Consider the following 72089-nt stretch of genomic DNA (forward strand, 5'->3'; position numbering starts at 1 on the left):
GACTCTGCTTCATTTTTGACTGATGTGGTGTTTTACAAGGATAATAATGCCGCCGATTCCTCTTAATTGATGGACCCTGATGGAAATATAAATTAAGCAATTAATACGATTCTCTGAGACTCATAAAAATAAACTCTACGTAGAGACGGTCATATTTATTTTTTTTAATTACTTTAAAAACATGTGTCATACAAAGCATTACAACATTTTCTCCTAGGGAAAGCCAAGGCAAGTTTGACCTCCTTAAGAGCCAGAATGTGCCAGAGGAGGCAATGCAAATGATGTACTGCAGACCTGGGCAGTTTATGATAACCCAAGCTGCCTTTTGTCTGGGGAGTTCTGCAAGCCCTGATTTTCATGTGTTTTGTTTAAAACAAAACTAACAAAAAATAATTACTGTTTAACATTTAGAATCACGCCCAGAGGCCCCATTCAGGATCGGGAGCCCTTTGTGCCAGCTAAGAGCACAGCAAACACAGTGGGAGAAACACACTGCAGTAAATGGCTTGTGATCCAATTCCTGATGCTTTTAATGGTTTCTTCCATGGGAGGTGGTTTTAATAGTGAATAGCAGACCAGTGTGACCTTGAGAGATGCCAGCTTGAAACCAGTGGGAGTTTTCAGGGGAGAGTAGGAATTCTGGGAAAGCAAAAATTTAGAGATTTGCAATACCCAAGTGATATGAAAGAATATTTACAAATATTTACAAACAGGCTGCCGTTGGATTCAATGCTGTTTGCATCCCTCCATGCCTGCACTAATGGGCTTTCTGTGACTGATATATTCTCCATGTTGTTCATTTGACTTCTGGTTCCTGAGCAGTGAGAGTTCATACTCAAAAGCTTTCCTCTGCCACCATGAAAGCTCAGCAGTTGTGTTAATAGAGGCTGGGATTCTCTTGTAGTGTCTTCAGGTGTAAAGAAAACAGCTTGTTCACCCAGAGGCGCTCAGTGCTTGCTGCTTAATTCCCTTTGAAAAGTTATTCCCTGACACCAGGAGCAGAAGCCACACCACAAATTACAGGCAGTGAATAAAGCAGGATTGTTGCACATGCGGTCTGCTCCCTGCCTTTGAAATCGGAGAGCTGAGTAATTCGGAAGAGGGACTTGACTACTTTTAAAATCAAAGTAAACGCCTGTTTTTTGACTGTGATTTGAAACCTCTGTAATAGAAATTCCTGCGAGCTGGGAACTCCCTGTGGGTGCCAGAGGAAGAGTTAACCCCAGGGGCAGCCCTGCCCCGCCATCCTGCCCCAACTAAGATGCTCAAAAGTGGGTGAAATTGTGTGAGGGAAGGGTGTAAAGATGCACATGCAGCCACGGTATATCTGCATCCACAAATGACAGATCCCATGAGAGACACAGCCCTGTGATGGGAACAGAGCCTGTCCCAGGAGCAGGGACATGCTGGGGTACAGGCCTTTGTGTGCCTCCATGGCAGCCCTGCAGCCAGACTGGCCATGCCAGGGAAAGGCTCAGCAGCACTGGCTCATCCAAGAGGGACAAGGCAGGAGGAGAGGGCAGCACACCCACCTCTGCTCCCAGGAGTCACTGCCAGGTACCCAGGCCCAGGGGAGACAGCTCTTGCTGTTGAGCCTCGTCTCTCTGAGGAGAAGAAATGCCTTAAAATGAGCTTGACAACTTCTCTGTCTTCAGGAAAAAGACTTAGAGCAAGACTGGAGCCACCCAGCCGGGCTGATGCTCAGGCACTGTGTGGCTTCTGTGCAAGACTGAGTCAGGAAAGCAGCTCTGAGGAAGCAGTGACAGCATCCCTCTCCTTCTGCCAGCCTACACAGGAGCTGTTGGGATGCTGGACTGTCCCCAGCAGCAGCAGCAGTGTTAAAACAGCTCTCAATTATTTGTCCAGGATAGTTAGCACAACACAAGTTGTTTTGATTATACGGTGTAACCTGAAGGTGCCACCAGGTTTACAGCCTACACTGACATTTCCATTTATCGTTCTGTTCTCCATCTGCTTCCTTTTTATATGGACAGATTGGACAGCCTGACGTCATGTAAAATAAGCAGGGTAACTGCCTCCCTCACCTCACCACTACTCCTAGCCAGCTGCTCTCACTGCCCAGCCAGTCTTTTTGAACAGCCACGGGGGCAGAGAAGGAGTTTAGTTGGGTGAGTGTGGAAGGAAGTGGCTGCCAAGCTGCACTGCACTGCAGGAGGTGCTGAAAGACAGTGATGCCCTCCATATCTTCACTGAGAATTGTCCTGGTTAAGAGAATCACACAATCACAGAGTTGTTTAGGTTGGAAAAGACGCCCAAGGCCATCGAGTCCGATTTTTGACTGACTACCATCCTTGTCAACTCATGGCACTCACTGAGTTCCACATCCAGTCATTTCTTGAACACTTCCAGGGATGATGATTCCATCACCTCCCCAGGCTTTTAAAGCATTGTTAAGCATTCCAATGCTTTAAAAAATCTTTCCGTTAAGAAATTCTTCCTGATGTCCAACCTGAAGAGAAGTCAGATGCTTAGAAATTAGGTATATAAAACGTTGTTGCACAAGCATCCTTAATTTCCTCATTTTGTTCTTGCACTGTTCTTCCACAGACATGCTTTAGTTATAATTTACAACTTTTATCAAAGCAAAACAAGGCACCTTTCATGAGTCCCATTCTGCCTCTGTAATTTTCCAGTATAATTGAAATTGAACTAGCACAAAAAGATGTGACCCAAATAGGTCTCCTTTAGCCAAATTCCACACGAGCTAAGATGTGAGGTGCAGCATCAGCCCACCTTAGAGTGAGTTCTGGCTTTGCCTGCACACATGTGCTGCCAAGGAAGTGGCTAAGTCTAACTAAAATAAAATACAGAAGAAATAAACGTGCTTTTCAGGAGTGTGTGTGTGAATGATGTTATGGGAGTGTCTGAATTCACATACATTTATTTACTGTGAAATTTTGCCCACTCATCTTGGTGACAAATGATAATAATTCCAAAATCCTCAGATTAATCCCATCTCCTAGCACAAGAATAAAAGAACTCAGTAAGAACTCTGCTGCCAGATTGCCTGGGCATGGCAGGGGCTACTTGCTCAGCTTTCTGAGCGATGCCTCCACCTCTCAGCTGAGGCAGCACTGGCAGCACTGCTGCCTTGTTAGCACACCTTTCACTCAAAAGACAAGGAGACCACTGCTATCAGCTTATGGCAGAGGGGGCAGAGCACCTCTGCTGTGCCTGTAGGGAGGAGAGGGAGTGGGAGAGGCTGGCTTTGCTCTCCCACAGATGGAGCTGGAGGGGTGTTAAATGGCTCTGCAGAGAGCAGTCAGTCACTGTCCATGGGATCCAACAGGAAACACAGGTTTGTGCTGCTGCTCCCCCAGGTGTGCTGGGCTCTCAAGGATGCTGTGTAAATGTTGATTAGACAGAGTGGTGTTGACCTGCAGGCTGCTGGGCGTGTGACTAGGTGACCTTTGAGGTCCCTCCCAACCCAAACGATTTTATCATTAAGTGTCACAGCTATTCCTGAGGGTATATTGGATCCATGGCTGAGAGACCATGTCTGCTCTGAGGCAGCATTTTTCAGAGCAAAACTCTTCCACACACCACTACAGCTGCTGCAGGGTTAAAATGCTGTTAAAGAAGTAACGCAAATGTCCCGGCTTGGAGTCTGGGCTGCAGCCTGCAGCAGGGGACTGGTCACTCCCCCACTTCTTTTCTTTCTGGGAGATATGTCAGGAACTGGGTGTAAAAAAACTTCAGCTGCTTTCAAACAAGGGGTCACAGCATGGAAAATGCTGAGAAACACAGAGGTAATCTTTTTGCAGCTAATGGAAGCTATGCCAGAGTATGGACAGACTGCCTGCCTGCAAAGCCTTTCCTAGGGAGACATCCTCACTCCTCAGAGACACTGTCCCCTCTGAATACTGCTAAATCAGCTTGTCTGCCACCCCAGGGAATTACATATCCATCCCAAAATATCCCACTTGGGTGGAGCAGGCGGGGGAAATGCCTGCAAGGTCAAACAGGGATGCCGAAAACCTCAGGGCAGGAGATTCCTTTGCTTCCCAGTGCAGAAAAGTGACTGCACTCAGGCTGGACCCTATCAACATCTGCCTTGGTTGCTTTGGCTCCCTGGGACCTGACAAAAAGGTCTGGAAAGCAGGGGCTGAGCCCCCATGCTCTTGAACTACACATCAGAATAGCTGTCACAGGGGTTTAGGAAGCCTAAACACAGCTCAGATATTCCCAGCTGGACTGGCTTTGGCAAGGATAGAGTTAAATTTCTTCACAGTGCTGTGCTGTTCCGGGTTTGTGATGCTAAACAGTGTTGATAACACACTGATGTTTTTGTTATTGCTGGGCAGCTTCCACAGTCAAGCCTTCTCTGCCTCTCACCCCCCCGCAGGAGAGGCTGGGGCTGCACAGGGAGCTGGGAGGGGACACAGAGGGGACAGCTGACCCCAGGTGACCCCAGGGTTATCCCACACCATGGGGCATCGTGAGCAGCAGACACAGCTGTGGCAGGAAGGAAACAGGGGACACTCAGTGATGCTCTTTGTCCTCCCAAGTCAAGTGAGGTGTGATGGAGCACGGCTTTCCTGGGGATGGGATCACCCAGCTGCAGGTGGGGAGTAGGGAGTGGATTCCTTGCTTTGCTTTGCTGGCATGGGCAGCTTTTTCTTCACCTATTAAATTGCCTTTGGCTCAACCCACAATTCTTTGCACTTTGACACATCTGATTCTCTCCTGTCCCACCTGTGAGTGGGGATGAGCAAGTGGGTGTGTGGGGCTGAGCTGCCCACCAGGCTAAACCACAAGAGCAGCATTATTTTTTTTTTTTAATTTAATTTTCCTTCCTTTTTCCTTTTTTTCTTTTTGCTTTTTTTTTCTTTTTCCTTTTTTTTCTTTTTTCTTTTTCTCGTTTTCCCTTTTTTCCTTTTTCCTTTTTTTCTTTTCCCTTTTCCTTTTTTTCCTTTTTCCTTTTTTCTTTTTCTTTTTTCTTTCCTTTTTCCTTTTTTCTTTTTCCTTTTTCTTAATTTTTTTTTTTTATATATTTCCTTTTTTCCTTTTTAAATTTTTTTTTCCTTTTTCCTTTTTTCTTTTTCCTTTATTTTCCTTTTTTCCCTCTTTTTCCCTTTTTCCTTTTTTATTTTCCCTTTTTTTTCCTTTTTCTTTTTTTATTTTTTCCTTTTTCCTTTTTTCCCTTTTTTTTCCTTTTTCCTTTTTTCTTTTTACTTTTTTTCTTTTTCCTTTTTCTTAATTTTTTCTTTTTCCTTTTTTTTATATTTCCTTTTTTTCCTTTTTCCTTTTCCTTTTTTTCTTTTTCCCTTTTTTTCCTTTTTTCTTTTTTTAAATTTTTTTTTTCTTCTTCCTTTTTTTCTTTTTTCCTTTATTTTTCTTTTTTCTTTTTCCTTTTTTTTTTTCATATTTATTTTTTTTTTCCTTTTTTTCCTTCTTCCTTTTTCCTTTCCTTTCCCTTGAAGCAATCAATCTCTTGATTTGAGTCATCTCTGGGTCAGGCCCTGTAGCTCTCCTTAGGTATCCACAATTCCAGCAGTGAGGATGGCCAGTGGTGTGTGCCCCCACCATGAACAACCTCCCTGGTCGGCTGTGGGGAAGCCACAGACACTCACAGGAGGACAAAGGACCAGGTTTCCCAGGTCCCATGTCCTTCTGTCTTGGTGTTCAGGGTGTATAAAGCAGCTTGAAGGGAGAAATTCTGTGGACATTGAGACTTTGGCCTAATGTTTTATCATGAATTGCAGTTCATTAGCCCTGCAGTACAGAAGAGGCTTTTTTGCTATGGAATTAAAGTTTCCTGATTATGCCTACACTGCCCAGAGGACAACCATTTTGCATAAATATGACTCACTTTTCCTAGCCATGTTAGGAAATATTCCTGACCTGGCAGTATTTATCATCTTCAGAAAGTTTGTATTTGCTTGATCATGATTTTTTTTTTTTTAATTTGGCTAGGGAAAAAATCAATGGCAATGAAACAACTCTAGAAAAATCCCCAGGGTGGTTTTCTAATGGGGTACACAAGAATTTTAATTATGAGTCATTGCTAGTGGTGTGTATGTGACCATATTCTAGAGGGTTAACACAGCCAGTGTGTAGAGTTTCTTTCTTGAGCAGAAAGTTGCAGATCCCAGTGGCCTTACTTGCCCTCCTAAATAATAAATCATTTTTATTAATGATTCCAGGAGAAGCTACCTGCCTTGCTGAAGTTATTCTAGCGATGTTGTTGGGAATAACTTTGGTGTCAGGGACTCAGGATGTGATGGCTGGAACACTGCTTCTTGAGATATTTAGTCAGGCAGGTTGCAAGCAAGTCAGGACTAATTCATGGTTTTTTTATTTATTAAGGGTTTTTTTTATTTATTAGGAGCAGGGGAACACAATAACAACTTTGGGGCATTTTTAAATTAAACAACAAGGATGAAAAAGAAAACCAAAGTGACTGTAAGTGATTGATGCTGCTTATTTGCTCGTGTGTTGCCAGGGAGCTCCAAGGAGAGCAGGCAACAACCAATAGGAGGCAGTGGGGGTAGAGGAGGAGGCCTTTTTAATTATATCACATCATTTTTCTAAGTAATATTGTGTTATCTCACATAGGATCTTAAACATTTTGGAAACACAGCATGTTACATTTTTGCATGTGGATTGCCTGCTCAGCTATGGTTAACCACTTACTTCATGCTTAGGTTCCTTCTGTGTTGTCACCCTTACACTGTTGGGAAGTTAATAGTCTAGGAGAGATAGGAAATTGGAGAAGACCTGCGAGAAGGGGTTCAGCATCCAAAGGATTAAAGCCATGTCTGTGTGTCTGCAGCAGGATGGGCAGAGCAGTGGCCAGCACAAAGGGCTGCACAAGTCACTTCTGTCACTGCAGAGACGTCCCCTCCCCAGGGAGCTGGAAGGGCCACACCGTGTGCAGCAAATCAGGCAGAGGTGGAGAATGGCCAGGTGAGACCTGTGGGTGGTACACCAAACCTGCACTCCTTGTGCTAGGAACTGTTTTTTCCCCTCTGCTCCTGGAAAAGTGGAGCAGCTGTTAAACAAAACAAGGGAAAGAGATCCCTCATCCGTCAGTGAAGCAACAGACTGCCAGGGTAGTCTGGGTGTTTGGTGTCCCTCATGGTGCTTTGCTTTGCTGCAGCAAAGTCTTTCATAAGAAAGGTGGAAGAAGGGAAATCCTTTCTCCTGGTGCTGCCTGGGCTGGAAGCTGTGTGGCACAATGTAGTCTCCAGATTGTGCACCATGACATGACCCTCACTGTGATAGGCACTGACCAGCCCAGTGGACATGGAACCTCCTGCTGCTGCTTCCTATTTTCACCCCTGGGCAAAGTTTCAGTAGCTCCAGGGATCTTCTCTCTCAGGCACAGGATGCATGTTTAGTTATCTCCATCCTGGAAGGATAAAAGCCTACCTTGGGATACAGCTTTATCAAAGCATGTGCAAAGAAAGGTTGTGGGAATCAAAGTAACAGATCTTATGGGAGATACTGGGAGACTAATCATGCAATTAAGATTCTGTTGTGGAGAGATATGATTAATCCATGGAGATTGCATCCACAGGAGCATTCTAGGGTACAGCACAGAACACCCCAGCCTTTGCAGAAGTTTGTGTGCCAGCCCAGAGCATGTCATTGTCACCATCAGTCAGCACACCCTGGTTTCCCTTCTGTTCAGAAAGTGGCACTGTGGAGAGGAGGTGGCAAGGGAGGTATGGGATCAGAATGGAGCAAATCTTGAACTAGCAACCAATTTGGAAATAAAGACCTAGTTTAGAAACTGAAACTTATGGAAATTGTGTCAGTATTTGAACAATGGAGCCAGTGAGGATCCACAGAAAGCCTGACAGAAATGACTGGATACACCTCACTCCATGAGAACTGTCTGTGCCTACAGAACACCCCACACATCCCAGAGAAGTATCAGGATGATGCTGTGCAGGGCAGGGAGTTGGACTCAATGATCCTTGTGGGTTCCTTCCAACTCAGCAGATTCTGTGACTGTAATAGAAGGTCCGTGGCTGCAGAGGAGCCACAAATAAACTTGTGTGAGCAGCAGGAAGAAGGCAGTGGGAACTGTTTCATTGCCCTCTCCTGTCCAACACAGCATCTGCTGGAGGAGGCTCAGTTACTGCAACCTCCACCCAGGAACTGCAGGACCCTGTGTGGCTACCAGGTGTGCCTTAGGGGCCACCACCATGCGGAAAGCAGGAGCAAGCCCACCTCATGATTTTTACCCAGTCCTACATACAAAAGCTCAAGAAGATGTCTGTGATTAAAAAAAGGCTGCTGGGGTCCCAGCTCTTTCTTTATCACCTTTTTCTACTTGTTTGTGAAGGAGTGACACATCTTTCTTCTCACAGTAAAATCCAGGGGCCTTTTTCCCCTCTATTCTCAGCTATATGCCATTTTCCTTTATCTCATTCCCAAAAGAATTAGAGGAGGGAAAAACATCTTTTCCTGCACAGCATGTTGACACACTGCCAAGATGCTGCTAGGGCCATAAATAAGTGCAGAAATAAGCTTGATATGTAAGACCTGAGACCCTACCTTTATAGTTCCAGATTTCCATGAGTGTCTCCCAAGCCAGAAGGTGTGATGTAATATCAAACTCTACTAACAGATGATTTAAAAAACAAAACCAAAACCATACAGGTCTGATGAGGAAGATGTACATTTAACCCCAGAACAGCAGAGAAAAGAAAAACAAAGGGATGGAGTTAAAAAGATTAAAATGGAGACTGACTGGGAAAGTTGGGGTAAGGAGAAGTCCCCATATTTCCTGTGTGGTTTTATGTCTGTAGAGTCTGTTTTGCAATGATTGATATAACAAACAAGGGACTCACAAAAAGGCTCCTAATGCTCACTGATCAGAAGTATAATGACGTGTAAGCTGCAGCTGTTCCAGTGGATTTCTAAACAGCAGGCTCTTGTTGAATGAGCCCCATGATTATTTATCTCCATCATGGGCTCTTTATTCCAAGGTATTTGTTGTCTTCCCTGCATTTTGCCCGTCTGTCCTTATGCACAGAAAGCTCTGATAATGGATATTTTTTATTAGTCTCCTCTTCCTTTTCCTGCTTCTGCAAACACAATGCATCCCCGAATCATGCTGTTACAAAAGGGAAGGCTCTGCCAGTGTTTTAACAAGGGCCTCCCATAGCATTCTCCCCCATTAGCCTCATAAACACAGGGCAGTGCAGGAGCACGTGCTGCAGAGAGAAGGGTCAGGAGACTATTTATTCTCCCCATTTAAACAAAAATGCTTTCTCCTGAGCAAGGGGAGAAGCAAACAAATAAATTAAGCTGTGCCTTGATGAAAGCCTTTAAACTGTGTCCTTGGGAAATGTACTGAGTGTGGGGATAGTGCAGGGCAGTGTTTAACTTGGCTGATTTGAAATGGTCTGTGAATAAGCAGAGATATTTCAGGGGCACAGAGTGTATTCTGCCTTTTGGTTTGTGTTTCTTTTAATATCTTGTGCCTGGTGCAATCTGCTCGGTTTCAAGGTAAAATGCTCCTTCTTTGAGTCTCTTTCTGCAGCACTGTGAGCTGAAGTCACAGGACTGGGATAGGTAGACCAGAGGTCTGGCTGTGTTTGCCACAGACCTGCTACATCCTGCAGGAATGCAGTTTTCCAGTCTGCCAGATAAGGATGATATTTATGCAACCACCTCACAGCTAATGGATTACTGCTTGAAATGACAAACATTTTTACTGTTTTATTGAGACACGCTGTAGGCAGGCATGGCTGAGCAGAGTCTTCTCAAACAGGAAGCCATCCCCCCAGTCCCTTGGTTTATCACTGCTGTAAACCTGCACACATGGGCCAGTTGCAGGCTGGAAATTATACTTGGGAATTCATTGGCTGAAAGCAGAACATAGTTAAAGGAAAAGTCTTTGGATAGTGTGAACTGGCATATAATATCCCTGATGTCAGCAGAGTTATGCTGACTTATATCCAGCAATGATATGGCTCTATATGTCCACATTTTCAACATTTTAATATGAAAAGGTATGTTTCTATTATTGTATTTAATTTTCATCTGGCTCTTTTTCTCCATTTTTTTCTCCTGGGATGACATCACTGGAAGCCTGTTAGTATCACTTCTCTCCCTGTCACTCACTGTACCAACAAGTATTTTATCTCCGTACGAGAGAACTGTAACTAAAAAAGGCTGTAAACTACAAAGGCTCTTTGATTATCATTTTCATGCAAGGTCAGCAGAAAGAGCATGCCTGGTATTTTTAAGAGGGTTTTAAACATTATTTTACATTTTTTTTCTATTTATGTAAACACAGAAATCAAAGGCTGATGCTTTGACACATTTCTGCCCTTCTTCCCCAGTGTATTCTTCTTCCTGGAAACCTGGAAAACAGATTTACACAGGCTGCACAGAGGAAGGCACCATTCCTTGAATGGTTTGGCTTCACTTTAAAGTGGTGGTGAGTGACAGTAAACCAAAACCCAGTGTACAAATGGAGTCTCCAAACCAGTGTCAGCGTGGGTGTGGGCTTCTCCATCCATGCAACTTTGGATGAATTAAACATGCTATTAAAAGAGGTGGGCAGCCTGAAATCAAAAGGTTGCTGTGTGTTGCTGTGAGTTGCTGTGACAGAAGGCACAGCAGCATGCTGTCCCCTGGTCTCAGGTGCTGCAGGCATAGCCACAAGGTTGTTCTTTCACAGATTGTCTGGGATGAGAAGCAGAGGCAGAATGGGATGCCTCTGGTTTGGGGGTTTTTGACATTTCCAGGCAACTGCTTACTCAGAGAGCCAAGAGGCTGAGACTGTGACAAAATGCAGCAGCTGAATGGCCCTGACAGATGGAGGCAGCAGCAGACCTAAAGGGCAGTGGAAAACTCCAAACTCCAAACTGACAGAGTGTGTGGTTGTATCCCATCCAAGGAGAGGTCAGTAGAGGCTGTGATGTGGATGGGAACCTTGCAGAAGACAGACATGACTTCTGCAATGCAGCAGGAGACTTCTGCAGGTCATTCTTCATCTCAAGTGCTTCAGTGGAATCAGCAAAGACTGTGCATCTCTTGTGCTCTGCAGATGTTGAGGTCTCCTTTAGCCCTCGGTCTTGTTCTCCTACAAGAATCTCTTAAGAGACACTGATCTTCCTGCATTGGCCTAGGGAGCCAGGGAGCTTCTCACACACATCCTGACTATGCTCTTGTGACACGAGGTAGAGCCCAGGTGTGCCAGGGGTCAGGGATGAAGCTTGGTGTGCAGTGGAAGCCACAGCTCTTTGTCTGGTGGGGGAGCCTGCCAGGGTTCCAAGGAGGTGTTTCAGAGCCCACTGAGCTGCAGCCACAGGCACAAGGGTATGTAGGGACCTGCAGGGTGGGGACAGCAGAAAGTCAGGCTCGTGCAATTGTATTGATTGCACCAGGGCCAAATTTTCTCCATCAAGTGCTGAGAACGCATCGTGTTTATTATTAGACACTGCTGCTTCTTTTGTTGCGAACAGTTGCATCTATCAATACTCAGAGGCACCGGGGAGAATCACGTGCCCACAGCTTTTTATAGTATCCAGAGTTCAAAAAAAGCACAGGGTGCTTTTAGCCAAATTGCAACATTTTTGTCTCACACAGCTGATGGGCTGTCTGCTCTACATCCATTCATTTTCTGCTTAAAAGGTCATGTTTAATTTTCCAAATGAGCTCCCCCCACCAGCACGAGTTGTTCATCTCTAGACAATGCCTTTTCTCTCTCCAAGGCAAGACATCACCGTATTTTTCCTTTGCTACTATGCTGAAAGGGTGCTCGTGCTTACAAGGCTTGTGTGCAGTGAGGGAGAAAAAACATCTGCCACCAGTGACTTCCTAGACATGGTATATTTACAAACCTTGTTAGTTGCCATGAATACGTCATGCCTGGCTGATGCCCTTATGGGAGAAGCAAAATTGTGTGAAGGGTATTCTCTTTTCTACTCCCCTGGGGAAAAAGGCCTTGTTCTGTAAAGCTAGCACATGGGTGTGAGAGTCCCAGGGGAGGGGGAAGAACATCCTGCAATTCACTTAAAAGCAAACCCAAAACCAACTGGCCATCTTTAAATGTTCTGTCACAGGTTGGTACTTGCAGTGTCTCTCCCGAGTCCCATGGCAGCACAGGGCCTGACACACGCCAGCTTTGGTCTAAGGTCCCACCTAGAAAATGTGGTTCCAGGGGAATGATATCAAATATCTCCTGTGGTAGAGCTGTGCACCTGCTATTCCTCACCCACAGAAGTGATGATCTGATGTCACCATTGCTGTTAGCCTGAGGAGTTCCTCTCCAGTGTCATCTTCCAAAGCTCTGTCACTGTGAGAGGCTCTGAGTGTTTGCATCCATATTGTTTCAAAATCCCAAACACCAGCTAATGATAGATATGGAAGGTAAGTGGCTCTCATAAGTATTCCTATGACTTCTGAAAAGGTGCTCTTTTTCCCAAAGCCTCCTTTCAACAGGATCCATTTAATGAGATCCTCTTTCTCTGTTTTCAGGAACAATGTTCATAATTTCCTTTAGCCTACTAACACCTCCTGACAACATCTTTTGCTATCACTCGTGTTATACACTGCAGTGCAAAACTCTGCTCCTCCTGTAGCTTTGTTGTGAGGGCTTCACAGAGAAGGAGCTGAGCCTCAGGGTCTCTGCAACACTGGCTATTTTGCAAATCTGCAATGGATTACCCTCAGAAGTTCACGTAAGCAACAGTTAAAACTTATGAAATAACTCTGACTCAGTCTGAGTGAAACAGATCCTCTGAACATGAGAAACACGTATACAGCAGTACTCTGAGGCCTGGAATCCCTCTTCCATGCCAGCACCTATTTTTGTAACAAGACCTTTCATCCTGACTCAGCTTCCTCAGCGCTTGGCTGAAGAATTTGGAAGTGCTCAGGATTATTTCCATTGGCTAAATAATCGTCCCAAGACCCGAATAGTGAAATATGGGATTCACCCAGGTACAAAGCTAACTAAAGAATCACTCCAGTGCTTTTTGTTGAGCTTTAGAATGAAAATCATGCTATGCCAGCTTTTTTCAAGTACATCTGACTGCTCTTCTAGCATCTTTTCATAAACAATTGCCTCCCACTTTAAAAGAAACACCTTATTGCTGCCTCCCTGTTTTAATAATGCAACAGAAACAAGAGCCATTTGCAAAGGATACAGGTGGAGTAGCAGACCATTGCCTACAACAGCATTTCAGTGATGCTGTCTCATATTTTTCCCCCTTGAACTGCAGAGCCAATCTTGGTGTGCCCTCCTGGATGTGCAGGCTGCTCTTTGTTGGGCACAGCACCTGACTGTCAACAGCCCCAATTACAGTGCTTTTTGGAGGGGCTTCTGCGCACAGACAAGTGCATTATGCTGGCAGCTGCCCTGAGCTTGCATTCCTTTTCCCTCTCATGCTTGAGCTGGGAGGTTTGCAAACCCAGAGTGCTGGGTCAGAGGCTGCTGCGTGTGGGTTCTGACTCTGCCTGCAGCGTGCAGCACCGTGCCACAGACACTGCAAGCTGCACAAATGCACTTCCCCACCCTCCTGCCTTTTAAAGGCACGCTGGGGAGCTGGCAGCCACAGCTCAAACTAAAGCAAATGTAGGAAAATTGGAGTGCATTATAGGCTCAGTCCTGCAAAGTGGGAGCTCACTCAGTAATTCCGTGTTCCTGAGATCCAGTTCCCAAGTCCTTGCACAATTTAGCATTAGAGCTGAAATGTCTCACTTAAATAAAAAGCACTTTTCAGGGTTTGCAAGGATCAGGTTTGGGAAACACAGGAGTGCAAAGTGACAAAGGGCTATGGGACAGCAAACAAAAGGCACAGGGCCAGGAGTGAGATAAGGGCTGGGATTAAAACAGCAGTACCAGCAGGGGAAAAGCCATGGTATGAGCAGGTACAGAAGGCACCCCAGTTCAGCTCAGTGCGAAATGATGCTGCCAGACAGAGGCTGAAACACTGAAAAGCAGCTGTTGGTAGCCATAAGAGAAGATAAATCTGTAAGAGGCAAGAACCAGTTTGTTATCTGGCTGAAGCAGTCAGGCAGCACTCCCTGATAGACAAATTCAGGAAGCAATGACATTAAATAGATGTAAACAAGCTGTCTCAGCAGTAAAATTTTGTTACTAACCAATTAAATTTCATCTTCAACTCTTAGCTGGCGGCCCTGGCTCACATCCCCTTTGCTCTTATTGTTTCACAGAGATAAAACATGTTGTATACCATTTCCATCAAAATCAGGAGATGGATGGAAAGCCCTTCCCTTCTCTAATGAGGCTGAAAGACTCCTTACCCTACATATCAGAGAAGCCTGTCACATTTGCATTAATTGATGCTGAGAGTTTTAGGGTTGTTCAGAAAGTGTTCAGGGCCAGAGAAGGAAAGGGAGGCCCATGAAAATGTGGTTAAAGTGGATCAGACTGTGTGTTAGTGAGGCCTGCAATTTCCCAGTCAAGTGTTCCTTGCTAAGGTTTAGCATCCACACCTCCCCAAACACTGCTGTGTGGGGAGCCAGAGGCCTTCTAGCAGGCAGCTGTTGCAGCCTCCAAGTAGACTATTTTTAATAATGCCAAGGAAAAAGCCCACAGAGCATAAATGTGCTGCTGTTACAGCCATCACCTGCCTCATTCTGCCAATGATTTTGTCCAAGCAGGAGTTTTTGTAACTGTAAATGACAACGGAGCTTATAATTCTTACGTTTCAGCTTATACCTCTTCAGTCTTTTCAATGTTCTTGGAGCTAATGATTTCAGCACAACTTTCATTTCACATCACCCTCACCATTTACTGAAATGGATCTGTCCTGGGAACAGTTTCTTCTTTTTATAGCAGCTTTTACTTCTGGATGGAGCTCTTCATTTCCAGGTATGGGCTGTTGCATAATGACAGACAGTAAAGTTGAGGTAAAGGAAAAAAATAAGTCATGATTTAGAGAAAGCAGAAACTTCTGCAACAGTGCAAAGCTCAAGCTGTTTGTCTTGATGAGCCAAATGATGATGGCCTTTATAAACAGCAAACATCCATAAGCAGGGGGTGATTCCTGGCTGAGACTGAACCCAGTCTGTCTTACATCAGATACTTTCTGCATCCTGCAAAATGTTGCCTTTGAAACACAGCCACGAGCAGTACAACACACCGGTGAGCTTCTCCTTGGTAGCCAAAGTGTTTAAAGCCAGCCCTTGAGGTGAGCATTCCCTGGTCACTGGGGCACAGTGCTCTCCCACAGCCCTGCCTCTGAAACAGCATTTACTGTGGAGCAGGCAGAGGAGGATGAGGAGGGGGAGATTCCTCATCCCAGCATTAATCACAGTGATAAATCTGCCTGGAGATGCTCGGGGCTGGTGCTCACTGTGTGACTCTGCACTGCAGCCCCGGACCCTCGCCAGCCTCCTGGTGGTCCTGGCCCCACCACAGCGGATCTGGGGCCAGAGGAGCCGAGGGGGATGAGCAAGGGGTCCTGTCAGGGCTGCAGTGGCTGCACCTCAGCCCCCAGTTCCACTCCTTACCCCATGCCCACCTGGCAATGGATCGTGCCCCAGAGGCCACATCCAGCCCCACGCTGCTGCAAAGCTGCTGAGTGTCAGGAGGGGAAGGGAGTGGCTGCGATTTTTTCCACAGTGGTGGTAGTGTGACTCTCAGAGCAAGGGGGGACAGCTGTGGGACCTGAGGGGTGGCTTCAGGTAGCCCTTTCTTGCCTTTTGGATGTGGGCTGCTGCCGAGCGCTTCCCCCGAAATGAATTCACCTTGGCCATTCATCATCACCACAGGCAATCTAATTACAGGCCTGTCTGAAAAGGAGAGGCTCATTTATAATAGAGACTTTGTTATGAAGGTGTAATACCTCCAACTACATTTTTGCAATATTTTTTAAAGGAAAATTAATTAATTGTCTTGTGCTTTTTAAAATAACCAGCCTCCTGAGGTTGGCGCAGCACACGTCTGGTGGTGCTCCCTCCCCACCCAGCCCACCTACTGTGTGACAGTGAAATGCTAGAATTATTTTGGCAGAGGAATAGTCTCAGAGGCTGTTGTTTATTTTCCACAGCAGAGGAATATCTCAGGATGCAGCCTGCACCTCTGCCCTGTGGGACTGTCTCTAATTGCACGCGGCGTGCTGCAGAAGCACTCAAAATGCACAGTTCAGAAAGCAGAATTAAACATGGGGAGGGGGGCACCGACATCCAGCATGTGCCCAGATTGGTCTTTAAAAGAGAGAAATGTTAGAATACACTTCCCTGAGAAGCACAAAAATGGATTGTGGACTAAGACAGCTAATCTCCTACTGACATGCACGCAGCACAGCCACCAGTGAATTGGCATGAGAGCTGAGGAGATGGGCTGGCATGTTCAGCTTCTGCCAACCTTTTTCACACGAGCTTTTGTTCTTTGAGCCATCTTGATGAATGGACAGCTCGGGTGGGCACTGCTCAGGAGCAGTTTCAGGCCAGTAGAATGGCAGAAGGCAGAGACAAGGTGTGTGTCCCTGCCACTGCCGAGGAGGAGGTGTTGCAGAATGCATGGCGTGCACTTCACCAGCTGAAAAACCTGCAGCAGATTGCAGCACCTCATAATGCAAGGCAGGTTCTGTTCCAAGCTGCTGCTCTTTTGCCCAGGATAGACCATCCCAGGTCACGCTAAAAAAAAAAAAAGCTAAAAGCAGTGGATGGATGGCCTTAACCTGTCTTCATTCTTTTTGTTATCTCCAGGGCTTGCTAGACAGTCATATCTCTTCTAACCACGCTTTTTCATGCAGACACACCAAGCATTAGATGAGGCTTTGATGCAAAAAAGCAATCACAGAAATGATGAGTCAGATCCCCAGGCATTATGAGAGAGGAATGAACCACAGCTGCATCTGGGATGAGAGATACTCCAGAAGCTCAGGAGGGATCAGCTGAGTTTCAAAGGGATCAACTGGGTTTGAAGTGAATGGTAGAAAGTAGGATGTGGAAGAAAGTTTTTTGCACAAAAGAAGGGAACTATATTGCAAGAAGATACTGATGAATGGTTTGCTCTTTTTCCTGGACAGGAGAGAAGAAATGGACACCTGCAATTCAAGGCAGGTAAGAAGGGAGGGTTTTGGACAAGAAATTGAAGATGTGACAGGGATGGTTGGATCTCTTCTGAAATCTTCCTCATAAGTTTGTATCTGATGTGGAGCGCTAAAAGAGCAGTGGAGCCTGAATAGAGACCATTAGGAATAAGACTTCCAGGAGACAGAAAATTGCGGATGTTTTTTCCAAGTGAAGCTTCCTATAAGTAGCATGATGGACCAATTATGTGTTGTAAGTCTTCTCACACAGTGACACTCTTTGCTACACCATGAGATCTCTGTTACCCTCACACTCTCTCAGGTAATGCTTTTAAGGTTAATCTGACATTTGGACTTGGACAGAGGCTCTTGTTCTAACTGCTTGGAAGAATAAATTACAGGACATTTAAAGTCCAAACCCATGGTTAGTGAGAACAACACGTTTTGTGTTTTGCCATGTGCTGCTCTAAATTCTACCTGAAACCAAATGTACACAGAGAGTCTCTGCACAGAGCAACCTGTCCTTGTAGGTGTACAAGGATGAGTGCTGGCAATCACAGGGCTCCTTTTCCCAAGCTCCACATTCACCAGCACAGACCAGCTGGGGCTGGAAGCAGAGCAACCTGTGTGATGCCAGGTCTGAGCTAACAAACCAGGTCAGCATTTATCCCAAGAGATCTTCTTCCAGTACACCTTTATGCCCACACACTCAATTCAGTCCACTGGCAGGCAGATATCTCTTCAGCTTGTAGCCTCCATCCCTTTGAGGGCAGGAATAAGTGCAGGACTGGGGATAGGTGGAGAACAAGAAGGACTGCAGTGGAGAGATTAGAGTGTCTGCCCAGCTAAGACGTGCCTTCATCACTGCAGGATTTTTTACTTGCCTGCCTAATGGCTCCTACTTCACAGACTTTTCGTTCCATATTCTTGTCTGTATCTTTGCAGTGCTAACCATAGAATGCTGCATGCTTTAACCCATGGTTTTGCTGTTTTGATGTTGAGCTACGTCTGGTCTAATTAGGCATTCATGCAGTGATAAACACTCATTTCTTATACACATTATGCAGAACCTTGTGTGTTTTCCTGCATTTTCTTTTATTTCTTTTGTAATGTTAAAAGAAGGACATGATTCATTTGAAAGAAGAAAAAGGAAAATGTTTATAAAAGGATCCTACATAAGCAGAAAAAATGCACTATGTAGTCCTCATAAAACTGGAGGCCAGCCCAGAGCTTGGGACCTTCAGACCATTTGCTAAGGTCTGGTGAAAAATGTCATGGAGGTGCACTGGCTGCTGCCAGGCTTATGGGATAATTTTATGCAGGTCACTTCAGCAGGCACCTCTGTCTTGCTCCACTGCAGTTCCAGATCTGCTAAACCCACCAGGTGCTGTGTTATTGTCTGAATGGCAATGGTGGCAGCTCCCAAGAAATGTGGGATCTCCTTCAGCAATATGGGGAACATCATATATTTGGGGTCTTGGAAAAATTTGGCCAACATTTATTGATTGATTTAATGTATTAATCTGGAAGGTAGTCTGCTCTTTGTACATGCCTGGGCACAGCTGGGCAGTTACCTTGGACCACTCTTGGTGCCCTCTTGCTTGCCATTCATTCAGAGTTAACTCTGCAGACATTCTACTGCTACAGCAGCTGGTTTCTCTGTTGCTTGATGGAATACAAATCTCCAGTTTTGGTCACCTTCTTATGTGTGTTTTCTCTCCTGCCACGTGGGTTATGTCAGCATTTTAATGGCACAGCCTTTGGGCTTGATTTCAGTCTCATGTTTTCTGGAGTCCATTGACAGTGTCTTCAGTGAAGTAACAAACCTGCAATAATATAAACACAAAATGAGCAAAGGAAAGTCAATCTTACAGTTTTTAGAGGGGAAAAAGTACTCCTGAACTTGACAAAAGTTTGAGTCTTAATCCAAAAACTTACTGTTGTCATGCTTTATTTGATCAGTTTGGAGTGTTTTTTTGAGGGAAATCCACATGCACGCACACACAAAACAGCTGTGTTATTGGGTTTGCATGATAAAAGATGGATTCAATTTTTAAAAAAGTAATGTTACTGATTATTACTATATAACATGCAATACAGCCTGAAGCTGTATGCTATGCCAAATGAAAGAGCTTGTCAGCAATAGTTTGAAAAAGAATATGCTGTGCATCACATTGTTTGTTGGGTTTTTCTGCACTAGACAAAGGATACCATGTCAAAATGCAGCACTCTGTACAAAGGTAACTTTACAACAATTTACATAAAAATAATAGAATTTGCAAATCTATTTGCTGGTCAAATCATGCTCTTGTTTACACTCTATATTCAAGTAACCAATTTCACACTATATACATTAATGCAAAATTCAGTGCTGCACATATTGTACACCTGAAAAGAAAGGAAAAGGAAAATGAAAAGAAGGTCACAAAGCTCTTTCAATTCAGATTTTGAGATTGTGTGGTACATGCATTTCTTTCTAAAACCATCATGAGAAAGCAGGGAAACAAGTATTCAAGCAACCCTGATTTCCAGCCCTATTTCAGCTTGCAAACCTTCTCTGCCATTTATGTCCTTCTTACCCTATATGCCAAGCAGCCCAAAGATTAACCAGCACCTGGAAGGTTGCTAGTATTGCCAGGTGCATTTTTTATTACAAGTTCTGCAATAATTGCTGTGGTTCCTACAGCTACAGCTTTTGGATTCATGTGCTTCCTTCAGTTTTCAGGGTAAAGCTTTAGTATGTAACTTCAGGGACTGTAATGAGCTGAAAATGTTGAGGGAAATTCCACATCCTCACTCCAGTGTGGAAATTTTGGTGGTAAATACCAAAATCTGTGGGAGCTCTGCCTGTGTGGTCATCCTCTCACATCACTGGGAAGAACACCCACTAGCACCTTAAATGCCACCATGGTATGATGGGTGCTACTGAGGGTGCTCTGCTGGATGTCCCTTCCATCCAGCTCTTTCTCAAGGCTGTTCTAATCCTGTGATCCTCACTTTCCTTCCCTTTAGTTCATTTCTGTACCCCATAATCACTTCTTTCTCTCCTTTTCTTTCTTTGTCCTTTAGCCCTTCCCCTTCTCAGGGGAGTAAGGGCCAGCCTGATCTTAAAAGGAGAATTGCTGTAAAGAATGGCTGTCCTTTAAGAGCAGAAGCCTCATCAGTGTCAGCAAACACTGAAGCTGCACAGCTGCAGTGCCCACTTTGTGTTTCTTCTGTCTCGTGCTCCATAGCACGCCCACTTCAGTTGGATGGAGAAGACAGGAAAAGGTTTCTTCTTCAGGTTACATAAAACTGCCCCATGGCACTTTGTATTGTGAACTGACAGGTGCCAGAGGAGTAAAAGCCACTGTAGGCCAGCAGAGACTAAATTTTTCAAACCAGGGGAGCTTTGCAGTGTTCAGTAGAAGAAGCAGAACTGTGGGTTTGAGTCACCCTGAGAAGTCAAGCTCCACTTACTTTCAGAATTCAGCTTCAGAATGCATTAACTTTTACATGAATTTCCAGGAAATCAGACTGTGCTTTACAATTTCAGAGTTAGACAAGCTTTAGTTCTGGAGCCTCCAAGAGGCCACATAATAATTGGTGTGAGTCCTTTCATCCATCACAGAGATGACGTGTCAGGTGTTTGGAGGCACAGAATGATGCTACACCACAGTTATGGAGAGGCAGTGAAAAATGACATGTTCTCTGGAAGCTGCAAGAAAGAATTAGGCAGACTGGGAGGGTTTTCTCAGTGGGGAGTTGGCTGGGGGCACGTACACACTTTGTGAAAAATGCATTGGTATCTTCCATCAGCAGAAGCAGCTGCAGCCCATTGCAGCTGCAGTGTTTCTTTCAGACAATAAGGAGAGCAGCTCTCCTTTCCTCTTCCATGGGAAAGCACTGTCCACCAAATACTTCTCACAGTTCCTGATCATTTAGGATTGGTCTCCAACCGAGCCTTCACAAAGCCCAGAACTCCTCAGGTGGTCCTTGGGTCATTCTGGGTTACACTGAGCTCTACCAGCTCTGCTTGTGGCCCAACACAACTTCCTGTGCTTATTTCCACATTATCTCCTTCGATGTTTCATCTTTATTGCTGTGGGTAGTCAAGTAGTGAAAACCACGTCAGAGGAGTCCTTATAGCACTTACTGGAGGAAGAGAACAGCACATCTCCTTTAATGGCAGGAGAGAGAGCATGGAGCCATTCAGGCCAGCTGGGAGTGGAACCAGTGTTTCACCAAGAGGCCTGCAATGATTCCAGGAATAAAAAATAAGCACCTACGTTAGTTTTAACTACCAGAGCTGAATTTTAAAATTAGAATATATGAGATCTAGTGTAATCCTTGGTAGGCTGATGACTTCAGTTATGTGGGGTTCTTCTCTGACTTGAAACAGATGAGCAGGGAAGGTTTGGAGCTACAGGGCAGACTAAGAATTGAAGCCAAGGAGCAGCTTCCAGAGAAGTGCTCAGGTGCAGAATAATGCAAAGATTTGCCTCATAGAGCATTGTTGTGGGAAGCTTTTAGTAGAACAGACTGAACAAAAAGAATCAGTGAAGTGGTCTTCTCTTTATAAAAGTGTTTTTGTCAAAAGCAATTATTTTTTGGAAATGTATCAAAATTTAAAATAGGAAAATGAGAAACAATTGTCTTTTGACTTTCTCATTTCACTGCGATAATGTCAAATTGTTTCATTCATTGCAAGTCAAAACATTTCATTCTGATTTCTTCATTTAGATCTGGATTCTTCTATTGCAACATTTGCTAGTGTATTTACATATTCCTGTCTATATATTCCATGTTTTTATTGCTTCAGTGTTGCAGAAGTACAGAATTTCTGGTTCTGCAGAAACAATTCTATTTTATTTTTTGTTCTATTTTAAAGTGAGGTTTTTTAAAAAGAGTGATATTCCCCACCCACCCTACCCCCAAAAACAGACATGCAGATTTTTGTGTCATCTATGCTTCTAATGAGAATTAATTTTTCCCTCCATTTTGAGTGCACAGCAAAACTTTCTGAGGCTAAAGTGGTTATATTTTGGATCAGTCCCTGTCTTGAGCTCAGGTTTTGATTCACAGGACTTATAGTGATCAAGCAGTAATAACCAATCCCCGAATAACACCTGTCTTCCTAATGCATCTTAAAGTAATTCAAGTTACTTTCAGCTACTTTCCATCCTGTCTTTAGGAGTCCTTCATCTCATATCCTGATGGTGTCAATCTCACCATGCAGTCAAGTCACAGTCCCTGTGGAAATGTGTCCCACAGAAGGAGGAGCTGTCCAGAAAGTCCCCAATTATCTTTCTCACTCTTTCAGCACTGTTTCCATCTTCCAAATTAGGCCAGTGTGTTGTGCACATGCTTTTTTTCAAGCTTGCAATGCTTTTCTTTGCATTCTCTACACCATGGTCTTGTGTTTTGGGTTGGCATTTTTAATGTAATTCTGAACAGTGACATTGGGAGGAACTCAACAGTGATCAGAAACCAACACTTTTTAGGAAATAGCTAGTTGTGAATATCAGTTCTTGTGTCTTGCTTCAAAATCCTGCAGCATCAGTCTGCAATTAAGGAAAGAACAAAGGAGATTTCAGACACAGAGATGTTTTTCCCAAGGGGGTACGTGTGTGCACAGGGGGTGAGTGCTAATTGTCCCCTCTCTTTCTCTTGTGTCCTAGCCAACCTGGCAGAGAAATCAGTGGACACGTAAACCAGAAAGGCAAGATGAGCAGTGCCTTTCCCAGCCTTATGTTTTCCCTCCCCCACTGGGGCCTTGGGAGGTTGCTGCTGCATTGGTGGAGAACGACTGAGATGTGCATTCACAGCAGCAAAAGTCAGCTTTGAAAAATTTCCCAGGTGAGTGTCAGCGAGCCGCTAATCAAATTGAGCGTTGATTGCAAAACTAAAAATGAAGCAAACGCTTTGCATAATTTGTTAGACTGCTGCTGTGTGTGCATGCGTGTGTTTATAGACTCTTCCTCAAGCATTGTGAATTGAATTAATCATGGAAAAGAGAAGCACTCCGTGTTCATAGTCTTGGTGCCATTCCAAAGATGTTTTGTATGTTCTGGACTGGAGTTAGGGCTGGGTTAGGAAATAAGGGACAGACCAGGCCTTGTTCTCCAACTGCTGCATTTGTGGGTGAGATTTAATGGCAGTTTGATGCATTTTGCATGACTTGAGAAATTTTAGACAGCTTTCTGTATTTATTGTGTAGAAATGGAAAGAGCTGTTTTATCTCAGCTTGTAGGAATGCTTAAGTTAAGTTAGTCTGTGCCTACTTGAGTAACCACAGCTATTGAAATAAAGCACAGGAAATCCCAGATCCAGTTACAACACCCCAAAAATGCAGCCTAAATGTGTCTGAAAAGTCCCCAGAAATTTCCAGTTCTCAACAAGCATCAGCCATTCCCCAAAGCCAAGCTTACTTACCTCAGCACATGAACCCTTTCTCTCACCAAGACCTCACAAATTCCCCAGCCCTACCTAAGCCTCCAGAATTTTTGTCTCGCTTACACTGGTTTGAGTTGGATGAGTTAAGATTTAGCAAAGGGATTGTCATAGTAAAAGAGCTGACCAGCCCTCAGATGCCTTTCAGGTGACTGCAAGTAGAGTGAGCCCTTTCTCCCTATGAAGGCTTTATGACATAAACTTCTTCTGGGCAGTGCAGATGCACTGCTTTGTTCAAGCTAGCCCTCTTTTGTTATGTGAGATGGAACAGAATGACCATAGCTTATTTGACTAGCTCTGGATTCATTGCTCTGACATGTTTTGTCAGTAAAACCAAAGCTAACCAATACCAGTCACCCGGAGCATTGGACTGGACCCATCACTTTTAATTCTCTTCTTTTTTTGAAGAATGATGCAGCTACTAAAAGGTTCCTTAAGGAAACTAAAAATTAGGTCCTTTTCCCTCCCATACTAATCCTGGGCTTCAGGATATCACTGCCAGTCCCTGGGTGTTGTCAGGCTGCTGGGCAGAGCTCACTGCCATGCCAGGTCCTTTTCCTGAGATTTGTGCTGTCTCACAAAGCAGCATGTGGGGATGCTTTGGCAATATGAAAGAAAGGGATTTATAGCTGTCATGGTGAAGGGAAATGCACTGCAAAACACAAATTCAAATCTCAGTGCAGCTCTCCCTCAGTGACTGATAGCTTAACCTTCAAATATCCACCCTGTCTCATAGGAAAGGGTAAATAGGGAAAAATGAGGGAAATTATATGAACCTACTAACTCTTACCTGTAACCTTCCTAAATGATCTGTGCAAATCCTCCTGTGAGACAACGAGTGTACTGATGGGTCCACTGATTCATAGTCTCTTGCAAGCAAGGATACAGGAATATCTCTCTCCCTTGCAGACAAGGTTGTCTGAGGCTGGCTCAGGGGCTGAGGGAGGCCAGACAAGCAGCAAAGTGCCTGGTGAAATAGCCAGGAATTGAAAGGAGTAGGGAGAGATCTCAAAATCCCACCCAGCCCACAGGTTTCCTGCTCACCTGGTGCAAGAGGAAGGAAAAACATGGTATTGACCCTCAAAAGCTGCTTCCTTGCTTTCTGTGCCTGCCCTAATTTAGCTGCCAGAGGTATCTGGAACAGCACATCCAGATGCTTTCCATCAAGTTGACATTCCCTCCTTGCTCAACCACCTTTGCTGTTCCCTGACCCAGTCCTCTGCTCCAGGTTGTTCTTTGTGCTGTTTCTTTTTGCCCCTCTTGGTCTCTCATCAAGGTGTAAGTAGCCCTGCCCATGACATGTGAATCTGCAGGGCTCTGCTATTCTCCTGCAGAGCCAAAAATCTTCTGCAGCAAAGCAGCTGCTCTGCAGAATTTATCTGACTAAAAGATGAGACTTCCTGAAATGCATCGAAGGGCTAGAGCCTCCCAGCTGGTATAAATCCTAGTTTACAACATAGATCACAGTTATAGCCAACGTGTAAATCACAATGCTCCCTCCTGGCTTGAAAATCTATGAATCTATGAGAATTGGCATAATTGCATTGATTTCAGGAGGGCTCCTGTGCCTTGCACTGGCTGGGGACATGGCCTGGCGTACACCCATCCTGTTAGAACAAATTAGGATTCTCTCTGTGGAGCAGCAGTTCAGCATCCAGGCAGGCTGGGTCAGCCACAGCTCCTCCCAGAGCCCACAGAGGAGCCGGGCTCAGCTCTCCCTGAGCTCTGAGCACATGGCTTTGCTCCCTGTGAGGCTGTGTTTGAAAAATACTGCTGCCCAGTGAAGTGGTGCAGTGTAGAGATGTAGGCAGTGGTGCCACTTTGACCAAGGAAAACCTGTGGGGGTTTTCACAAGCCAGCAGTGGTTCAGGAAATGCTTTTGCAGAATGCATCCAGCACTTCTGCCCATAGACCTTTGTCCTGGTTTAGGACAAATTTGGGAGGAAACCTCTGAATGAGGTCCCTCTAGGAAAAAGGAAAAAAAATTGGAGAGAAGTGGAAAAAAAGAAAACTGTTTTATTCAACAGGCAACACACCTCCCAGCACAACAATGAACAATATCAAACAGCAAAACCTCTCGCTGTTCCGAGGAGATGGCAGATTTAGAAGAGTTCTTTCTGTGGGCAGCTCGGCTCAGTCTGTTCTCAGTCCCCCCTGTGCTGGGGAATGCCCAGGCCAGGCCAGGCCTGCTGGGCCACGGGTGTGAGCTCCCGGTGCTCTGCTGGGTTTTCAGTCCAGAGCAGGTTCAAACAGTTCCAGGAAAACAGAAGAAGGAAAAAAAAACAATCCAGGGGGCTTCTCTGCCTCAGCTAGCCAGAAAACTAACCAAGAGCAAAGGAGAGCTCTCTCTCTGTCCACCGCAGACAACACAGTCTGTGAGCAGGAATGCGGGGGAGCCCGTGCAGTCTCTGATAACAAACTCTGCATTTCTTCTTCCCCCCCTTCACTCCTGGAACCAGTCTTAAAGTTGCAGAATTCAATATTCAACACCAACAGAACAGACGATTTGGGGATATAGGCATCATACAGTCACCCCAAGCCAACCTCTCTGCAGCCCTCAGTGCCAGGTTCCTTGGCATAGCAATGGATGCAGGCAAAGTAGCATCAAATCAGATTAACAGCCATTGAGATTTTCCCTTGTGCAGTGAAGGGATCTTGCTCTCTGCCTGATGCAAAATTAGAAGTGAATAAATAGCAAATGGGAAATATGGAGAAGAATTTCAAACAGGTAATTTTGTTCTCCATGCAAGTTTACTTTTAGTGTGGTTTACATGGGATTATTTTACAGTAGAATGGTAATTCACCTTAAAGTCTTTGGAATAAGAATCAAAGTCATTAGTCTTAAAATGAATTTATTAAAGCCTTAGTTGATACTGAAAGTCCTATTTAAGGCTACACCTGCACTTGACTTACACTAGGTTGTTTCCCATTGCTTACAATTACCTGAAAAAATTACTCCTCTGGATTTAATTTTCAACACCTGGCCTTTGCTTAGTAGCAAAGTTTGTTGGTTTGGAGAGAAACTTATTGATCATTTTTTTTTTAAAAAGAGTAGAAAATTAACTTTTTATTATCACATTACATTCAGATACTTTTGCATAGGATTTAATCCCAACAAAACCTACAAATTCAAAATATGTAGTTTGCTTAATTCTCACCCAGGACTGGAGTCAAGGTCAATTGATTTTGGACGTGTTCAGTGAGCGGCTTCAGCTGTGCTTAGAGTCGTGAACGTGCAGGTCACAACAAATAAATATTGACAGATCTGTGAAAGCCCAGAATGTGGCCAAATTCTTCTTTTGACTACACAGCTGCATCTCTCTGGGGATATCGATGTTGCTTTTGCATATTTTCATAATCCAGGCTTAGGAGGACTTTCAGGTTTGGATTTTGTTTTAAACTATCTGGTTATGGTGCTGTGATGGATGTTTAATTTCCCTAAAGACCTGGGTAAATAGTAGATCTCATTTTGGTGGCCAACCTGAAACTTCTAGCTTCTACAGAGTAAACAGTGGAACCACAGTGTTTTGCAACAGCCATTTCCAATCTAAAGTCCTGAGATGGTATCAGGGATAGGAGCCTGCCACCAGTTTCAGTCACTAGCAAGGAAAAGAGGTGGATGATGCAGAGCACACTGGGTGTGCACCCTCCCCTTCTCTGCTTCTCCCAAATGCTGCTCTGTGGAGGGGAGGGGATGTTTGGTAATCCCCCTCCTCAGTCCCCAGGGCTGTACTGTGTCCATCAGGGAGTTTCTCCCTTTGCTGGGCTGCCTCACATTGCAGCCACTGCAACAGAAGACAGACCAGTGCTCCTGTAAAACTGTCCTGTAAAAAAAATGGACTTGCTTACACACCTTGCAGCCTCATCCTGTATTATTTTGAAATGAAAGTCAGTCTGGACACATTTAGTATGAAAGCTGCCACTGATTGCAGGTTTTATTGGCACTTGCCAGAGCTGGCTTCGACACAAGTTTCTGTGAGATAGGTGTGGCCCTGAAAACATCCATCCCACTCATGCCAGACCTGTCCTGGCTTGCTTGCATGAGGAAAAGAGCTCAAACACCCTTTGTGGGAAGGATCTCCTGACATAGCTACAAACAGGAAAGTGGGTGCCCCCTGAGGCACAAGCACACTCTTCTGTCCTCCTTTTAACCTAGTGCTGCTGTGCTCCCTCCCCAGGGAAACCTCTTTCCTCTGATGTTGAAACCGTGTGTAACATCCCTGCCTTGTCAGAAAACCTGGATTTGGTGGGGTTTTTATGGCTGGCTTGTTTGGGAGGGTGGTGACTCAAATTTTCTCTGCGTGTATGAGCGAGAAGATTGCCTGGCATTTGCTGGCTAGAGTGGCCCTGTGGCTTGGCTCCTACCCTCCCAGGCAGCTGAGACCCACCTAAGAGGCAAGCAGGGCAGGTCCCTGGCCACCTCAGGTTTCCCTGCCAGCTGCAGGAAGGTGAGCTGGTGCCTGACACCAGCAGGTTGTTCTGTTCCTGCTTAGTGGATGTTTTTATTGCAGTGTGAAACGAAGCAAAATATAGAAGCTGGCTGAGACTGTGTTGTGAGGAAATCCTCTGATCTTGCTAGCTCTGCTCAGTGTTTAGCCTTTTATCAGGACATGAGCTCATTGCTGTTTCAGGCTAAAGACAGAGCTTTGTATGAATTCTTTGCTTTCACTCTTGAATTTCTCTGTTTGACTTGCAGCTTGTGTCAGAAAGGGCCTGATCACAAAAAAAAAAATGTTAATGCTTTTACCAGGAAAGTTAGCAGGCATTTACACGTCACTCTTCCAAGGGATACAGGTGTATAAGTACAGAAAAGTCACACATCTCTCTTTGAATCGGGTTCTCAGAGCATCCATGGAGATACTAATTATCTTCTGCTGAAGATCCCCAATTTCTTTTATGTCACTGAGAGCTGTAGTTGCCTGGCAATACCCAGTAACATCCAAGTGCCTCGGAGGACTGGATGCAAACTGCAACATCGGCGTATTGTAAATGGAGGCAGGTGTATTTCAAGATTTTTACAGAGGAGAAGATGCACAGAAAAGTTTAAAACAGACAACTGAAATGAGTTCTTTTTATCCACATGATATTTTATTCCTTGTGATAACCAACTTCTCCTTTTAATAAATAAACTCCAACAAAACCTTCCCCAGCTTTTGTCTGATGTTTTTTTCCATTGCTGATCTTTGTGTCATACTCATGATTCTGTTGCTGCCAAAATTTACACCAGGGGATATCCAGAGCCTTGTCAGAATATGCAGGGCAGAACTGAAGGACATGGCCAGGGTGGTGAAGGACAGCCCTGGTGCTGTCTGGGCCACCTTGTGGGGTGTCACAATGCTCCTGATGTGTGAGTGTGGGCTCACACAATCTGTGAAATGACTGTGGGTTGTGTGAGCTGATGGGCAGCTTACCAGCAGGATGGCCAGTTCAAGTAGTGGTGATGTTTCTTTCCCCTAGACAAGCTTGTTACAAGCTCGTTTAAAAGAGTCCAGAAGACCTGGGAATAGTTTTAGCCTCAGTTAAAGTCTGGCACACTGTGGCAGCCCCAGCATGATGTGGGGTCTGCTGCAGAGGAGGCGCCTGCCCTGCTCAGCACCTTTTCCTCCCATGTAATCAACACCTAAGAAGCACAACTGCCTTCACCTGGCTGCCTAGGTCCTGACTCCAGGCTGTACTGCACAGCCAGATCGGGTACTCAGAGAACATCTGTAAGAGAAAGTTCAGACTCCACTGGTCACGGGACTATTACAGCATTTGAGCTACAATTTATGGCTTGAATCCAGGTTCAGCAGCAGGCAGCTGCATGCATTAGTGCCTGCCTCAGTGTGGGAACTCTCTATTGCAGAAGCAAGAGAAAACTTCTGAAAAAGCTGGCAGAGTGGTGGCTTTGTTTTGTTTTCTGTTCTGTTTGGTATTTCATCTAACTGTCAGGAGAGTTGTGGTTTTGTTTTCATGAGAGACTTTGTCTTCATAATGCCTCTGAACGCAGGAGAGCAGGTGAAGGCTGTGCCTGCAATGTGCTGCGAGGTGAATGTTTCAGGCAGCTCAGTTTCCCTTAGCAGAGATAGGAGTGAGTTTTAATCAAGCACTGCTTTAATCAATACCTGCTTAACTCTAAGGTGAAGCCTGTTTGTTTGTATTGTAAACTAATTCAGCAATAACTGGTTCAAATTGTGCTTTTAATTTCACAGGTATGTAAAATGGTTGTGCTGTGGACAGCTGGCCCACAATTAAGAGGGTTTTTTTGCTCAGGTTGCAGCTCTTCATAGTCTGGAATAACAGCTTTCCAGAATATATCTGATGAAAGGATCTCAATCTGTTTCCTAAGGGAACTGGGTTTTAAAACTGAATTTTTCTTATTGCTTTTAGCAGAATAAGTGGTGCCAGTATTAGGAGAATAAGCTGCCATATTCCAGTCCATTCCAAGTGGGGAAAGGAGCTTGATGCTGCCTCTACAGTCCACCTGAAAATTCACTATCATGTGCATATTCCATGGCTGGATGAAGAACATCTTGGCACAGGTGATGCAGGGGAAGGACAGATTTTTGTATTCTGAATCAAGAAACACATAACATACAGGAGGATGTGCTTTTTTTTATTTCTGTCATCTCTTTGAACATCACAGTCTACACTCACTTCCCTGCATTCCCCTTCTTTTCCTTATTATCAGAGTGGCCATTGTGCTCTGTGCCTCTGGGTGGTGTTTGGTACAAGCTGAAGAAAATTAAACTTTCGTGGCAGTATAATTCAATGTCCTGTCATTGCACAGCTCTGTGCATGGATACCAGGCTTCAGCCATTCCCTGCAGTGTGGCCACTCTGTCATCCTGGCCATTTCCTCTTGCAGTGACCTAAAGCATGAGTGCTGTTGTAACAAGCAGGTAATTTAGACATTCTGAGAAATTTAGGAGAGGCATGCCAAGGGACTGGGGACTCTAGGCTGAGACTTCATAGCCATCAATTAAAGATCATAAGGTTATTGTACTTTTCTAGTTATAACTAATTACTTGCTTAATTTTTACCTTCTAATTTATGTCCTTTTGTGTTTTAGGTATATGTCATATATATGTCTAATGCAATTTACTGCAATATATTTATCACATTATGGACGAGTGTTATCTTCATCAATTACAAGCAAAAAAGGCTCCTAGAATTAATAAGGGGATAAAAGCTTAATTTGTATTTCAGTGGACTCTTGAAGGCTTATCTCCATGGGAAAGCTGTATGTAAATCTGCAGTGTTTCATCTGGCTTATGTTAAGTCCTACGTTTGGATTTCAATTCTATGGGAAATGCAAAGTATCTCTCCACAATAAAAGGGGAGTAAACTGCCTTGCAGTTAGTGAAGGTGTGCAAGATGAGTCACAAACTAGCTAATATTTATGTTCTGCTCCATCTTGTCTTGCAGCAACCTGTGCATACTTTTCAGCTAATATTTTTCTTTATTATCCAACTGTTGGTTGAGTTAGGGTTGCTGTAGTGTTAAGGAATAGGTGGTGTAGTGGAAAAAGCATTGTTGTGCTGCTTTATGTTGTGTGCCTGCTGCAAACCTTCTCAGTGCTTTTCCTTCCCTATTCCTGACAAGTTACCTGTTCTGTCTGGTCAGAATAAACACTGCTAACAACATTGAACTACTGAAGCCCTCCTGTCAGGTGTATACCTGGCTGTGGTGTCTGAGCCAGCTTCTTGATCCTTCTTGCTGTTAACACTGCCTGGTCTGAAGTGACCAGTCCACTCTTCATCTCTTCTGCTTCTCCTGGCACACTTTCTAGAAGGGAGAACACAAAGCTCTGCTTTTCCCAGGAATCATGCTCAACTCTTTTTCCTGTGTCAAGAGTTTTGCCAGTGGCATAAGCTCATGCTTTCTCAGAATCTCTCTTCAAGGTTCTCATCAAGAATATTAGAAGCCAAATTATGCTTTATTTTAGTGGCATAACAAATAGCCTGAGGTAGAAAAATGCAATGAGTTACCAGTCCAGTTTTCTGCCACACTTTAGCAATCTCAGCTGCTCTTTGGGTTAAGGTCAGTTTACAGAAGCTGAAGATAAGGCTTTATACCACAAGAAATATTAATTATTAATTAAATTATTTTTCCAAAATACCCCTTTTTAACATTCAATTTTTCCAGAATGGCTCTGAGAGCTTTCATTTTTACACACTGTCATGACTGAAACATAAGAACTTTTCATGGACATAAATTTTCACAAGGAAAGATGCAATGTAATTCTACTGAACTTGGTTCTGTGTTTCTCATGCATATACAATTATTTTTACCTTTATCATGTTGGGTGGGAGAGACCCTTGGCTTGGAGTAATAGAGAGTTAAAGTCACTTAGTGCTGGTCTGAATGTCTATGTAAATTGCAAGAGGCAGAGAATCTGATACTATAAATTTTATCAAACCAGCTGCTTGTCAAAATTCATTTTTGCTTTATTTAATCATTAGCTATTACTGGAAGAAAATGGTACATTCTGCTGTTAGTTCTTCTGTTATAAATCTGGAATAAGAGCCTAATTCTTACCTTCTTCTGTCTGGTATCAGTGGAAATCAATTCCAGTGAAATTTACTTTAGATTTAAGCTACTGTATTCATAGCATAACCTGGTCTTTCTGGTTCTTAAAACAGATGCATGGAAATGCCTACAGTTGTAAAAAATTATCTGAGTCAGCTGATTTAATGTCATAGCTTTTACTTCTGTGTGATGGACTGTATTCTGCTGCACACCTTTGAGCATCAGATACTCCGTTGGCTGGCCATTGAGCTGACTGTGGTTAAAAAATAGGTACTGGCTCATACTTAGGCATCAGGTTTACAGGGAGAGTCAAAATTACCAGTTGTTGCAATAGTACCTGAAGCAAAGGTGTGGCTGAGTTAGCAAGCATCTACCCTTCAAACAGTGATCAGCTTTCACCACAACGTCTTGGAAAAGCTCTTTGTGTGCTGTATAATCCCTTCTGCACACTTTTACTGCAGAATTATCCTGGGAACGGAGTGGGTAGATGGGGTGATGTGCCCTGGTCAATTTATCCTCCGTGGGGCTGAGACCATTTCTAAACAGTAGCAGAGGTGCTTGAGATTAAACAGGAGAGCCTAAGTCAGCAGTGCCACGCAGGAGCAGGAGTGGCTGTGGGAAGTGCAGGAGCCAGGCTGATTGTGCATGAAGTGGACTGGAGCTTGGTTCTTCACAAGAAGGGACTCTGTGTACCAGAGGAGAGGCTCAGGTGATCAGCCTTAGAACAGACCCACACAGTGCATGCATGGGGCAATGCCAGCACCTTTTAGCTAAGGAATGTAATATTGCCATGCCCAACAGGGATTTTATCCAAACTGGTGCCATTTGGCTTCTTCTTAGCAGTTTCCGTGCACAGAGTGTTCAGAGAAGGACATCTAGCTAAAGGGTGTTAGCTCTCCAATTACCCTTGCCTTGTATAATGGCTCCCAGAGGCGCATTCTTGGCTGCTATAAATTAGAATAACCCTTAAAGTTGGCTAATTTGTCCATGCCCTTTACTAGGGATGAGGGTAATATGCAGGAGATGTAGAGCAGCCTTCTCCCCTCATAGCCTCGGGGCTCTCTCATCCACCTCAGCCCAGCCAGCAGTGGGGATCAGCTGTAATCCTGGCTTCCTGCTGACAGCAAGGAAAAGCTGGGCAGGATGTCACATGGGCCAAAATAAATCCCTTCAGAAACACACCACCATTCTCATTCTCATATTGTACTCACAGCCAGCACATCCCTGAGAAGGCAAAGGAAGCTTTTCCTGTCCTCTGGCTACAGCAGCCCTGGGGTTCTGTAGCCCAACAGGTGCTTGCATAAGCATCAGTCATGGGTAGTCCCTTGTCTTGCTTTGGGAAAAATAAATACTTTTTTTTCAGGTTACCTATGGACTTTCAGTTCCTCAAAAGTTGCATTTTCAGCGCAGAGAAAAGCTGTTAGGTGCTTTTCTGCATGGTGATCTGCATGCATAATTTAAAGAAAAGGGGAAAGATCTTGTGGGAAGAAACCTTCACTTGAAAGGAACTGCTTTGTTCTCCTTTAATCTGTGTTGTTTGATTGACCCTTTCTGGTGACAAACCTGCTGCACTGCTGCTCTACTTCTGAGGCCGGGCAGCAGAGGTCATTTCCCTCCTGGAATGATGAAGTGCTAGGGGTAAATTTGTATGGTATTACCCCAGTCCTTTCAGTGGCAGTTTGGATTTAAAAGAGGTTCCAGGGGAGCCCCTGCAGCCCCAGCAGTGTCTGATGGAAGTTTGCACGTTCATTTGGACAGTGCAAAGCTGTGAACAGGGGTGTCTGTGTCAGATTTCATGTGTGTGTTAAGCTGTGTGTAGGTGCACCTGAAGACCCCTGGGGTTCTCTGTCCAGTCCTTTGCACCTTTTTGGCAGCCTGGGGAAGAGAACCCCTGAAGAGTAACCTTGGGAATGTGGGGACCTTCTGCTGGTTTTCAACCACATCATTTCCCTGATCCACTTTCTGTACAGAGGTGCAAACATTTGTCACAGCACAGCAGATGGGTGGTGTGAGGGAGGAATCAGTGGTAGGGGGAGAAGAGACTAAATCTGCTAATCCAGTACTGCCACCAAATAAACACACCTTGAACTGCAGCTGCTGGAAGCTCATCTGTCAGTGCTGCCTTTTCATAGGGTGATGGGGAACAGGAGCTGAGCCTAGGAACTTAGCTTTGAGAAGCAAATTTATTTCAGTTTAGTCTAAAAGAAGCCAGATATCCTTTTGTTTAAGTTTATCCAGCCAGATCTCTGGCAGTTTCCCCATTTTCCTTTGAATTACCTCCTCTGAGTTCACTGCAGTGCCTTGAGTTCACTCTGGAGCATAATTGAGTTATGGTTGCTCATTTCCTTGTGTTTTTGTGATGAAAACAAATCTGTGATGTGGGGATACCTCTTGGCTTAGTCAGAAGGTAAGTGAAGGCATCTAAGTGCACCCAAATGCTTGCAGAGTCACTGTCCATCACAGACTGACCACAGGCTGGAAGAGTGTGTGAAGGATGAGGAGACTGACCCCTTCACTCATGTGTTTATCACGAAATTTCTGTAGTGGTTTTATCCTGGTATAAACCAAGCAAACACTGAGAGGAACCAGGCCAAAGTTCAAACGAGCCTGGTTTTTCATGCATTCACCTTCTCTGACTGCTCCTACCCCGTGAAGGACACATAATAAATGTTACTGAGTTATTTGCTATGGGCATTGCTGTGGAATACCAATCCTAACTGCACCCTGGTCAGATCCCAGCTCCCTCCTCTCCCCTCCCACCATTCACACACTCCTTACACGAGCTGCAGGTTCTGCAGACAGTCAGCTCTTAGGGGGAACTGATTGACCAGCACAAGGCTCAAGTTTTTTACTCTGAACTGTACCCTTGAAAACAATTTTTCTATTTTTTTCTTCTCTGAGACTGTTTCCTTCTGTTTCTCCATCAAAACAATATGGCAGCCCCAGACCTCACACTGATTTCACCAGAACTGGAGAGTATTCAGCTACACTCAGACCTTGCCTACAATTTCAGGAAGGTCTAGTCAGGTTTCACAATGGGAAAACAGTCTGTTCCTGTCTCTGAATATGTGGAATTGCACAAGGGAATGTGATGAATGGGAATGTTTTTCTTTCTCAGCATATCTTCTAAATTCCATTGGCCAGTCTGTGTGACTGGCAAAACTCCCCCAGAATTCTGACTGTTGTAGCCCATCCCAAATCTTGTCTCCCATTAGAGCATGCCAATATTTCTCCATGAAAAGTTTCCAAAAATCCTGTGAAGAAAGCCTCACTTTTCACACTCTCCCTGGCTGGGAAGAAGTGGTGAATCTGGAACCCCTAATTCCAAGTGGGGTTGGGCCAGCTCTTGTTACCATTCCTGCCTGGTGTGGGGCTGCCACCACCTGCCCCAGGCATGAGAGACTCTGTCCAGCCCTGCCTTAGGCAGCTCCAGCCCGGATTCAGTGGTAGTCCTGATTCCTGGGTAGTTTGTCTTGTTATATCTGATCTGCACAGGGATCCAGCAAAAGTGGGACAGATCTCATGTACCTGGGCTGTTGTGCAGGCTGTCACCCCAAGAGACTCTTCTTCACTCTCTTTCTTGAAATTTAAAGGGAAAGAGGGAGATTAGTGATCCCTCAATTCCTGCACCATCTGAGAATTCCAGATAGATTCTCAGATGGTGCAGATCACCGGGATGTTTTTGGAATGAATTCCAGACAAGAGACTGGCCCCACATTCTTCACATGGAAGCAGCACTCAAAAACAGCATAGGAAATTAATGTCCTCTCTTTAGATGTAATGAATGTTTTCCCCTGTTGTTTAGTTCTTTTGCTCAGTGTCCTGCCAAGGAGTTCAGTGCTGGATAATACAAATGAAAGCCATCCCCACCCTGAAGGGCTGACAATACAAGAGACAGACATACTGCAGACTGCTTTTACTGCAGAGAACAAATAGGTGAACATGGTTTCACGTTTATCACATTTACCAGTGATGAAGAGCAGGACAGATTCAGAAATGAGTAAGCCTGAGAGAGCTTTTTTCCCTGTTGATCTTGGAAAAAAAAAAAAAAAAAAAAGAGACTTTCAGTGAATAGTGAATTTAGGAGAATTTGAATGGGGAAGTAGCTAGAGAGCAGTGTTTGGCCATGGAGAGGAAGACAAACTATTCAGGGCAAAGTCTCCCCACAGGAGAAAATTACCTTAAAACTCCCTCTGAAAGAAATCAGAAGTTCTTCTCCAAATAATCTCACTTAAAGTACATGTACTGCAAACTGACTAATTCATTACCTATGTAACAAAGCTGGCATAGTTGAACCACATTTTCTAATTTAACCAGAAAATTATTTGTCTGATTCATCTGACAGCAAAGGGCTACTGAAAAACTTAAGTAGACTTCTTCAGAATTCGGGGACAATTGACCAAACCTTGTCTTGGCTTTCTGGCTACATGAAATCTGTATTTACAGCCATGGCTTAACTATACAGAAAATATTAGCTGCAAGGATAAGGAAAGTAGCAGCACCCTTATTTTGACTGCACAGCTTTATGCACTTGCACAGGAAAACAAGGTGCCTATGTTTTTGCAGAATTCAAACATACTCATGTTTAATTCAAGGCTCTGATTCTTTAGTTATCAATTATTGCTCTGCAAAGTTTTCAGGCTGCTGTCCAAATTTGTAAAAACTTCTTATACAAACCTTGGCTGTTCCGTGCACAGAAGTGAAACAGCAGGGATATACACCTGCCTGTCACAAGGTCCTGCAGGTAATTTGCATTTTTGGCTGGATGCTTTTGCCAACTTGTCTGCATGGCTATTTACACAATATTTGCAACATGCATTTTCTCAAAATGTTTATCTATTCATAGGTTTTCAGGCGTTACAAACAGGGAAGGTAAAGGAAGAAGGTAAATATTGCTTGAAAAACTCTGTATTAAGGGTTAAACACATCCACAGACACAATCAACAATGAGATTACCATGAGATTGAAGACCAAGTATTTTGGTATTTCTAAAAGCCTTCAGGACCACCTGCACTTATAGCACAGTAATACTTTAATGCAGCTTTTTTATTTTAGAACTCAAAGTGTGAAATTCTCACATAGACATTTCCCAGGCTTGTGTTCTTTGTATGCCCTCAATCACACTGGCATTCATAGGAATTTTCTATGAATGCAGGGTCGGGCCCTGTTACAAGTTTCTGTTTTCTAAGTCTATTAGGGAAACACAAGAAGAAGCAGATATTACATGTGCAAATTTTTACTTTCATCTCCAGGTGGGTATGAATAGTGTGTCATTAGTTAATTATGACATAAGAGCTGGCATTCCTGATAAGCCCACAGCTCCTTCAGGCTTGCTGGAAGGTTGCAATCCTATTAGTCAGATGCTATAAAAGTTGGGGTTTTAATTACCTTGAAGTCAAGATAACTCTTCCCTTTCTGAGCTGCTCAGAATTACTCAGAGATGCACGTTCAAGGGAAGGATTTGGCCTCCAAATTTTAAGTACAATCACTTTTAAACACGGGGTGAAATACAAACTTTTTTCCTATGGTACCCAACAAGCATCTTTCCTACCTGACCTATCTCCTCCCTCTTTGTCATCATCTTTCATGATTCAGGGTTTATGTGACTTCCTTCACATCCCACCTCAGCCTCACACCTTCCACCCCTGACAGTCTGATTACCTGGAACAAAGGACCTGAGGACTGTCAGGGAACAGGTCTGTACCACGGTTTGATTGTGTCAAAGTCCAAAAAAAGCCTGACTGTGAGAGGGGATCTCAGGACAGCATGCTGGCAAGGAGCCAAGAGGAGCATGTCAGCGGCTGTGTTTTGTAAACTAGCAGCAATCCTTTTGCCACCATGGATTGCAAACAGCAAACAGCAGTGCTGCCAATGTTTATGTGCTTCTGGCATCCTGACTAAGAATCTTTTAGTTACATCATAGGTATGTGCAATAGGGTTTGGAGTTTTGCTGGCTAGTGGTGTGATTTTTGGCCTCCTGAAATGTGGTTGGATGTGTAACTGAGTTCAGAGTTATATCTGGGGCTGAACCAAAACCACAGGGAGACTGCCTCATTTTGTGAGCAGTGCTTGGTATAGCAGTGGGGAAAGAGGGACTTGGCTCCTCTGAAGTCATAAGCCTGACCAGTAGAACTGCATTGTTTTGCTCCAAGTGTTACTCTGCTGTGAATAATTTGACTTTCCCTACATTGTACTGGGTAGCAGAACTTTGCAAAGCAAAACCCTTTTGCTGTGCTCCAGTTTGTAGCTCACAGACATTGTAGGAAACATACGACTGCAGACCAGAGGATGGGTTTTTTGTTTTTTTGTTTTCCCCTGTGGTCCATAAGTAGAACTTTGAGATTAAATGTGTACAGTTTTCCTAGTGAAGCTTGGCCTTCTTGGCTAAGTGCTAGCTGTCAATAGGAAGTTGATCTGGATAATATCAAGGGCTTATTCTAATCTCTTAAAAAGTCCTGCAAACTTTCATCAAAAAAACCAATAAATGTGAAACTAGAAAGGCCACTGTTTTTGTATCTGGAATATATGGATAGAAATAATAATTTAATTCTTCTATTGTTTGTCATTTTATTGTTTTCAACAGCAATACAAGCAGTTTTGCACCATTCTTCTCTACAAAGGTAAGTGCCATTTTTTCTAGGATGATCAAGACCCTAGCTGAAGCTGTCATTATGAAGGGTGATGGTACAGGTGGAAAATATGAGTACTGCTTGATTCATATAGAAATGTGATCTTGAGAGATACAGGGTGCCATGGCAGTGAGGAAAATAACTATGTAAAATGCAGCCACAGTTTCCATCCTGCCCTGGGTTCTTCAGGGAGTGACTGAGAGCATCCCTAGCCATTCTTCTCCACTTTGTTGATTCCTCTCCTCTCTGAACAGGGGCTCAGAGAGGCCTCAGTTTTTCGTAGCAGCTGCAGAGCTACGTGGCCTGTGTTGTCCAGCAGGGATTTGGTGGCTGGTCCACGAACAGACAAACCTTTCTTGCAGGGGAGAAGTTTCAGCCCTGAGAGCAGCTATAGAGTGTATGGGTGCTGTGCTGCTGCTGACCCATCCTGCTCCTAAGCCAGAGCCCTGCACTCTTTCTCAGTTCTTTCATCTGTGAAAAGAGGTAAGAGGATTTTTGTACCTCAAAGACACGAAGTTTCAATAATTACAAGTGTGAGGCACTGAAATATTACACCAGTAAAAATACCTCAGATGAAGAATTGTTGCTCTTTCAAGGCTAATGTGATTTTCTCCAGGTTGTCCTGTTCAGTGAATTTTAAAGGGCAGGGATATGGTTTTCTGAAACTCTGGGGAATGATGCTGGATTTCTATTTGTTGGCTTTTATTTTCTGTGACAGTCCATAGGGTTTTTCCTCAAGGGATTAAAGTACTGTTATAGACCTTGCTCACCACATCCTTCTTCTTCCCATTCCTTCTCTTTTGAACTTAGATATACACTTCATTCTGACAAGTAGCAGAAAAGAAAATCTGTCTGATCTGTTACTAGTTTTATGTAATTCAGAATGCAGGGTTACAGTGGACTATTTTCTGTGGAGAAAAAAGAGAGGTGAATCATCCTGAGGTGAGCACAATCCCTTCAAGATCTTGAGTCCTGAACTGACAAGTTACTGTGGGCAAGCTGAACCAATTAGCTCCCAAGTCCTTCCCAGTCATAATTTATAACAAACAAGGATATTTTCTTAGGTTGATGTTTCAGCTTCTTCTCATCTTTTGTGCCACTTTTCTGAAATATGTTTTAGGTATGACTTGATGGTGCACATCAAATTTGTCTTTTGCATTCAATGAGGGCCCAGTCATTCTAACAAACTTCAAAAGGGATTTCATATTCTATAAAATACTTCACATTTCTTTTTATCAAAGTCTGATTTTTTTTCCCAGGGTTGTACAAGCTCACACTACCTACCAGGTCTGTCTGTCTGCATCACTTTCATGTGTTTGTGAATTGCTAATGGAGCCACGGGGGCCTCAAAGCTTGCAAAGGGTTCCCTTCGACTGGGTTTGTACAGCCTGAATTAATTCTCCTGTAGAAATCCCGAAGTGCCTTGCCCCTTTTGCCCAATGCTTAAAAGAAAAGGATTCCCTTGGTTGTGAGGGTGAGCTCTTAGAAGCCCAGCAACATCATTGTCGACCAAAGGTTATCGCTTTTGCTTTGCAAATTATTGATAGGGAAACAGGAGATGCAAAATCCAGGGAGATGTTCTCAGCTGAAAATCCTATTTTTGCTCTGCTGTTGCTGAGTAGCCTTAACCACTTCTGCTTATAATGTAACATCCTATAACTTCCATACCTGAGTGCAAAATTGCTGAAAACCCCAAATGTGCAACTTTACTTACAAACCACTATTTTTTTTCCACAACAGTGGTGCAGTGATGCATCTTTCCTTTCTGCTTATCCAGCTTAGCTTTAAATCTGGTAAACATATATTCCTCCAAAGGAGTGCCAAGAGGTGTCCTCCATTCTAGAGATAATAGTGGAGATTTCTTCCTAGTGAAAAGCAGTTAATTGTTCACTTATATCATAAAATGAAAGGTTAAAGAACATATATGTGCTAGTAATCTTTTTTAACAAACAGTTTAAGATTTTTTTGGTCATTCCCTCGATTTCTTTAATCTCAAGAATAGCCAGTGACAATGAACTCTACATGTTGGTAACTTGTTGATGGGAGAAAGAGAGATTTGTCTGTATTATCTAAAATTCTGTAATGAGGACAAAGATTGAAAGTATTCTCAAAAGGCAATTAATTCTTTATCAGGTTTTATCAGAAATGCTCTTGAAGCCCTTTGTCCTCTGTGAAAACAGAATGTGGAAGAACCCAAGGAGGTGACAGAAACAAAGAAGGTATGGAGGGCTGATCCTCCAAAAAAGGGCTTATGCACATAATGTGGCTTATAACTGAAATAAATGTGGCTTATAACTGAAATAAAGGTGCCTGAGTACAAATCTGCATTCCTGGAGGTGTCCACCTCATCCTGTGTTTCACAAACTTTTTACTTTAACATTCCCCAACTGTGCATCTGTTAGTGCCCAGGAGCACCTCAGTCCTGAGAAAGCTGAGCAGAGTGAGACCTCCCTCATCTTTAACCCAGGAACTCTGCACTCAGGGCTTATTTCCCCAAGGGATCCATGCTGCTGAGAATTGTCATGGTACATCTGGAAGGTGGAATCCAGACAGAGTGAAATGGAAACCTCACTTTTTTTCTAAGATTTGGCAGGGACAGATGCCTTCTGTACAACAGCTAGCTGGTTCAATAGCCTCACTTTCACTCTCAGGGCTCTCCACAGTGACTCGAATCCACACATTCCCCAGCCATTAAGTTAAAAGCCAGCCTGATCTGAAATGGGCATCTTAGCACAGCCATCAGCTTCTGAGAACAAACTCAGCTGTGCCATGACCTAAATTATACCAGTCCCAGGATCCACACACACACTGGATTCCCTTTATGGCAGTTTCTGTGGCAAATGGTGCTGTCACTGTCCTTGGTTACCCACCACATCCTTGCAGTCAAAACAGCACAAGCCAGAGGAAACTCTAGTCCACTAAATGTCTTAAGGATGCTTCAGTTTATCAAGAAAATAAGAAAGCAGTGCACCATCAGAATTAGAATCATATATAGATAAATATGACCCCATATGTATTTCTTTCCTTCTGCAGCCTTTTTTTTATGTTTTTCTGAAAGCAGAGTAATTAATAACTTGGGTGGCATGAGATTGTTGCTACATGGTTATAGAAAAGGTGCCAAAGCCCTATAATAAATTATTTTTCTGAAACATTAAATATCTGGACAACTAACTGTCAAGGATTTTCCATGCACAGATGGGAGCTGCAGAGCAGCAGATCTGTGGGGTCTGAATCTCATGCAGCACAAAAGGAGCCCTTTCATGTTACATGAAAACACCCTGCAGTGTTTGAAATTAATTCCTTTGGATCAGGGGGAATCAATTTTGGTCAAATTGCCTTCAATCAAATGACTAATGGTTTTGTTAAAAATCTCATTGTCAGTCTTGAAGAGAGATGTTGATCTGGATAAGCTATGCTGAGCTTCCCTTTGGTCCCTCATTGCTCGTGGCTTGAGAAAACTCTTCAGAAAAATATCTCATGCAGCATATTATGATATTATCACATGCTAGCACATCTCATCCAGAGCTACCCAATCTGATTTTTAATTGCATGTAAAACCTCAACTAAATATAATCCAGATTTCATATTGTTTTATTATTTTCTTCCTCTATACCTGTTCCCAGAGTGCATTCAATAAGACCATATTATTCCTTCTTCTACCATGAATATTCATTATTTTCAGGTTTTCATTTTGGGATCTGGGATGGGCAAAGCCAGTGAGGTTTCTTTCTTGTGAAATCTGTTTGATCAGGGGAGTTGTGGTTTCTTAATTCTCTAAAATTCAACACCGGGCCAATTTCACTTCTCTTTATCTGATCAGATTTTGGTGTGGTGTTAGATTAAAAAGAAATGCCATTGTGGAGTGCAGCATCTGAGATTTAAAGAAAAAATTACTTCTGTTCGGTTGTAATGAACATTATTTGCCCTTTGTGTGCAGGTCTTCTATTAGATCCAGCAGCTTTTGCCTTAGATAATAAGGAAGGGATTATGCGAGAGATAAGTTGATTACTCAATAATTCCCCAGGAAAAAATTCTGAAGCAAATTCAGGTGATAAACACCATCTGTGTGGGGAAGAACCGTCTGTGAATGGATATGGTAAATCTCTTATATGTGTGTGTGCAATATGTTCTCCATATCCCAGGCTGAGGTGGTCAAGTCCACTTCTTCAGTCAGAAATATCCCACCCCCAGCCCTCCCCACAGGGAGCACAGCACTTGGCTCTATCACGGACATCCAGTGCTCGATTTCCAGATTTTTCCTCAGTAAAGCAGAGAAAAAGCAGTGACTTTTGAGTGTCTGAATACTGCTCTTGCTGCTGCTGAGCCTCAGCCTTTTCCTCAGCTCACTTGAGGATTTCCTCCCCAGGTTTGCTTTGACTCATTCTCGTGATCTTGTTTCTCTGCAGAGCTTCTCAGATCTCTGTACCCGTATCACCATGAGTAAGGTTCTTTTGGAAGACTTTTAGAATTTTCTTTTTTGCTTCTTCACAATTTTTATAAATATACATACCCAGTAGAAAGCTGGTGCCAGGTTTTGGCTACACATCATTTCTTGATATGAGCTACACAACAGCCAGAAAATGCTCCAAACTGAGTGGATTCACTGTTTCATTGCCAGGCTGTCATGTGGAAAAGCTCCACTGCTTCATCCCTTGGAAAGTCTGGTTATTGGTGGCCTTCAAATTCTGCCCATAATGGTTAGGGAAGCCAAACTATGTGGTTTACCCCAGGCCAGGTGTTTTGGGGGGCTCCATGAATTAGTGACAGCCCAGACTGCAGAGCAGCTTAGCACTGAGCCCACCAGCCAGACAAGGCAGGCTCTGCTGCTGCACCCTGCGCAACACTCACACACACAGAAATATAAGAAATACCAATTTATTCTTATGCAGAGTAGCTGCAAAAGGTGCAGAGCATGATGTAGTGGGATTTGCAGCTTTGTAGCCTTCTGCACAAGAAGCAGATAATGAAGAATTGAGAACTGGGGTCTTCATATTTCATGTAATGCCCTACTGAGTCCAGACAAAGTACCACAAACAACTTTATACTGCATGTGTGGTTGTAGTAAAACTGTTCACTGCTCTTTTAAATCAGCCTTTTCCAGGGTAAAAGTTCTGTAGGAACCATAGAATGTTGGGACACACATCTTTGGGTGTTATTTCCAAATGTCGGGGAAGTTGATATTAATTTTCTTTAAAGTCTGATTGTCTTCATTCCTTTTATTGAAGTTAATAATTTAGATAATAATTTCCAAGGAGCTGTGAAACTGATTCAAATTTGCTAGTAACAGAGTGAATGGAAAAGATTTAGAAACTGAAATGTCACAAGATTTTTTTTTTATCCATGTGGCAAACTTTCTTGGAACAGATGTATTTTGATTTACCTTATCAAAGGTTTAAAAAGCATAGTGATAACAAGCTCATTGCATAGACATTTTCAAGATTAATCAGTTATCTTAAAACTTTCTGCATTATCTTCACACTTCAGTTCACCAAGCTTTCTGTATCTGAACATTTTAAAGAGGCTTCAAATAACTTTCAGGGGGCTCACTTAAAATTCAGAGCATGCCATGATGAAGGCAAGCTTTTCTGCAATGGCTTTGAAGTGACCAAGTAACCCACTGACTTGCATTACAGACACAGTTCATGACAGACTTGTCCTCATGAATCTCTGAAATTGCTCTTTCCAGTCATGCTCAAAGCTCTGCTCTTGCCTACCCCCACACCCATTTCTATAACTCTCACCAGGAGCTGCTTCTGTCTCTCTGATTCACACCGTCCAATGAATGCTTTTCCAGCATTTTGGGAGTGCTGGCTTCACCTGTCTAAGCTCACACTCATGCTTTGAGACAGCAGGAATCCTAAAAGAGCCTTCTATCAATGGGATAAGAATATGCTGGGCTCATAATTTGTCATGCCAACACCTCTTTCTCCTCTTTCCTGTCTTTCTTAGTGTTTTGTGCACTTCTTGAACTGAAAGATTTCAAGGGAAGAAGGCAAGTTATTGCTGTGAGTTTGCCTGTCTGTGCCCTTCATGGTGTTTGTGATACAGAGTGCCCAGGTGTTTGGGGGTATTTTAGGGAATGTAGTAGGCACAGGTGCTGTGCTCAATTCCCTCAAAACAGAGGACAGGAGAAGCAGGGGCCATTGCAATACTTCCTCCTTTTCCTCAACACCCATGTTAGCTCAGGTTGTAATAAATGAGCTAACCTGGGGCAAGGGGCCACAGCCCCTGTCTGTAATGCCCTTGGAAAAGGAGTTGGTTTTTTGCCTTGATTAATGTCCAAGGCAAATGAACATGGCAAACATTTTCTTTGACATGATCTGGGCTCTCCCAAGAAAAAAGCAGGGTGTGTGATCATCCAGTCTAAAGGAAATAAAATTCTTCCTGAATAGATTAGGTTTAATTATGTCTTTTCTTTCTCCTCTGCCTTGATTTTAGGTAGATGTGAAATAATGATTTGCACTGCACCCAAATTCTCCTCTTTTTAACCTGAAAATGGCTGGGCATGTAATGGTGAGAAGAGAGAAAACAATTTTCCTGGAGGAAGGTGTATTTCCTTCAGCATTCCTTTGGCTGGGTCCATGGTCATTTTTTTGGTTCCATCATCTCTGCCTGTCTGCATCTCTGCCTGTCCTGACCCATCACGCTCCTTGTGACAAACTGTGCTCCCATTCTCAATTAGAGTGTTTTAATGAAATTAATAGCACTGCTATAACTGCATGGTCAAGTGCCACTCAAAAGTGAAGCCTCTGAGCCCTTTTAATGCAATAGAAAGGGGGAAAGTGGCAGGTTTGGGTCCAACTACATAAAAAGTTGAGGCGATGACTAGAACCATGCTATTCAGGCTTGAAGAAAATGTCATGTGAAGGATGTGTATCATGGAATCATAGAATGGCTTGGGTTGGAAGAGACCTGAAAGATTATCTAGTTCCAGCCCCATTCCCACTCTCCATGGGCAGGGATGTCACACACATATCAAGTTGCTCAAGACCCCACCCAACCTGGCCTTACCCATGTGTATAGAGAAGGATGTTTGGGCAGATGCCACAAAAGCAGAGAGCATCCCTAGTTTTGGCCCCAGGATGCTCTGAGGAATGGTGGTAGGAGGTGTTGCTGCCCTCAGGATGCTCAGCAAGGGTCACTCAGGCTCTAGACTCAAGCAGTCCAACCTCTCTGGCTGGATGGGAAGGAAGACAACAGTAGCTCTGGGTAAGATGAGATTCAAAAGGCAATGGCTGAGAGTTGGGGCTTTTCACTGGTGTCTGAGAGATAAACCTAGACTGACTGCCAAACATGCTCAGAGAACCTCTTCCATGGTGCTACCAAGAGATTTTAGTCTCTTGTGTTTGCTCAAACATGTTGCAGGCATTCCATTCTCACCTGTCCTGCAGGATGAAAGCTGTGACTGTACATGTGGATATCTCTGTTATGTAGCCAAACGTTCAGCCTTGTTCTAGAACTTATACAAAGACTTTCCATCCTGACCTTGCACTCCTCATGCCCCACTTTCTGCAGAACTTGTTCTCTCCATTATAACACAGAAAGAAATAAGAGAGAAACTGGTGGAGGCAGACTGGCTGAAGAAGCAGTGTTGGGGTTGCAAAGAGGATTCTGGGTTTGTTTATCCTGTCCTCTGTGTGGAGAATGGAGAGCCCAGCCACACTCTGTGCTGTAGACCACTCCATTGGGATGGGCTGGCATCAGCAATGTTTCCCAGCAGAAACACTGAGCTCCTCTGTTCCTGGAAAAGGTGAGGATGCTTTGAGCAGAAGCTGCAGGTGAGCTGCCACCAGCCAGGTGTAAAGAAAGGGAAGGGGTCAGATGGCTCATGCTGCTCAACCCAGCACTCAAAACTGTGCTTCAATGAAAATTGCAGAGAAGTGATTCAGAAAAGCTAAAGGAAAAGATGGGGATTCGAAGGCACAGAATAACCATTTCACCATCCTCCCTTTTCCCCATTCATCAGCCCTGAACACTCTCTTAAAGGAGGGGGCTTGTGGACACCTTGGAGGGCATTTGCAAACACACATGCACGTGCTCCCCTCCTCCACATTTCTTTTTATTGCTTCACTGCTACCTGTAATGAAAAAAGATCCCTGCTGTGGTCAGACTTTGTGTTGTTTGATTTAAGCACAGATCACAGTGATGAGGGCTTAGCAAAGGCCTTTTGTGTGTGTTTAACACTACAGCTGCCAAGGTGAAGAGAAAACCCAACAGACCAAGCAAGATGCTCTAAATACTAATAAAGTCTGAGCGTGATTGGAAGGAGTGGAAATGGGAAAGCCCACAATCCAGGTAATTAAGCTGTAAAGCCCACAGAGGAAGGGCTGTCACCAAGTCATCTGATGTGGGATGAAGACCAAAGCACGATATGATTCTTTGTCTCTTAATCCCCTCCTCTGCTCCCCAGCATGTTCTTATTTCCCCATAAAGTCTTTATATGAAAGGTGGAAAAAAATGATTTTTAAAAAATCCTGAAGAATAAATCTTGTAATTCAGAGAACTGAACAGCTGGTAGTTTAAAGCACAGAACAGCAGTTTAGTGATTAATTTACCTCTTTAAAATGCTGAACAATACAATGCAATAAAATATAAAATTTTATTTTGTATGGCCTCCTTCAAACCGGCTGTATCCTGGAGCTCTTTCTAAAGTTAAAGTGCAGCTACAGAGTTAAATAATCAGTAATAGCAGAAGGGAGAGGTATAGAGATGTGCAAGCGATAAAAAGATCAGCTCCACAGGAGCCCCCCTCCGAGTCCATTTAATTCTACTGAAAGAAAGTAGCCTTTGCGATGGTTTCTACATACTGATGGATTTTCGCCTCACATGCCCTTTCCCTCTCCTTCCATCCCATACGAGCCTGGCTGTGTGCATCCCGCGGCACCAGGAGAGGCTGGGAGCGCCCCTGTCCCTCCCCGGGGAGCGGCCGCTGCCCCGCTCGCCACCGGTCCCACCTTGCTGTTCAGTGTCACCTCCCTGGCGCCGCCACCGAGGGGGTTCTGCCCTTTAGTCCCCGACAGAGAGCTCTGGCAGGCTGCAGTGTGTCCACATGTGCCGTGTGTGACCCCTCAGGGACAGCACGGGTGCAGCCCGGTCGTGTCGCACAGCGAGCTGTGACAGGCACGGGTGTGCGGAGTGTGCTCTGTGTGTGTGTCCGGAGGGGCAGATGGGAAAGGTGGAGGGGAAATCAGCCGGATAATGATTTCGGTTATGGGGAGAAATGCATTCGTTTGAGGCGGACGTGGGCGAATTTATCCCCGGCGTAACATCGCAGAGCTCCCGGAGACAGCAGCAGGGAATCATTTTACCCACGGAAATAAGGAGCCGCGCTGCCCTCATTTGTCAAGCGCAGCACAAAGCAAAGATGTGAAGAGCCCTGCCTGAAATGGGGTCTCAGGGGGTCTGCATGTTTTGGGAACACTTCACATCGACAGTGTTTGGGCTTCCTGGAGTAAAGCTCTGTTTGCCTGTGTTCTTCTTCTTCCACTGGGTAATAATCAGGGAGCTAGTTAGCACACAGACGCTAAACCTGCTCTTACTGCATTTAGCATTTCAGAATAATGAATAGATTTGCAAATGATGTTTCAAGGCTGCTTCTTTTTCAAACAATGGCATCGCTAATATTCCCAGATCCTTTGACTTTGCAATTGTCTTGCTCAGTAAAACGTTGCAATTCGCTTACTGGAAAAGGCAGAAGGGAAATGGCATTTCAAAGTAATTTCAATAAATGCTTTTTATTGGTAAAAGTATGTGCTGATAAGCTGCTCTCCTAAACTCTCAGCTGAGTTGTACCGTGCTGGTAGCACTGCTCTGGTTTTACACTGTGGATGGAACCTGGGAGTTTCCCTCCTCACTCCCACGGACTCATTTCTTCCCTGGTGGGCTTTTACCCCCGTGCTGACAAGCTCAGACTCTGGTCCTGTGACAGAGAAGCGAGGCTGCCGGCCTAAACACTCAGCCTAGAATTTGCTTGAATTCTTATGTATTCAGCCTGAAAACTCTTGACGAATCTTGCCGCCGGGATTTGAAGGTCACCCTCCCGAGAGCGAAGTGCAGCTGAAAAGGCGCCTTGTGGTTTCTAAAACCAGAACAGGGCTTGCCTCTCGCTTTCGCTCTTGCGCTCCCTCTCCGCTAACCCATCTTTAATACGAATCTAATTCCGACTACATTGCAGCGCCGCGAAATCACATTAGGCAGCGCAAGGAGACTCGCCGCCCCTTCAAGCATGATAAACTCTTGATTGCTTCCCCGAAGCTCTAATGAGCCCGCGTGGGCTGGGCGTGATGGAGAGAGAGCTGCGGGGGCCGCTTCTCCTCGGGGGGAGCCGCAGGACCCGGGCTCGCCTTCTGTTCCACTCGCAGACCGAGACTCCCGGGAATTCCCTGAGGAATTCTCCTAGGAATGAGCCCTAAGGGCAGGCGGAGGGCGCGGCATTCCCGCACCGGGCAGCTCTCCCCGCAGTGCCAGGCGGAGCAGAGCATCCCCGATCCCCCCTTCCCGGGCGCCCCCGGCGCTGCGCGGAGCCGAAAGCGATGCTTTATCGCGCCTCTGCGAGAGCCAGACGGAAAGGTTGCGGCAAAGGTGGGAGGTGTTAATGATGGGTTGGCACAAGGCAGTGCTTATCTCTTTAAGAAATGGAAATGAGGTCTAATTAGCATATACTGGTTGCAATTAGCATATAAGTCCCGTTCGGGGACTTGGAGGAAGGAAAAGGACTAGGCAGCAACTTAATGGGATTTTATTAGACGAAATTAGCCAGCACTGAACAGTCATAAAAATATCTAAATTATTAGTAGCTCTGGCAATTTATTGTGAGTGCTTCCCGGACATGCTAATGTCTATTGGGTCTGCGTCATGCCTGCTAATCACAAAACAAACTGTGGGACAAGGGTAATCTATCTGCTGTAGGTTGTTATGCTATTGTAGGCGCAATGTGACAGCTTTATACGCGTGTATATGCGCGTGTGTGGCGTGGTTCGAGAGGTGCGTTTTTCCTAATGCCTTATGAGTTATGTAAATGGGATACGTTTGAGCAAAAATGACAAACTAGTCTGTACAGAAACAATCTCACCTATAATGCAGGGGAGAGAAGAGGAGGCTGAAGCACAGGGCTTTTGTTGAAGCAGAATGAAATGCAAACCCCCGATAGTCGTGGCAATCATAGGCATTCAGATGCCAGAAGAAAAGCCCTTCTGTGTAACACCATGATCCGTAGAGACAAAAAGGATATTTTAAAAAATCAACCTCACTCAAACATATGTATTTTTAACACATCCATGCTTTCTTTCATCCCCACACAGGTTAGATACTCCTTTTAATGAGCACCTTCTACAACATCCACTTAAAGTGAGGCCCAGTTATTGTCTCTCTCCAAATGTGATCAGCTGAGGGTGGATGCTGTGAAAATGAGCTGATGAAGAATCAACATTTTTAATTTATACTGAAAGGTCAGGCACACTGACCCAAGATGGAGTCTGATAGAAAGTTTGCTGCTCAGACAGGAAAAAAATTCCTACAATAAGAAAAATTACAAAACTCTTCCTAAGATCCTTGTTCAGTGTTTGAAGATATAAGTGCTTCCTGCAAGCCATTTCTGTTGTACCAAGGTAGGACTTCTGGGCTGGTCCAGCAGGGTGGGTGTGGGTGCTCTGGGAGTGGGATGACACCAAGGATTATCCTCTTCATGTTTTATGAAACTAAGTGGAATTATTCCAAATGTTGCCAGGACCAGCATGAGCTCTTGACACTTGGTGGTGGCCGTGTTTTCACTGCAAGAAGGAACAAAGCATAAGCAGGAGGAATGTTGTAATGCACCTTTTAGGTCAGATTCCTTAATTTATAAGTGATGCATTTTATCATATTATGTATATAATTAACTCCATAAAACTCTCAGCTTTGTGTGAGATTGGCAAAAGAATCGTGGAGGCTAATTTAGCAGAAGCTAATAAGTTAAAAAACAAAACCAAAAGAAAACAACAAAAAAAAAAGATAAAAGTAATCTGGAATTGTTGATATAGCTCACCTGGCCTCCTATTTTGGAAAAGGATTTAGAACAACTTCTGCATTTCATCTGTTTGATATGTTCAGAGCATGGTGAGTGTCTGCAATGTTGACTGTGGTGCCTGATGAGGAGTCCAATTTACATATTCTCAATTTAATCTAAAGTAGGCGCTAATTGATTACTGCTGAATGTCAGCACGCTCTGATTATCTGCTCAAGATGCTCTGGAAAATAAAAAACCTACAGCCCTGAGCTGCAAGTGGGAAGGAGGCATTCGAATTTAGTCTGCCACATGTGCTGGTTTTGACTGGGGCAGAGTGAATTTTTTCCATAGTAGCTCATATGGGTCTGTGCTTGGGATTTGAGCTGGATCAGTGTAGGATAACATAGAATTCATCTCTGCTGAGCTCACACTGTCCTAGCCTTTTCTGCTCCTCATCCCAACCCATCAGCGAGGACGCTGAGGGTGCACAGGGAGCTGGGAGGGGACCGTGCCAGGACAGCCGACCCAGATGACCCAGGGGATATTCCGGAGCATATGGCATCATATGGAGCTGCATATAGAGCTGGGGGAAGAGGAAGGGAGGAGGTACATCCAGAGTGGTGGTGTTTGTCTCCCCAAGTCACCATCACACGTGATGCAGCCCTGCTCTGCTGGGCATGGCTGCCCATGGGAAGCAGGGAATTAATTCCTTGTTTTGCTTTGCTGGCACTCACGGCTTTTGCTTTACCTGTTAAACTGTATCTCAACCTACGTTTTTTCCACGTTTTCTCATTTTTACGCTTTCTATTCTCTCCCCCATCCCAGCACAGGGGGAGTGAGCAACTGGCTGTGTGGTGCACAGTTGTCATCTGGAGTTAAACCACACACCATGGAAAGACTATTTGCTCTTTTACCTGACATTATATAAAGGTTTTAATTACCCAGGCCTGAGGCTGTTGAGTGACTGCTGCTTTGCTGTGTCCTTCCAAAGCAAATGAGACAGATACTCAATTGTCCTTGCTTTCTGACTGATTTTTTAAATAAGACATCTCTTCTACTGGGTTTTCCCCATCTTCAACCAATCCTGTCCTTAACAGTTTCAGATTTCGACCCTGAACATTCTTTCCCTGACTTGGAAGGCACAGTATGAGGTCAGAGAAGGAAGCTCAGGTGGGCATTTAATATTCCATGCTGAATTTCAAGAGACAAGCCATTGACTCTCAACAGTGTGTGATCTCTGATTCTGGGACTGGGAGGAAAACATTCTGTAGCTGTTCCTAGCAATGCAGTTTGTTGTTCCTGCATTCAATTTGGGTCAAATCTCATCTCTTTAAACCACAGACTCCTCTCTCATGGCTGGACACCTCTTCTTTGCAGATAGCAAGAATCATCTCTCACTACAAAGATGTACAGGGCTTATCATAAGGAAACCTTAGCTGATGTAACACATTTCCAGACAGGTGCATTACAACTTTTTACTCTCATACTTCCTACATTATTTTGGGGCTCTTTTCTTTTGCTGGGATCTGAGCTTTTGGGGTTGGTTTGTTTGTTTTGGTAAACCTTCTTATCTGGGCACTGAGCCTAGCATTAATTTGTTTGTGTACTTTGTAGCATGCCCAGTTCTGTACCTGGAGATAGGTATCTATCTATTATTTAAATAAATGCCTACACTCTGCATGTGGAATAAGTCACTATGAACAGAAATTTTAAATAGGTGAGCTAGATGCAGTGAGAAAATGCTCCCTTACTGTTTTCCTTTTCTTTCCTTTCTGTGCCTGGTTACAATTAAGTGGCAAATTGCTGCTTCTTTGAATCACGGTAGGTTTAATCAACAACGCTGTAGCAAGGCCATTTTTTCCTGGCTCAGTCTTGGTATGTGGGGTTATTTCCCCAGCAGAAGTACCTTCCAGTTTAGATCCTGTCATGCAGAAAGCCTTTTTCTTCATGTATGCTCTCCCTCTGTGGTTTCCACGAGAGCTCTGCCCTCCAGCTTTTCCAATTCAGCATTCACGGTATGAACTTGTGTGTTTGGGAAGCTGCCAGGGGATGGGGAGCTAAGGCAGCAGCAGTGTAGTGTGGAAGTGTTGTGTTTTTTATTTCCTTTGAGCAGTTAATCTCCATTAGATTGCCCAGCTCCTGTTATGCATCTCTGATACGGATAAAGGTCTGTGTAGCAAATGCTGTCATTAAGAAATTTCCCTTCCTGTTAGTGCTGCTTATTAAGGTCTGAATGCTTGAACACTTTAGATATGTCAAGTAGTGGCTCTAAAACCATTTAATTTTTTTTTTTTTTAATCCTGCAGCACTTTGGCTTTCTCCCATGGATGCATTTCTGCATCTTGCCTGCCTGCTTCCAGCTCCTTTCTGTTTCCCCTGGGTTGGGAAACAATCCATGTGGGGGACAACACATATTGTCCAGTGCCCATATTGTCCAGTATTGTTGCTTCCCAAAGTCCAACAAAATCAGTGTTTATCCTGTCCAGAACTGTCCCACAAATCTCCCCAGTGGCAGGATTTTGCATCCTGTACCTCACTGCCTGCTCATCCCCTGCCATTCATCTCCCCAGTTCCCTGTTACACTGACATATATCCATGGTTCGGTGCCCTGGGTGACCTGGGGAGCTGCTCCCACTCCTCACTGTCCTGGCCAGAAGGGCTGGGCTGGGAGATGGAATGCAGACATGCCTCCAACAGCCTTGTCCTTGTCCCCATTCAGCTCAGCAGCTGAGGAGGGTGAGCCAGCCCTCACAAGGATGGAACACTTCCACATTAGTTACAGGCTGTGGTCCCAGTCTGTCTTCCAAGTAACACAAAGCCAACAGCAGCCAGAGCAGGGAGAGCAAGGAGGGAAAACAAAGGCTTGATAGTTTTTCCCAAGCACTTTTCCCTTTCTCTCCCCATCCTCAACTCTGTTCCTGCTCTCTGGGGTCACCTGCCCCCCAGTTTGGAACCTCTGTCTTCAGAGGGTCCACAGAAGGAAGTGCTGGCCTGGGCACAAGGGCAGAGTGTCCTGGAGGAGCCCTGGTGCTTCCTCAGCATTCCCAGCTGCAGGCAGCCTGTGCAAGTCCCACATCGCTGGGCACTTTTCAAATTCAGCAGAAAGGTGCAAGGCATTTTCTGAACTAATTTGCATACCCTCCTTCTGAACCTTATTCCCCTTCAGCAGGGACATCTAACCAAGCCCTCTATGGATCAGAGTTCAGCCTTGGCAGGCAGGGAGGAGCTCCACTTGGCCTGGATGTTCATTCAGGCAGGCAGGTCCTCCTACCTCTCTCCTTTTCCTCCCTCTGGCAAGGGAATGAGACACCTCGTGCTCCAAGAGCTGCCCCCAGCTTTCCTTTCTTTTCATTTTCCCCTTTATTTCAGTCCCTCTTCTCTGTCATTGTCAATCATTTGCCCACTCCCCACACACAAGGCTGCCCTTCCCTCAGCCTCCTCAGCCCTCCTGGGTCCCCTTTGGAATCCCAGCCACCCCACTCCTCCCCCATGCCCAGTGCCTCCCCAGAGTCCCTTTTCCTGTTTGGAACCCTTTGTTCTTGCAGTTGTCTGTCAGCTAGGCCTTCATTTTGAAAGCAAATCGGAGTCTGTTGTGAGAAAATGGAGAAGTGGTGAAATAACTGGGGCTAGGAGAAAGCTGGGATTAGAAAACCCCCATTTTGTTCTCTCCTTCTTTTTCTGGTTTTGGCACAGGTAGTACCAGAGCTGTAAGCTGTATAAATTCTTCTTTTCTTATCCTAGGAAAGGCCAGTTCCTGTTTTATCACAGAGGAAAATCATTCCAGCAAAAATGGGAGCATGCTATATATTTTGATTGTAAAAATGCTGCATTAGAGGAACTCATACAAATTTCAATGCTGAGCTGAAGATTTCAACAAAATACAAGGCAGCAATTGCTGGAAATCATAATTAATAATTAGTTATTATCCTATAACTATCACAATAATTAATGTGCAGTGTTTCGCTTCACCGGTTTTTTTCAAAATATTTGATTATTTCTGCCTTCACGGTGCAAATTTCAGGTGCTGAAAATGAGTTGCTTTGCACCAGTAGATCTCCTGAATATGCAATGAAGAAACCTGCAGCAGCCAGAGCCCCAGCCAAGGCAGGAGATGAGACGGTGAGCTGGGAAACAAAGGTGAAGGAGAGAAGCAATGAAAGCGAAGCGTTTCGTACAATAGCTAAAATACAAATCTCTGGAGACTTTAAGATATTGCATGAACATCAATTTCCATGCCTATTGTCTGAGTGGTATTAGCGCGTGGCCCCCCTTCCTCTGGGCGAGGGGAGCATCATGGCAAATCAGGAAATTGCATAATTGAATCGGCTCCAGCACATGACAGGGCTTAAAACCCACCCAGAGGAGGCTCTGAAATGACCACACATCCCAGGCACCTCGGCATCCTCCCCTGCCAAATTACTTGTGTGAGGAAAGCAAGCGAGATTTAAGCTGCAGCAGGAGACTGTCCAGTCATGGATTTCATTAGTGGTCTCTCTGCCCATCTCTGAGACTTTATGACTAAGAAGCTGGATGAAACTGCTTTCTAGAAACTTCTTTAGAGAAAAGACAGCTGGAAAAGATGCAAGTCATGATGCTGTTTACAGAGAGTTTGTTTCGAATTTAGGAATAAAACAAAATGCCAGTAGTTCACCACTGAGACGACACACAGGAGTCAGAACATGTTGCTGCAGGTTGGAGAGGTACCATTCCCATTCTTCTCTCCCTCCCCTTTCACCCCTACATAAAAGTTGACAATTAGTTTTTACTACACATACATGAAGGGAGATACATGCTTTGGCCTCTATGTGAGAGCAATAATTCTCTTAAATTGATGTGTCAGCGAACTAAAACTCAATATTTTTTTTTTTGCACGGTGTATTTTGCAGTCAGAGGACCTTCACTAATCGGAATAAAGCAATTTGGCTCCCTGTCATTGCTCACTGAAAACATATGAGCTGGTTGGCACATATGGCCTCCTAGATTTATCAGTGTCTCCCATCTACTGCATGGGAGGTTCAGGGCTGCAGCTCAGAGAGGAGTGAATTTTTATGAATGCTTTTTCCCCTCCCTGAGAATTCCCAGAGCTAGATTTATTCCTTGGTTTCAGAAATATTTTATTTATTATCCATATCCCATATCCTCTTAAGGTCAAATCAAAGTCATATTTTACATTTTTTTGTTTTCATTACTATGTCTTCGTGGCTTTGTTCATGGAAATAAAAAGCACAACAATCCAAAATTTGGGAGAATTACTATTCCCATAGCTCTTCTTTCCGTTTTTTTTCCTGAGAGCGCTGCAATATGAACATACACAGCTGTCCTTCCAGTGGGGCCTGTGTGAAATGAATTTGCTGCATCTTGCATCAGGTTCATGAAAGGCCAGCTGTGGTGTCATGCCTTTGTCATGCTGTCCCCAAGGAAGTCTTCACCTCACTCCCAGCTGAGCTGGTGCCATTTACACTGATGCTGTGCTGGGGTAGATGGGATGGGTATGTTTTAACATGTTTTATCCTTTTGCAGCTTGATTACACCAGAATCTGCCCTTTTGCCTCACTGAGTCTGTGCCTTGTAGTCCTCACTCTCTCCTCCCACAGCTCCAGGGACTGCTCTTTGCCAGCACTTGAACTTGTGCATTAGCCTAAAGGAACTTTTCTAGCCTTCAGATAATGTGAACCACAAAACCTTGCTGGGATCCCATTGCAAGCACCTCTCACACCTCTGCTTACAAAGAAAAGAGTGTTCTGCATGGGGTATGGCAGGTGTTGGTGAACAATTTCCTTCAAAGCTATGCTGAGGAAAATGATTGTTTGGGGCTGGAGAACTGTGTGAGTGTCCAGGCACCTCTTCCAGTGTCTGCTCTTGACAAAAGGGACAGCCCAGTCAGGGACAGCCTTCAATGGGGAGAAGGAGTGTGGCTGGATTCCCACCCTGAGCTTGTGCACAAGGCTGGCACCAGGCTGTTGGTAGCATCACAGTGACAATCCTATGTCTATGGTGGCAGTATCCAAAGCCTTGTTCCTGTCCTCTGAAAATGCCCTTAGGGTCAGATGGGACCTAAATCACAAGCAGTTCTTCAGTGGGGATCAGGAGGAGATACTGGAATAGTGGATGAAAAAGCTTTGCAATGTATGTGTTTGAGGAGCTAATTTCTTGCTAACTACTCTCCTAAAACCCCCTCTTCTCTTGGCCATTGTCACCTGAAATCAGAAGTATTTTGAAGGCTGGCTGCCTGCCTGCTTTGGTAAGAGGCACATGGGCACTGCTCCTGGTTCTGGACTCTGCTTACCCACAGGAGGACATCAGCTGTCTCCTGATCCATGCAGGAGGCTTAACCATCCAGGAGAAGCCTTCAGCTGGGACATGCCACTCTGGAAAGTGGCAGCTTGATCTTTTCCACACATGAAACACAACATCTGTGCTTGAGACAGAAAGGGTCAGTTCTGTGTCTCCCTTTCAGCCTTTCCCTGGAGGTGACCTGCTGGTCTCAGCAGCTGGGGGAGGACAAACTATCTTTGGCTTCTCCTGCTTTTATTCCCAACTACCCTTGGCATGTGGTGGATGGAACACTAAGAATATTGGTTAATAATGGAGAAAAATATCTCAAGCCTTTGTAAGTCCATTTCCCTTTTTAATCATACTCTCTCTAATGAGCTGTATTTTTCTTACTTATCATTTCCTTTGTTCATGCCCATTACAGAGTTACTCACAATTTTAGCTCAAACAATACCTCTTAAATAAGGGGATGGTATTAATTGCATCAGCACAAGGAAGGGAGGCTGATTTTAAAAACTGAAAGTACTGCTTGATTTCCACTTTCAAAGCATTTAATTTCACCTGGTCCACACTTTTAATATTTTCCAATAAAATAACTAGATGGGGGCACATTAAAATGGTCTCAGTTGAGCTGTTTTAATAAAAGGAGAAAGTTTAAAGAGCTCGGCCATGGATGAAAAGCTATTTAAAACAGGCAGGTTGGGTATTTCTGGCATGGATGCATGAGGTATCTGTCTCCACCTCTAATTAAAAGGTCTGTATTGTTCAGTTCTACAGCACTCCACATGACAGACACATGAAACACCCAAGAGACCACCACGTTGTCCTGTGCTGCACCTCACTCTCAGCATGGCCTCATACATGTATGTACAATTTATTCTGCCTGTGGGCCTTGGAAGCTTGGGGTTTGGATCTTTGTGCCTCACAGACCCATCAGCCTGGCAGGGTGGTTACAGCTTTTGGAAGTGAATTATTCCAGGTAATAATGAGCTCCTGGGAAAATGACACATCTTCTGCAGCACAGGTAGGACTACAGAGTCCAGAACTAAGAACAGCATTAATGGTATGAAGAAAATTTGCTTTGTTCTGCATCCTGCCCTGCAAAATATTCCCATTGGCATTTCAGGGGGATTTACACCAAGGAAAAAGCAACTGGGTGCTTTTCCTGCAGTTGTTGGCCTACCAGAACTACCAGGGAAATGGACTTGCTTGCATGGGGAGGTATCACTCATTATCGATCTGAGCAATTCCCAGTCTGTGGGAATCTAGTAAAACTAAAGGCAAAAGGGCTATGCAATGGGTGAATTCACTGGAAACCCATACAAAACAGTCACACATCAGCCTTGGTGCAAACTGTGACTTGCAACACCTCAATCCTTTGTAATACAATGCCACATTTGTAAGCCATGAAACATCTAGAAAGCTTTCTGACAACTCTCATATCTGAAGAAAGGGAAAGCAAAAAATTATCTTTCTTTCTCTTTGAAAACCTGGCTTAAACAGGCTGCACATAATGAACAATTTTCTATTTTGCCATGCACGACTGTTGTGTACCAGCAGGAGGATGCTGTACACCTTGTTTTGGATGTCTCAAAGTGCAGAGGCACAGGTTTTGCTGAATTTGGCCAGGAAGAGAAATGAGTGACTGTAAACCAGGATGGAATTCCCTTAAGAATCTAGTAGCAAATACATTTTCATCAAGGGTTTTTTGTTGAGGAATGGCCCCCAAAAGCATCGTTCTTCTCCTATGTAAACATCCAATGCAAACCATGATGCTGTTTGTAGGTGACAACACATCCATTGTGCAACTGCATGGAAACTGTATCAGTATCCCTATAAAATATATTTACAGTCTACAAGGAATACTCAAATGGCAAAAGCAGCATTAGAATTCTTCATACACAAAAGAACTAATTAATTCTGACATCAAATAAGGAGTGTGGGAAGTTAATTGTTCTAAACCCCATTTCACAGCTAGGTGTAGGAGCAAGTAGGACTGGGTGCATAAGTGATATTATGGAAAGAATGGTCAAGTGACTTGTGTGACATTCAATAACCAAGGGAGCAGCAGAGGCAAGGATTTATCCAGTTTCAGATTCCAGGTTGATCTTCTGTTTATTAGATCATATTAGATCTTGAAGGCTTTGTGGATATTGGTATGTTTTTATTGGCCATTTTCACTGCGTGTTATTTCCCCGAGGTTTTCAATCTTATCCTTTAAGGCCAACATTTGTTGCCAAAGATTATAACAATGTACAACAGATTACATTTTAATGGAGGATTCTGAAATAACAAGGTACATTTTCCTCTCTGCCTCTAGTCTCATTGCTTCCAGTGTGATCTCCTCCAGGACGAGGACATTGGAAATGTTAACAGACAAAATGCTGTCGGGATTTGAACCACACCACCAAGTAGCAGTGCCAGAGACCTTTTTCTGTGTTTGCTTCTCTGAGGAGAGCTGCACTGGTGCGGAAACTGTGAGAAAATATCTTTGAAAGGGATGCAGGAGGGAGTGGACGGAGAGGAAAGGCAGAATAAGAATGGTTGAATCAGGAAGGCACATCTAGAGCTTGGCTAGTCCTACCCCCTTGGTCTGAGAAGGTCACTTACAGCAGGTTGGTCAGAGAACGTCCAGGTATGAAATATCTGCAGAAATGGAGACACCACACTCTCTGGACAACCTGTGCATGTTCAAACACTCTTACAGTAAAATGGGTTTTTATTATGTTTAAATGGAATTTCTCTCTTGTCCACATTACCATACAACCCTTCCTGCCCTCCTGTTCCACCTGTTCTTCTCTCTCCCATGCCAATCCTCCTACACAACACTCTTCACCAGGTTCACCAGCCTGTTGACAAAGCTTCTTTGTCCCACTTGATCAGCTCTTCCTACCAGTCCTTGATGCTGAAAGAGAGCCCCACAATGATAAAAGCTGGATACCTGCTGTTGGTGTTATCTGCACAACCAGATATTGACACACTGAATCCGTTTCTTTTCCTCAAGTCCTTCCCTATCACTGGCAGGGTTGAAGAAAAAACCAATTTAATGCACTGTAGGTTTCCCTGGGTGTACACTGGTGGGACACAGCAATTTACCTGAGTCTAGTAAGGCTTAGTAGGGGACCTGGGTGGTGTCCAGTCTGAAATGGCAGCTACAGTGGAAGAATGCTCCTTGTGTTTTTCTTTTGCATGGTATAAAATAAAAAATCTGAGGAACTCTGACAAGACAGTCACTGAGTTTGGGAGCCTTTTTTCTCTTGTCATTTTGCCTGCTGAGGAGAAACCACTGCAAAACAGCCATTGTGAATACCCATAGCTCTTGAATTTTCCAAGGCAGCCTCTTCTCCATCTGGCACTGCCTCATGCTGCTTGCTTTGAGATCTCATGAAATCACGCTCGCGGGTGGTATGATTGTTCCTTGAGGTGCAACATTAGGGAGGGCACCATCCCCTCCTGTACTTGCTGCATATTCCTTGTTGCCTTAGTTCTTTGCTCCATTTAGTGATGTGAAAGGTAGGAATGGAAGTGCTTTGAACATGTCCCAGGGGCCTCAGAACAGAAAAAGGAATATATCTGAGGAAAGGGAGAGTATCTGAGAAGAGAGGAGTTATCAGCATGAGAGACCTCAAGCTGAGTGACTGAGAGTTGACATTCCTTCTATTTATTTATAAAATTTGTAACTGTGAAAATTAGCCTTAGAAGCTGTAGCCCCATTACTGTTAGTTTTATCGTCCTTCTAAGACATACCCTGAGGCATTCCTAGAGATTGAATCCTACTGTACTTTGCAATAAGCCCATAATTGATTATGCTATGGAGCTTTAATATGGGTTGAGAAATGGAATCCAGAGTAAATACATTCAGAATTTTGCTAGCAGTCCAAATTTAAAACTAGTTTTCTGAACCTGCCCAGGATTATTCCTTCTCAGCTCATGATTTAATTTGAACTAGCCACCCTGAGAGGTGCAGTGTGTCTGGGCTATCTGCTTGCTGGGTTTCTCTAAAGAAGTTTATCCTGTACACTTCACCTGTAAATTTGTAAAGATTAGATTCTAACATTATTCGTTAGAGGACAGTTTAGGTTCCACCTAGTGCTTTCTTCAGTAAATTCTGCCAACAATCTCATCATATACTGATTTGCTGATTTTTTTCATTTCTGAAAAAAGCATATTAAACAATATTCAAGGGAGAAATTAATTAGGTGGTGGTGGTGATTTGTCATTGTAGTTCTCAATTTTAAAATATAGCCCATGTAACCTCCTAGACTTCTTTTTTTTTTTTCCCTAGTTCACATGTTTGATGAAAACCTATCCTTTCTAAAAAAGTATGTTCGTTTTGCTCAGAAATTGAGGAATGAAGTGTTAGGCTGTTTTTCTTTCATTAGAAAGGTTCCCCTTTCCTTTCCTCAGGTGCTAAGGACCATGTTATTTCATTTGATATGCAGGTGGCTGCTGCTGACTGTGGCTAATTTCAGAGCTTAAAGTGGGCTAACTTGTAGACCTGATAGAAACTGGAGTTTCTTAAAGCACACCATTTGCTGCCTAGGACACATCCTAAACAAGCAAATCCTATGATGTTGGTACAAGCAAAAGGAATTTAGTTCAGAAATTACATAATTAGCACTGTTTTCTGACTGTTCTAAATCCTGGATTTTGGACCATAAGTCTCTATGGAAAAATTTGTTTGTGAGGTTCAGATTTCTGAGTTGGTTAGAGGTGGAAGGTTTTTGATTCACAACATGTTTTTATTCAAAACTACTCTTCATGAAGCAGTGTTATTGTCTCTGTGTGGTGTTAAGGGAAAAAATAATTTGTTTCATATTTCCCACTGGAAAAGAGCTCTCTCTCTTTCTCACTCTCTTTTTTTCTCTCTCTTCTCAACAATAGCTACAAAATGGGTTAATTTCCTCAGAACTGCTACACCACTGGGTCTGCTCCATTAAGAAATCACACACAAGGATTGTGTGTTTCTATGGACAATGTGCTAATTCTGGTCAAGTCTCCTTTTGCATGTTCTTACAAAATGTTATGATACCATATTTTTGTTTTCTCTGACCAAGTAAGTGGAACAAATGTCAAGTAAAGAGACAAAAATTCATCATACCAAACAGGAGAGAGATGAAATGAAAGAGCAAAATTATTTCATGGTTTGAGCTCTTCCTTACTTATCTCCACCATAAAAGGGCACATGACTCCTTTGTCACACGATGTTTGCAGCTGCACATGGGTCAAGATGCAGGAAAAGACGTGTGGGAAGGCAAGGCATAGGTCCTGAGGTGTACAGAAACAAAAACCCTTTAACTTAAGCTTCTTTAGCAAGGGTATTTTGTTTGGATCAAGCTTTGAATCAACTGTCAAGTTAAATTGAAAGAAAAGGGAATATTTGGTAAAATTTTTAAGACCTGTTCCTCCTAACACTGACCTTGGTTAAAATCTATAAATTCATGCTTAATGTTATGCACTAAACCTAAATTTTAGCATTATTCTTTCTCACCTTTTATCTGCACTATCATTGCTCCAGGGAGACCTTGCATGTAAACTACCTAATTTTTGCTGTGGCACTGGGAGGTACCTACCTCAGCATACACTAGCTCTCTGCAGAGCTTTGATATACATACAAAAATGTTTATCCCCATTTGAAAACACCACTTAGAGCTGTGGGAAACAGGAGTAGATGATGTGATCATTAAAACCTGAGGGTTTCACGTCTGTTAAGGGAGTTTTTGGTTCTGCTGTAAAGGAGGGTTGACTGCAGAGCTCCTGGCAGGAAGGGCTTGATGATGGGAGCAAATGTAGACCAAAATGTAAAATCATTGTCATCTGTTTTGTATGGAGGAAGAACTTGGATGTAGAGGGCAGAGCCTAGCAAAACTGTTCCTTGTAAACTGTAATGCTTTGTTGGATAGAAAGACAAAACTGTATGGATGTGAAGGATCAGTGACGTGCTGGGCTAAGAACCACTCAGGAAATGGAGCTGACATTCTCTAGGACAAGTCTCTCTTGGTTTCTTTCATGCAGACTCATTTTAACCTTCAAAAAAATCTTGTTAAAACCCTTTGCAGGGATTCTGTTGCTCGATAGTGTTGATACCTCTTACCAAAGTGGACAGTCTTCCACTTTTCCCCATTGTCCTTCTGGGACAAAAGGAAAAAGAAATGACCCCAGCAGTTGTTGTCTTGGAAATGTGTTTGTGGAGGATGGTGATTCCCTACATTGCAAAATTCATGTAGAGACAAGAAACTATATAGATTGTACTGCTCTTCCCTGTGAGAAACACTCTCAGACCTCAGGAGTTACCTGCACACACAGGGTTATCTGTGTGCAAGTATGCACTTCTGTCTTTAAAATGCACAAATTTGGAGGCACTGTGAGTAGATTCTACTCCTTGATATATTTTTAAGGCATCTCCAAGGATTGTCAGCATCTTCTTTAGCATTAAAGAGATTTCTTGGTTTTGAAAGAGAGGATTTGCTGCTAAGAACTTCGATTCTCATTCTCATTTGTAACCTGACATATTTCCCCTCCCCTTATTTGCTTGAAGTGGGAAAACAAAACTGATGAAAAAGCCTGTGTTAGAATGACATCATCCCCCCACCCCCACACATCTTATTGTAATACATCAGTGTATTTATGGCGTCTTTATTAGACAGGAAAAACTTATTTTTTATTTGTGCTAAATTGTTTATGCCCTTTTAAAAGTGCACTGTATCCTCAGCATTGGGATTTCGGTTATCTGCCTGACAATGATGAAGTGTTATGTTCTAACAAGTGCATTAAGATCTTGTCCTGGTGCATATTCTGCGCTATTTGTGAAATGACAGTGATAAGGAGAGACAGACAGACATGGAATGGATAAGGTGTGCATATATATCTTAATTTTTAGTAAACTTAAGCCAGTTCATGTTGGTGGTGACCACTGATCATTGTCTTATTTGAAAAACCAGAATCCCCAAAGGAGTTCCCTCCCGTTTAGATGATTAAATTGGGGTCATATTTGCAAAAGAATTCATTGCCAATTTACAAATTGTGCTTATGATGATCTGCTCTCTTATTTTGGTGCCTGGGTGACAGCTGATTGATCCAATGAGAGGGCTGCTACCAGCCCTATTTCTAATAAAGTTGTTACTTTACTAGTGAGTAGCTTCTAATTAGTATGCAGAGTCTGAAGTGAATTCATTCATGTTAGGCATGCTGGTCATGTTCCTGGGCTTGTGTGTTCTGGCTAGCCTCTGGCTAGCCTGGGAATCCAAGAGGTGCCTTGCCAGCATGCTGCAGCTTTTCCAAGGGAATATGTAGGAGTAATTAACAAAAGCCTCTGACTGCCTGCACCAGCAGCATCTGTGCCATTCCAGGCTTCTCGTGCTTGATGAGAAATCACTCACCACAGAGGCCAAGAGCTCAGCCAAGGGCTGGGGGCTGGGGGATGCCTTCCTGGGCAGGAGGTGACAGCCCAGCCCTGCCTACACCTTAAAATCCAGGCCAGCCACTGCAGGGGAGCTCCTTGGGAAGGGGCAGGGCTGGATCCAAGCTCTCAATCCCAAGTGGCATCACACAGCACAGGTGAGGAAAAAACACTGCTGTGTGCCAGTTTCACAGAATCAGCCCTGAAAATGCTGCTCATGAATATTTCTTCCTTTGGGAGGTAGAGGAAAACCTCTGTGCCTCCTAGGGGAATTTCCACTTTGTCTCCCTCAGGAAAACGAGCCCTTTAACTCAGGGACAAGGACAGCAGCAAAAAGAGTCTATGAACTCTAATCCTGTGGCCACTTGAAGTTCTCAGCTTACTTGGTCTTAATGGGTGCATCAGATCTGACTTAAAATAAGAGAATAAGTAGCTATTGATGTTTCTCAGCTATATTTTTTTTCTTTTCAAACCTTCCAAGAAGCAAGGCTATTTTGAATCTTTTCTCCATGTTAATGAATACAGCCTCGGGATTTTTTCTCACCCAGTTCCACACTTTGCCTTGTCATCATATTAGAGAGTGGCACAGCATGGAGAAGAAGTAGAAGAAATCTCACTATGTGAAGAACACGATGGGAGAGTGACACAGGCTAGAAGATGTCTATCAAATCAGCTCGTTGTCACAGAGGGGGAAGGGAGACACATGGCCATTAATCTGGGGAAAAAATATATGTGATTTCCCACTCTGATAGAATATTTGTTTTTTGGGTTTTTTCAGCAAACACTCCCAAATTCCAGGGAAGTTTGTTTGGACTTCCAGCAGAGGAAAGAGTGGAGGCCATTGTGTTTAAAATTCATCTGACTAGCAAATACAGCTATCGATCAGATACTCATTTTATTATCAGATACTCAGTTTATTTCTCTGTGTGTGATTTTCCCTGGAAATGAGCCAAAAGAAGCTGCCTGACCAGCTGAGAACACAATGTCATTCACACCCAGGTGACTTCCCCTGGACCCATATTACAGGGTCTGTGGTATTTGTGATGCTGCAAGTAGAAAGAGTCAAAGCCTGTTCTGCCTTCCCAGCTCTTGCGTCCAAACTTCAAAGGGAAAACAGCAGAAAAAGGGGGGAGGTCTCTTTCAAAAAAACAGAGCTCCGGATTTTTTAAGCTGTCAGCCTGGTGGAGAGTTAATGCCAGCCTGTGATTACCTAGGGTATTGTATTTATGGCAAAGTGACATATGAAGCAGGACTTGACACCTCTGAGTTCATCAGTAAGATAACTGAGATCCTTAAGAGCTCTGCTGGCTGAACTGTGGAGTCATCATCCTGCTGATTACCTGTGGAGAGCTGGGATGGGGATCTGATGCCCTAAAGAGGACACCTCGTGTCTTACCACGTTGGAGTCTGGAAATTCTGCCTTTAAGCTGCCTTGGCAGAATCTCATGTGACCAGAGCATAATTGAAAAATTTGGTTCCAGGGCAAATTTGAAAATTAAACAAGGACTTGAGGGAGTGGCCCCTATGGAAACCATGTCAACGAACAAACAGCATCAGAGGATTTCAGTGATGTTTGTATAAGGAGGATAATGTTTGCTTGATTCTTGCAGGCTTTAACTGTCTGTCATCCTTCTACAGAAAAGCAACAGAAACTAATTGAAAGAAACCAAAACCCAATAGAGGTGTGATAGGCTATTTGAAATTTCAAATTCGAGTTATATGGCACAGTTTTGGTAGGGTACATCATGTCACATAGAAGATTTCAGTTTGTTATTGGAGCAGAGTAATTTTTAGAAGATAATTTCCATTGCAGACACTTTTTAGTTTGCCTGCTGAGAACCCATTGGAAGAGAAATATGTTAAACATGAGCAAAAGTGGTAGATTTCTATTCTAAGATTTCTAATTACTTTTTAAACTCAAGCTACTAGCAAAACTTTGGGATGATTCAGTTAAAAGAAGTAAAAGCATTTTTTCCCTGGATGAAGGATCCCTCTTTTAGAGGGACCCCACAAACACCATGTTCCCAAGGGAGTCACACAACAGTCTGTTCTTTGCCAAACTTCCAAGCCCTTTTCAGACTCTAACCATCAACTGTCAGATATTTCTCAGGGTCCTACCATCTGCGTAGTTCTGTGTCCACCTCTAAGGTTTTCTTTCTGTTTCCTTCTTTTCTTCCCTCTGTATTTGTACCTTTCTCTTTCTCTCATGCATTTGTGTACATACAGCCACAGAGCCCTCTCCTAAAACTACACTCAGCACACTCCATCCTTCCATGCAACTGAGGCTCCTCGTAAGCTCCATACATTTCCATTTGGGCTGTGACATGAGCCCACGTTTTGGATAGAGTGTGCTACTGCTTCAGCAAGCTAATTTAATAAAAAAACTGATGGCTTCTCACTTAGGAGCCTTAAATGAAGGCTAGATGCTTTGCCCAAATATGTTTAATCCAACAGAATGCCATTGCAAGTTTAAATAAATTTTCTGATGCCTACACTGTAACATTGAAAATGGAGATTGCCTCTCATTCCTTGGAAGTGCAGTGTCTGGGACAAGGGGACCTTGGTTTCGAGTACATGGGTACTGTTTGTACCACTGCACAATGTGAATGGTGATAATGCACTCTGAAATGTTTTTCCAAATAGAGACTGGAACACACAGTCCTTTCAAAGGAGAAAGATTTTATGGCTGTACTTCATGCCCATTCTCCATGAACCTGAATTCAGAAGGCAGATGGAAAAATGTCAGAAATTCCCAACAGAGAAAATCTTACATGAAGAAGAGCAAAATGTTAGAGGCCGTGGGAGAAGTTTCACAGCAGTAGCTTCCACTTCCAGTCAGGCAACACTGAGGGTGATCCCCACCCCAAAATGCAACTGCACCTTCTCCTAGTCCTCTTTGAACAGATCACTTTCAGCACTGCTCTGCCTTTGCACGGCCGTGCGTCACTGAGCTACCGTGAGCATTTTCCAGGATTAACTCTGCTCTGCTCCTCAATTGGTTTCAAGGGGTTTAGCAAGCCTTTTTTTAGCCAGCGTGGAGAAGCTAATGCTCTTACTTCTCAAGCTTTTTAAAAAGTGCATGAAGCCAGATCATCCCCTCCCAGTTTTGCCACAGAAGGGATGTAGCTAGCTGAAAGCCTCCAAAGATAGTTTGAAATCTTTTCGAGGAAAGGGAATGGTGCTTAAGAGAACCTCAACTTTCCTTGTCCTCAACACTGCAGTGTAGGTGAAGAGTTCTGACAAATCCCAGAGAATTGCACAAGACTATCCTATTCCCTGGGAATGTGGAGGCAAACAGGTCAGAAAACGCATGATTCACAGTGCAACCAATTTCCTGTGTCGGCTGTTTTGAATTCAAGACATTTAGGAAGACCTTCCCAAGAGCAGAGTGTAAGTCAGCGTCAACCTTCTCACAGAGATCTGAGCTCTGGTAGCTTGTGTGAATGACAGGCTGGGTTGTGACTGACAGAAGTCATTCATGCTGGGCTCTGTGCAGAAGGACAAGCCTCCAGCTGTGTAGACTGGGCAGCAATATTTCACTGTACTGAGGTGATGGACAACATTCAGCATTTTTCTGTTCATGCCTCTCTCAGATGAGCACTTGAAGACAGGGGTGAGAGAGGAGAAGCCCCTTGGATTGCAGCAGGCACTTCGGTGGGGAATGCCTGAGAGACACATTAGTGCTCTACAGCAAGGCTGTGTGCTCCTTCCAGCAGAGTGGGACAGAGAAAAGGCCTCCTGGATCCCCTTCTGCTGCTTTATCCATGGATAAGGTGGAGTTATTTGTTTGATGGCTTCAGTGAAACTGTCACTAAACACATTTTATTTCTTAAGAGCTGAAAGCAGTCAGACACAGTTCTGCTAGGCACAGTACAAGAACCCTCAAGAGTTGCCCTGAAAAGCTCACAAGATAAATGAGGTTCATGTGAGATTGGGGTGTTTCTTTTTTTGGTTTTGATGGTTTTTGAGTATGTTCTGAGGCTCTCAAAAAGTAAGAGGTAATGTGTCCCCTCACTGGAGACAGAGCAAAAGCACATTCAGAGGGGAAGAAGTTTTGTTTCCAAAGCCATGCTCCTCACCAGGAGCACTACTGAACTGAGTAATTCAAAAATTTCTACAAGAGAGGGGGGGAATCACAACTGGCTGTGGCCAATCATCAGTAGAAACAGTTTTCTGATGTCAGCTTGGCTTCTATGTAATTTTAACTGTCACAAAGATTTGGAGGAAGACTGGATGACTCATCACACCTCTTTACCCCTTTTTAGGCAAAAACCCTTAATGGCTAGTTTAAGAGCTAAATAATGACTGGTTATATAACCTTGTTAAGTACATGGCAGAGATATGGAAAATGGCTTTTCATTTTGGCTTTCCACTGACTCAGAGATTTTGTGTTTGTCAAATCAGGCTATTACATAGCAGCAATGGAAGAACTAATATGAACTAATTTTGAACTGCTGGAACAGCTGGTCTTCCTGTTTTCCTGCTGCAGGCTGGTCACATCAGGCTCTCTGTGCTGCCCCATTCTAGGGGGAGTAGGATTGTGTTTTCATGAGTGCTAAGCTAATCTCTGATGGAGGCTTGAGTCCATGTGAAGAGTCCAACATGTGTACAGAATCTGATCGGTCTACAAAATGAAAAGGGCAGAATTTTCCAGATGCAATTTTGTTAGAAAACATCTGCTGGAAGCATTTGTTAGGTGGATTTTTTTTAATCTGAACTAGAAAAAAATTTGAAATATTCCCCCATTTAATAATTTTTGTTTCTTGTATGTTTGGTAGTTGTGGTTTCTTGACATCCAGGTGTAGGCTTATCTTTTCCATTATCCCAACAGGAGGAAGAGTGAGTCACATGAACTAAATTAAACTTTTCCAGAAAGCCCAGAGAGCTCAGAGAATTCAATTGAAGTCTGGGGTTTGGGCTTAGGACTGCAAAAGGGTTTGCTGGAAGGTTTGATATTTCAGGATTATTCCAGGTTGCAACTTTTCAGAAAGGATCAAAACTAAGTGCACAGCAGTTTTGAATCTGGAAGTCCATTGTCAGAATTTTGCCTGTCTGAGTACAAGGGATGCTGGAGAAAAACTGATGTGATCTTCTGCATGTGAAACTGCCCCAGATCTTCCTGCTCCAGAGCAGAGTCTCATGGATCGAGGTGCACATCCACTTTTTCACTGTGGGCTTCTGAGTCTTGTCTTTAAAACAGGCACACACAGAGACATACACACAAACATATATATAAAATATTCTTGCCATACACTCAAAAGAAAAAAATTCACATCTTATTAACTGATAAAGGACTAAATAGCCCCATTGGAAAGCCCACAGTTCTCCACCTGGCATCAAGTAACTGCTTGGGACCAAGGGAAGTGATCCACTCATCCCACACCTGCAGAACATCCTTTCCCTGCAGCCCACCCACTGCCTGCCCCATCACAGCTGGGCTCTCCTCCTTGCCCAGATTTACCTCTTGAACACTGTGTGACAAGACCAGCACTCAAATGAGCAAGGGAGAGGGGTCAGAAGCACAGGTTTTGTTCATCTGCATATGGAATTCCTGGCAAATATGGAACTTAGACTTGAGACTTTTAGTGGCATTTTCTGCCCCCAGTACTGCCAGCAGCAGGGGAGGTGCTGTAGCTGCTGCCAACAGGAGTGGCTGTCCCCAAATATTTATTGGGCCATTTCGCACTTTGAAGAGGTTCTGTTATGCACAGTGGAAGTCAGAAGCCCCATAGTTTCAATGTTCATTATTTTTTCCCATTATTAGTACCTTAAAAAATGTCACAAGCTGCTTCTCCATCAAAATAGAGGCACCTTCCCTTGCAAGGATGGCTCATGAAAGATCCACAGCATCCCCAGCAGCACTGGGGTATATAGGAGAGTATGGCTGCAGGAAATCTGGATTTCCTCTCATTTTCATTTTCATTTTGAGACTGAAATTGAAACAATTGTGTTCCTGAAAATGAATGTGCTCATCATTATTATTTCAACTTTTTTCCCCCTCATTTATATTAATATCCAGCCACAGTTTCATATTCCTATATAGGAAAAAGAAATCTGAGTTTAAATAAAATTAATTGTCAAGGTTTAAATAAATTTAATTCCCTGTTAGAAAGTGATAGAGGCAAGGAATTCTCTTCCTCTATCTCAGCTGTCTCAGCCTCAAACAGGACGATGCTTTATGTCCTTCCTGGCAAAGTAATTCTGTGAAGGGTATACTGAGAAAGTATACACATTTCCACTATTTCCATGTAACTAAGGCTAAAAAGTGTTCCATAACTTTAATTAAACTCTTTTCTTTCAGTCAGATTCTTGTTTTTGCGTTGTCAGTGTTTTCTGAGATGGATTTCCTTTTCACTCTCAGTAAATTTAAAAATTAATGTGGCTTATGTGGGGGTAATTCATCCATGCATGCAATCCACAGCAAAGAACTGTTTGGGAAAACACCTGGCATAGCTTCATCATAGAAATTATAAGGACAAAATTGGGTCCAGCTTTCATTTTTTTCTAAATTTTCCAATTTTTGAGAAGGGAAAGGCAACTTAGCAGTAAAAAATATGTTTGCTGTTTGATCTCCTGCATTTTACAACATTTGCATATATCGTGGCAGGCTTGCCATCTATCTTTAGCTTAAAAAGTAGTGTGAATTTTGTGTGCAAGGTATTTATTTTTTCACTGATGTACAGTGGCTATGAGTCCAGGCAGGCACCTTTATTTTTCTATCTTGCACCAAGGTAAATCTGGAGGGTTTTGTTCCCCCAAATCACTTCTGGATTTAGATGAGCACAGCTGAATATTGAATCTGCCACACCATCTTCTCAGAGCACAAAGGCTCTGAAATGGATTTGTGAGTCTTAAATCAGTCCCTGGGGCATCTTAGTCCACACTGTAAAAACCACACTATGTAAATTGTCACCATTAAATAAGTTGCTCAGGAGGGAGGGGGAGCAGGATGGGAATTGGAAGTTACTGGTGCAGCCCATGCTGGGTTTCAGACAGGGCTGCCCTTCCAGTTCAGAAGTCCCTGAAATGCAGGGGAGGAGATCGTATGGCTGCCATATGGGCTGTGTGTGCCAGATGGGGAGGCTGCCTCCGTTACTCCCACATTCTGCAGAAAAACAGAAATTAAAAATGAAACTTAAAACCCCAGCCCCTTTCCATTCAGCCACAGGAACAGTGTGGAAGAGAATTGCAGGCCCTTCTTCCAGAGTATTTGTCTGATAATTCATTAGCTGGTGTCCCCCCGTTTTTCATCTCTTCAGGGAAGTCTGCTCAGAATTTATTGCTGAGACATTAATGAATTTTTAAGCTGTCAGGGAGCAACGTAAATAAGTAGTATCCTGGATTGTTACATAGCCATTATCAGGTCAAAATGAATGCACAGGGACTGTTCCTTCAAGCAAAGAGTAAATCTTTACATGGAGTTACGAGGCACTGAGTCCCTCACAGGAATCCCTGCATGGCCCTGTCCAGTGAGAGTCCAGCTGTCTCCTCAACCCTTCTCCCCTCTGAGAGCTAAAACAGTGTCCCCCATGGAGAATATTTTGATTTTCAAGCTATGCCCCAACAATAGCATTTTGTGAGTTTATTTTGACAGAAGGAAAAGCATAATGAAAAAGTTAGAGTGCCCTTGGCCTTGGTTTTTCCTTCCACTGGCCAGGCAGGCAAGGTTTAATTATATGGCTGTGAGTATTTCTATTAATTTTAATAGAACTGCTTACTACCTTTATAAACATAGGGAAAAAAAGAAGCAGCAGATTTTATGATGGGAGGAATTCTGAGAAATCTTGTCTCCAGTGCTAGGACTTGATTTGTTCAGCACAAGGGGATTATTTGTTCGCTTTTTACTCTACAGAGGAGAAAAAACCC

The 72089-nt window shown here is 43.8% G+C and overlaps 2 long non-coding RNA genes across 2 annotated transcripts; both read left to right on the forward strand.

Moving 5' to 3' along the window:
- Nucleotides 1-4478: 4478 nt before the first annotated feature.
- LOC106853488 (uncharacterized) lies at nucleotides 4479-31076 on the forward strand. Its single transcript, XR_015802007.1, has 5 exons — nucleotides 4479-4585; nucleotides 10326-10423; nucleotides 16995-17028; nucleotides 22658-22835; nucleotides 29799-31076. It is a non-coding gene; the product is annotated as an uncharacterized LOC106853488 (long non-coding RNA).
- An 18247-nt stretch (nucleotides 31077-49323) lies between these two features.
- Nucleotides 49324-55790, forward strand: LOC148224965 (uncharacterized). Its single transcript, XR_015801827.1, has 2 exons — nucleotides 49324-50174; nucleotides 54573-55790. It is a non-coding gene; the product is annotated as an uncharacterized LOC148224965 (long non-coding RNA).
- The last annotated feature ends 16299 nt before the right edge of the window (nucleotides 55791-72089 follow it).

Source organism: Sturnus vulgaris, chromosome 2 (assembly GCF_052056855.1).
Source record: "Sturnus vulgaris isolate bStuVul1 chromosome 2, bStuVul1.hap1, whole genome shotgun sequence".
NCBI classification, from domain to species: domain Eukaryota; kingdom Metazoa; phylum Chordata; class Aves; order Passeriformes; family Sturnidae; genus Sturnus; species Sturnus vulgaris.